The following is a 72,089-nucleotide window of genomic DNA, read 5'->3' on the forward strand; positions in this document are numbered from 1 at the left end:
ACATCTTATTAGTAATTTGAAGGCACAAAAACTAATAAGAAAAGGTTGCTATGCTGTTCTAGCACACGTCGAGAAAGTACAAACTGAAGAAAAGAGCATCAATGATGTTCCCATTACAAAAGAATTTCCCGATGTATTTCCGAAAGATTTACCGAGATTACCCCCACATCGATCCGTTGAATTTCAAATAGATCTTGTACCAGGAGCTGCACCAATAGCTCGTGCTCCTTACAGACTCGCACCCAGCGAGATGAAAGAACTGCAAAGCCAATTACAAGAACTTTTAGAGCGTGGTTTCATTCGACCAAGCACATCACCGTGGGGAGCTCCTGTTTTGTTTGTAAAGAAGAAAGATGGTACATTCAGGTTGTGTATCGACTACCGAGAGTTGAACAAACTTACCATCAAGAACCGCTACCCACTACCGAGAATTGACGACTTATTTGATCAACTACAAGGCTCGTCTGTTTATTCAAAGATTGACTTACGTTCCGGGTATCATCAAATGCGGGTGAAAGAAGATGATATTCCAAAGACTGCTTTCAGAACACGTTACGGTCATTACGAGTTTATGGTCATGCCGTTTGGTTTAACTAATGCACTAGCTGTGTTCATGGACCTTATGAACCGAGTGTGTGGACCATACCTTGACAAGTTTGTCATTGTTTTCATTGATGACATACTTATTTACTCAAAGAATGACCAAGAACACGGTGAACATTTGAGAAAGGTGTTAGAAGTATTGAGGAAGGACGAATTGTACGCTAAGTTTTCAAAGTGTGCATTTTGGTTGGAAGAAGTTCAATTCCCCGGTCACATAGTGAACAAAGAAGGTATTAAGGTGGATCCGGCAAAGATAGAAACTGTTGAAAAGTGGGAAACCCCGAAAACTCCTAAACACATACGCCAGTTTTTAGGACTAGCTGGTTACTACAGAAAGTTCATCCAAGACTTTTCCATAATAGCAAAACCCTTGACTGCATTAACGCATAAAGGGAAGAAATTTGAATGGAATGATGAACAAGAGAAAGCATTTCAGTTATTGAAGAAAAAGCTAACTACGGCACCTATATTGTCATTGCCTGAAGGGAATGATGATTTTGTGATTTATTGTGACGCATCAAAGCAAGGTCTCGGTTGTGTATTAATGCAACGAACGAAGGTAATTGCTTATGCGTCTAGACAATTGAAGATTCACGAACAAAATTATACGACGCATGATTTGGAATTAGGCGCGGTTGTTTTTGCATTAAAGACTTGGAGGCACTACTTATATGGGGTCAAAAGTATTATATATACCGACCACAAAAGTCTTCAACACATATTTAATCAGAAACAACTGAATATGAGGCAGCGTAGGTGGATTGAATTATTGAATGATTACGACTTTGAGATTCGTTACCACCCGGGGAAGGCAAATGTGGTAGCCGATGCCTTGAGCAGGAAGGACAGAGAACCCATTCGAGTAAAATCTATGAATATAATGATTCATAATAACCTTACTACTCAAATAAAGGAGGCGCAACAAGGAGTTTTAAAAAAGAGAAATTTAAAGGATGAAATACCCAAAGGATCGGAGAAGCATCTTAATATTCAGGAAGACGGAACCCGGTATAGGGCTGAAAGGATTTGGGTACCAAAATTTGGAGATATGAGAGAAATGGTACTTAGAGAAGCTCATAAAACCATATACTCAATACATCCTGGAACGGGGAAGATGTACAAGGATCTCAAGAAACATTTTTGGTGGCCGGGTATGAAAGCCGATGTTGCAAAATACGTAGGAGAATGTTTGACGTGTTCTAAGGTCAAAGCTGAGCATCAGAAACCATCAGGTCTACTTCAACAACCCGAAATCCCAAAATGGAAATGGGAAAACATTACCATGGATTTCATCACTAAATTGCCAAGGACTGCAAGTGGTTTTGATACTATTTGGGTAATAGTTGACCGTCTCACCAAATCAGCATACTTCCTGCCAATAAGAGAAGATGACAAGATGGAGAAGTTAGCACGACTGTATTTGAAGGAAGTCATCTCCAGACATGGAATACCAATCTCTATTATCTCTGATAGGGATGGCAGATTTATTTCAAGATTCTGGCAGACATTACAGCAAGCATTAGGAACTCGTCTAGACATGAGTACTGCCTATCATCCACAAACTGATGGGCAGAGCGAAAGGACGATACAAATGCTTGAATACATGCTACGAGCATATGTTATTGATTTCGGAAACAGTTGGGATCGACATCTACCGTTAGCAGAATTTTCCTACAACAACAGCTACCATTCAAGCATTGAGATGGCGCCGTTTGAAGCACTTTATGGTAGAAAGTGCAGGTCTCCGATTTGTTGGAGTGAAGTGGGGGATAGACAGATTACGGGTCCGGAGATTATACAAGAAACTACCGAGAAGATCATCCAAATTCAACAACGGTTGAAAACCGCTCAAAGTCGACAAAAGTGCTACGCTGACATTAAAAGAAAAGATATAGAATTTGAAATTGGAGAGATGGTCATGCTTAAAGTTGCACCTTGGAAAGGCGTTGTTCGATTTGGTAAACGAGGGAAATTAAATCCAAGGTATATTGGACCATTCAAGATTATTGATCGTGTCGGACCAGTAGCTTACCGACTTGAGTTACCTCAACAACTCGCAGCTGTACATAACACTTTCCACGTCTCGAATTTGAAGAAATGTTTTGCTAAAGAAGATCTCACTATTCCGTTAGATGAAATCCAAATCAACGAAAAACTTCAATTCATCGAAGAACCCGTCGAAATAATGGATCGTGAGGTTAAAAGACTTAAGCAAAACAAGATACCAATTGTTAAGGTTCGATGGAATGCTCGTAGAGGACCCAAGTTCACCTGGGAGCGTGAAGATCAGATGAAGAAGAAATACCCGCATCTATTTCCAGAAGATTCGTCAACACCTTCAACAGCTTAAAATTTCGGGACGAAATTTATTTAACGGGTAGGTACTGTAGTGACCCGAACTTTTCCATGTTTATATATATTAATTGAGATTGATATTTACATGATTAAATGTTTCCAACATGTTAAGCAATCAAACTTGTTAAGACTTGATTAATTGAAATATGTTTCATATAGACAATTGACCACCCAAGTTGACCGGTGATTCACGAGCGTTAAAACTTGTAAAAACTATATGATGACATATATATGAATATATATATACAGTTAACATGATACTATGATAAGTAAACATATCATTAAATATATTAACAATGAACTACATATGTAAAAACAAGACTACTAACTTAATGATTTTTAAACGAGACATATATGTAACGATTATCGTTGTAAAGACATTTAATGTATATATACCATATTAAGAGATATTCATACATGATAATATCATGATAATATAATAATTTAAAATCTCATTTGATATTATAAACATTGGGTTAACAATATTTAACAAGATCGTTAACCTAAAGGTTTCAAAACAACACTTACATGTAATGACTAACTATCACTTAACGACTCAGTTAAAATGTATATACATGTAGTGTTTTAATATGTATTTATACACTTTTGAAAGACTTCAATACACTTATCAAAATACTTCTACTTAACAAAAATGCTTACAATTACATCCTCATTCCGTTTCATCAACAATTCTACTCGTATGCACCCGTATTCGTACTCGTACAATACACAGCTTTTAGATGTATATACTATTGGTACATACACTCCAATGATCAGCTCTTAGCAGCCCATGTGAGTCACCTAACACATGTGGGAACCATCATTTGGCAACTAGCATGAAATATCTCATAAAATTACAAAAATATGAGTAATCATTCATGACTTATTTACATGAAAACAAAATTACATATCCTTTATATCTAATCCATACACCAACGACCAAAAACACCTACAAACACTTTCATTCTTCAATTTTATTCATCTAATTGATCTCTCTCAAGTTCTATCTTCAAGTTCTAAGTGTTCTTCATAAATTCCAAAAGTTCTAGTTTCATAAAATCAAGAATACTTTCAAGTTTGCTAGCTCACTTCCAATCTTGTAAGGTGATCATCCAACCTCAAGAAATCTTTGTTTCTTACAGTAGATTATCATTCTAATACAAGGTAATAATCATATTCAAACTTTGGTTCAATTTCTATAACTATAACAATCTTATTTCAAGTGATGATCTTACTTGAACTTGTTTTCGTGTCATGATTCTGCTTCAAGAACTTCGAGCCATCCAAGGATCCGTTGAAGCTAGATCCATTTTTATCTTTTCCAGTAGGTTTATCCAAGGAACTTAAGGTAGTAATGATGTTCATAACATCATTCGATTCATACATATAAAGCTATCTTATTCGAAGGTTTAAACTTGTAATCACTAGAACATAGTTTAGTTAATTCTAAACTTGTTCGCAAACAAAAGTTAATCCTTCTAACTTGACTTTTAAAATCAACTAAACACATGTTCTATATCTATATGATATGCTAACTTAATGATTTAAAACCTGGAAACACGAAAAACACCGTAAAACCGGATTTACGCCGTCGTAGTAACACCACGGGCTGTTTTGGGTTAGTTAATTAAAAACTATGATAAACTTTGATTTAAAAGTTGTTATTCTGAGAAAATGATTTTTATTATGAACATGAAACTATATCCAAAAATTATGGTTAAACTCAAAGTGGAAGTATGTTTTCTAAAATGGTCATCTAGACGTCGTTCTTTCGACTGAAATGACTACCTTTACAAAAATGACTTGTAACTTATTTTTCCGACTATCAACCTATAATTTTTCTGTTTAGATTCATAAAATAGAGTTCAATATAAAACCATAGCAATTTGATTCACTCAAAACGGATTTAAAATGAAGAAGTTATGGGTAAAACAAGATTGGATATTTTTTCTCATTTTAGCTACGTGAAAATTGGTAACAATTCTATTCCAACCATAACTTAATCAACTTGTATTGTATATTATGTAATCTTGAGATACCATAGACACGTATACAATATTTTGACCTATCATGTCGACACATCTATATATATTTCGGAACAACCATAGACACTCTATATGTGAATGTTGGAGTTAGCTATACAGGGTTGAGGTTGATTTCAAAATATATATAGTTTGAGTTGTGATCAATACTGAGATACGTATACACTGGGTCGTGGATTGATTCAAGATAATATTTATCGATTTATTTCTGTACATCTAACTGTGGACAACTAGTTGTAGGTTACTAACGAGGACAGCTGACTTAATAAACTTAAAACATCAAAATATATTAAAAGTGTTGTAAATATATTTTGAACATACTTTGATATATATGTATATATTGTTATAGGTTCGTGAATCAACCAGTGGTCAAGTCTTACTTCCCGACGAAGTAAAAATATGTGAAAGTGAGTTATAGTCCCACTTTTAAAATCTAATATTTTTGGGATGAGAATACATGCAGGTTTTATAAATGATTTACAAAATAGACACAAGTACGTGAAACTACATTCTATGGTTGAATTATCAAAATCGAATATGCCCCTTTTTATTAAGTCTGGTAATCTAAGAATTAGGGAACAGACACCCTAATTGACGCGAATCCTAAAGATAGATCTATTGGGCCTAACAAACCCCATCCAAAGTACCGGATGCTTTAGTACTTCAAAATTTATATCATATCCGAAGGGTGTCCCGGAATGATGGGGATATTCCTATATATGCATCTTGTTAATGTCGGTTACCAGGTGTTCACCATATGAATGATTTTTATCTCTATGTATGGGATGTGTATTGAAATATGAAATCTTGTGGTCTATTATTATGATTTGATATATATAGGTTAAACCTATAACTCACCAACATTTTTGTTGATGTTTTAAGCATGTTTATTCTCAGGTGATTATTAAGAGCTTCCGCTGTCGCATACTTAAATAAGGACGAGATTTGGAGTCCATGCTTGTATGATATTGTGTAAAAACTGCATTCAAGAAACTTATTTTGTTGTAACATATTTGTATTGTAAACCATTATGTAATGGTCGTGTGTAAAATGGATATTTTAGATTATCATTATTTTATAATCTACGTAAAGCTTTTTAAAACCTTTATCTATGAAATAAAGGTTATGGTTTGTTTTAAAAATGAATGCAGTCTTTGAAAAACGTCTCATATAGAGGTCAAAACCTCGCAACGAAATCAATTAATATGGAACGTTTTTAATCAATAAGAACGGGACATTTCATGTTTTACGCATTCGATCTTCATTTTAACTCTATTTTCGCTGTTGGTCTTCATTTATTCATTCACAATGGACTTTTTACAAATGTACATGAATTACAATACATACGTATAACAATTACATACAAATGGAACAACATTGGATCGAAATAACGACAATAAACAAGTATAATTTTGGCGTTATCAAAATCCCCACACTTAAACCTTGCTTGTCCTCAAGCAAGACTTACAAGAAATCGAAATTTACTACAGTAAACACACTTATTTAAATGAGAACACAAAAAAAATGGGACTCACACTCTCTCGATATATTACACAAGACACACAAGTTATTTAGTAACACAATAACTCACGCTATATGGAAATGACACTCGGGTCACAATATATACACACTCACACTTATTTCACACACGAATCAAACTCACGCGTTTTGAGTACTCACACCTTTGGAGTACACACGCGAAATGAAATCACGCCAAAGTCGAAAGGTGGGTTTTAAAGTCCACATTTCTTGAATATTTGGATCCTTAGGGAAATTAGGACCTTTGCTAAAAACCTTTTATGTTTTGAAAATTATTCATGTTAGTTTTTACACTAATCAAGTTTTCCGGTTTTAACCTCAAAGTCCGGTTGAGGGTAACTGAAAACCGAAGCCTCAGTCGGCGCTTAGCAAGCTACTCGCCCCCATGATTGAAGTATCATGGAACTTGAAACCGGATGTCCTAAAAATGGTTTTACACAATATAGTTCATAAAATAGCATAAGTTTTAGAAGAAACTATATCATGTCCAAATATCATCGGTGAACCATGAGTTTGCACACCTCAATTTGTTATGGCATATGTATGTTAACCGCGGTCAACATAGATGCGGTTGATCTTTACGGAGATCATCCATCTGGGGATTAGATTCATTAGTCTTAAAAGCTAATTTGCACTGTGCCCCCCCATTGTACGAGACAGATCCATCTCATGGTTAGGATAAGTCTGACCACCAAAAACCCTGTTTGATGCTGAGGTGAGGTGGATTTCCAGCCGATGATAGAGATGACTTTTCAAGATTTTTCGTCAACCTACAGCTGTTCTGGACTACGACTTCTAACATAAGTTAGCAAGTGTGTCATATTGGAAGACTTGACTTCCATCACAATCATTACATGGATGAGCATTGGATTAGATTGTTAGAACAACAAATTACTTGATGACTTTCATTTCATCCAAAATGTGGTATAGCATGATGATTATATCTTTTATATGACAAACTCAATCATTTGGTTGTTTCTTAATTTGTTTTGTGATAATAATTTCGGTGTATACACCTAGTTTTAAAATCTACAAATTTTAAACAAAATTTGAATTTATGAAGATAAAAGTTTAAAAATTTTCACCATTTTAAGCCTTTGTAACTAAAATCAAAAACCCGAAAGAATTTATAACTTCCTCCCCACACTTGAGTTCATGTATCGGCCTCGTTACACGAAATCAGAAAAATTTAAATTCAAGAGGGTCAAAGAGTGTAAGAGAGTTTATTACTTTCAAGGTTTAAAACCGAAGTTCACGGGATGATGGCGCTGAACTGAATGCCAGCATAAGAACATCATCCGCTTCTTGCAACCACAAAACAATCACCAATCAAGTATGTGCTGAACTTACTGCCATTCTTTGTAAAAATGCAGCATATAGCACAATGCTCACCTGTAGCAATTCAAACAAAGGTACCATATGATTCACACAAATAAATGGGGGTGTACTCCATGTACTAAAAACCCCACTTTCAATTATCTAAATTATTCAAATCACAATTATCCAAAATATTATCTAGTTATTACACACCAAACTTGAAAAGAAATTGTTTTTGAAATAAACCAACATCAACCAAACCTGTCACATATCAGGAAAAATTACGTCATCTTCAGAAAAATCCCCAAAATGAGTTACTTGGGCCAGCTCCACCTTCGCTTTGATTTCCCGCGTCGTCGTCCTGAAATATTGAGGGGTTGTACCCCTGATAAGTTCCTTGAGCAGGGACGACCGCAGTGTCTTCAGTAGGCGGGTTAGGAGGAGGAGGATAAGGCGCAGGATATGGATCACCCATTTGAACCCAAGGATCGTATGCAGGCCAAGGAGAGGGGGTATAGTTAGCGGGATCTGCAGCGTATGACACTGTCTGTTCATGTATCCAATTAAGCTGATTTTGCTGCCCCGCTTGAGTATACCATGTTCGATCATTCCCAACATCAATGTAATGTTGCATCTCCCTGTTAACTGCATCGTAGTGATCAATTACCTTTTGTGTGTTTTGATCACTATGGAGTCGCATATCTGAAAACTGGCGCGCCATGTAAGCCTCCCAATCATTTCCCGGACCCGAACTACTTCCAACATTCGGCTGTGGATCTGGTTGCTGTTGGGGTTGTTCTGGTTGCCTGTTCATGGGATCCTCATACCTAGTTAGAAGGCCGTTCGACCCCCTCATCAAAATGTTCGCCCTTGTATAACTCACTCTATCAAAGGCAATCATATGTTTCTCCTCTAACCCACTTGTGTTGATTCGAAAATGTTCGGCAATCCTGGTTACAAAATGGCCGCCCATGATTGGTGTAATCTTTTTCCTTTCTTCGAGGAGGAAAGTGAGAATCATTCGTGGAATATGAACATGGGAGTGATCCATTATCACGTGAATGTACCATATATCCAAGTTGGTGACTTTTTCACTACTATCTTTTCGACAGTTTATGGTACTTGAAATGAATCGTTGGACGCATCGGTGCTCGTAGGTATGTAGCTTGCTACAAGTTTGCTTGCTTGCACTATATGCGGTATTGCTCATGCCCACCCATGCTTCTGAATGATTAAAAGAAGAAACATAGTATATACATTGATTAAAGTAATTTTGCATCAGTTGATGTGGCAACCCTTCATAAATATCCAACGCCTTTACAAATTGCAGCAACGTTAATGTCCTGTCTTGCCCTCCAAGACGAAATCTCATAAATGTACCCGATGTTGGTGACGTGTAATCAACCCTAAGTGAACCAACGAATTCTTTGACTAAAAGTGGATACACTCTTTCTTGCATTCTGAACAGGTTTTCCCAAGCATATATTCGATGGCCGTGATACGTTACTCGGAAAAGGTTGCGAAAATTTTGATATTCGCCGGCTTCCTCTAATGGTGTCCAATCGATATATTTCCCCGGATATACGTCTTTGTGTAGAAGTGCCTTCATCCGTTCATGGTATTCCGGATGCCTCAAAACTGCATTGATCCATGGATCCGGAGTGGTTAATCCACGGACGTTTAACTGCCGGTTGTCAATATCCATTTCTTCCTCTTCAGCAGCATGTTCTTCTTTACTTGTATCCTCATCTACAATTGCTGGGGCTTTTTGCTTCTTTGATTTTGGGTTTGATGATGATGCTCTAGTCTACAAAAACACAACAAAACCAAACAAACAAAATAACAAACCAAGTTGATTAGCGTTAAAGAATTTCAAAACATCTTTCATATTGTACCTAGCGAAAACCATGTGGATATGTTAAGTTCCAATTAAATCTCAATGTTTATGTTAACCAATATCTTAACATGGTATGAACTATTTTCACTCTTAACAAACTTGAACTAGTATGCCAATTGATTCAAATCACTTTACAAGTATAATCATACATAGCATGCTTCATTTCACCAAACACTTGCAATGTCATAACATATGGAACCATAGGCATTCATCAAAAAGCATGTTAAACAATATGCAATCAATGGTTTTCATACATTTAGAACATTAAATTCATCTCAAGTCAACAACTTCATCAAAATGCTTAATCATATAATCCTTAACTTATATAATAATTACTTTCAAATCGAAATAACACCAAGTTAAGGTTCACATGTGTTTACCATAAGTAATGATTTGCATCAACTTAGAACACTTACTAGTTAACAAAAGTCAAAATCCCTAATTCAAGAACCCTAAAATTCAATAATTTGTGTATTCGTGTAATTCAACAAGGTTCATGCGATTTTGTTAATGTATACTAGTAATCAAACTTCAAAATATCTCAATTGAATAATTTAATGGCCAAAAGTCCGAAACCCCTAAATTCATGAAGAACCCTAATTTCCAAAGTAAAGATTTAAGCAAATAATCATGAAATTAGAGCATGAATAAGGATTAGTAGCAACAATTTAAGCATATAATGACCAAAACATGAACATTCAAACATCCTCACACTAAGAACAAGCTAAATCTGATTTTTAGATTGAAGAACACAAGAATCATGAAGTGTTTAGGATTAATCTTACCTTTCTCATGTTGATATTCGGATTTGATGCTCAAAGATGGGATTAATCGGTTCAATTAGTGAGTAGAGATTGAAATTTTGAGAGAGAATGAGATGGGATTCGGAGTAGTAGGTGAAAAAATGATAAACTCCCGTATTTGTGCAAAAAAATTGGGCAGAATCCAACATACAGACACAGATGCGGCGCATCTGCAGCAGATGCGGCGCATCTGGCTCAGATGCGGCGCATCTGAAGCAGATGCGGCGCATCAGATGGTCCAAACGCGGCGCATGACCCTTTCTCGGCGCATTCAAAATTCACGGGGTTTTTCTTGTCTGCAGATGCAGCGCATCCATCACAGATGCGGCGCATCTGCCCCTGTTGCACCAGTTTTTGACGTTTTTTTCGCGTTTTAAACATTTAGGAAGGTCCCTAAACAACTTGGTTCGTATAATAACTTAGAAATCACTCAAAACACTCAAATATATTAAAATACGTACACGAGTGGGACTATATACATGTTGTGAAGTTTAACGAGTCGTTCACGCGACTCCGTCCCAAGCTAATTAGCGTTGGGGAATAGGGTGATGTCATCTCAAACCGTGGTGTCCACTCCATCGAAATAGAGTTTCAAGCGATGACCATTCACCTTGAAGGTATTTCCGTTTCCAAACAACTCAACATATCCCGATGGGAATGCTTGTTTCACCAAATAAGGTCCCGTCCATTGGGACTTCAACTTTCCTGGAGAAAATTTAAACCGTGAGTTAAAAACCAAAACCTTATCACCGGTTTTAAATTCTTTCACTTCTTTCAATCGGGTATCATGCCACCTTTTCGTTTTCTCCTTATACGAGCTCGAATTCTCGTACGCTTCTAACCTCAACTCTTCCAATTCATGCAATTGCATGAATCGGTTTTCACCAGCTTTTTCCATGTCTAAATTACAAAGCTTTTTCCAGCTTTTTCCAGTACGCTCTATGTTCCACTTCAACCGGAAGATGGCATGCTTTACCGTATACAAGTCTAAATGGTGTGGTACCGATTGGAGTTTTAAAAGCAGTCCTAAAGGCCCACAACGCATCATCTAACTTGCGTTGCCAAATCTTAGGGTTGTTATCAACCGTCTTCTCAAGTATGCGTTTCAAGGCACGATTTGTGTTCTCCACTTGACCACTCGTTTGCGGGTGGTACGGAGTAGAGAAACGATGAGTTACGCCATACTTCTTCAACACCTTTTCAAGAAGGTTGTTGGCAAAATGAGTTCCTCGATCGGATATGAGCGCTTTTGGGATTCCAAAGCGCGAGAAGAGATTTTTCAAGAAGTTCACCACCACCCTAGCATCATTCGTAGGTAAAGCTTTTGCTTCAGCCCACTTAGAGACATAGTCAACGGCTACTAGGATGTATTTGCACTTATGGGAACTTGGAAATGGTCCCATGAAATCGATTCCCCAAATATCAAAGATTTCACAAACTTGGATGCCGGTTTGAGGCATCTCATCCTTTTTCGTGATGTTACCCGTTCGTTGGCATGCATTGCAAGTCCGAACAAAATTATGGGCATCTTTAAAGATCGTGGGCCAATAAAAGCCCGAGTCAAGGATTTTTCTTGCGGTGTGGTTTGGTCCGAAATGACCGCCGGTGGGCCCTTGATGGCAATGCTCGAGAATTTGTTGAGCCTCTTTTCCGTACACACAATGGCGAATCATTTGATCTGCACCAACACGGAATAGGTCGGGATGTCCCCAGAAATAGGACTTCAAATCCGCAAAGAATTTCTTCTTTTGTTGATAAGAAAGTCCTTTTTGAAGAATGCTTGAAGCAAGATAGTTTGCAAAATGGGCAAACCATGGGATTTCAGATTCCTTGTCAACCCTCATTAGAGATTCATCAGGAAATGTGTCATTGATGATTGTATCATCAAGTTGTTCTAATTCGGGGTTTTCAAGTCGGGATAAATGATCGGCGGCTAGATTCTCGGCTCCTTTCTCATCATGTATCTCAATGTCAAACTCTTGAAGTAGAAGAACCCAACTTATGAGACGATGTTTTGCATCTAGTTTCGAGAATAAGTACCTAAGAGCCGAATGATCCGTGTAAACAATGGTTTTGGACAACACCAAATATGACCGAAATTTATCAAACGCATAAACAACTGCTAGGAGCTCTTTTTCCGTGGTGGTGTAATTAATTTGAGCCCCCGTTAGCATTTTGCTTGCATAATAAATTGGAAGAAAATGATTATCGGGTCGTTGTCCTAAGACAGCACCTAAGGCATAGTCGCTTGCGTCACACATTAGCTCAAATGGCATACTCCAATCCGGAGATACGATAATGGGAGCTTGTGTGAGTTTTGACTTTAGAATAGAGAATGCATTTTCGCAATTAGAATCAAAGTCAAATGGAGCATCCTTTTCAAGAAGCTTGGTCAATGGGCGGGCGATTTTAGAAAAATCTTTGATAAATCGCCTATAGAATCCCGCGTGACCAAGAAAGCTTCTAATTGCCTTGACATTCGTTGGTATAGGTAGCTTAGAGATAACTTCAATTTTAGCTTTATCTACCTCTATTCCCGCACGAGATATTTTGTGACCAAGTACAATGCCCTCCTTCACCATGAAGTGGCATTTTTCCCAATTCAGGACCAAATTTGCTTTCTCACATCGGATAAGCATACGTTCAAGGTTAAAAAGACACGATTCAAAGGAGTCTCCAAACACGGAAAAGTCATCCATGAAGACTTCCATACAATCCTCTACCATATCATAAAAAATTGCCATCATGCACCTTTGAAAGGTTCTGGGTGCATTGCATAAACCAAATGGCATGCGGCGATAGGCAAAGGTCCCAAAAGGACAAGTGAATGTGGTCTTTTCTTGGTCGTTGGGATCAATTGGAATTTGGAAGTAACCGGAGAAACCATCTAGAAAGCAATAGTATTCTTTCCCCGCTAATCGTTCAATCATTTGATCAATAAAAGGTAACGGGAAATGATCTTTTCTAGTGGCATCATTGAGACGCCTGTAATCAATACAGACTCTCCAGCCGGTAACTGTTCTAGTTGAAACGAGTTCGTCTTTTTCATTTACAATAACGGTTGTACCCCCCTTTTTGGGTACTACTTGTACTGGACTAACCCAAGGACTATCGGAGATGGGGTAGATTAACCCGGTGTCAAGAAGCTTGACTACCTCCTTTTTAACAACCTCTTTCATGTTGGGATTTAGCCTGCGTTGTCTTTGTACTACTGGTTTAAAGTCATTTTCAAGGAGAATTTTATGTGTACAATAAGACGGGTTTATCCCTGGAATGTCGGTCGTTTTCCAGGCTATAGCCTTTTTATGGGTTTTCAAAACAGAGATTAACCTTTTCTTCTCGTTACCGGAAAGATGTTAAGCAATAATTACTGGCAATTGAGATGTACCTTCGAGGTAAGCATACTCCAAGTGTTTGGGTAGCTCCTTAAGCTCTAGTACGGGTGGTTCTTCCAAGGAATTCTTTATTCGGAATCTATCTTTATTTCCGATATCTTCAAATGATTCTTCTTCCTTAGGAAATTCTTCTTTCATGGTCTCATCATTCGTGACCGCTTTCATCAACTCATCAAAATCCTCATCAATATTGAAATATTCACTTTCACTCACCGGGGCAAACCCCGAGGTATCAATTTCAAGTAGCTCCTGTAATTCATTCTCAACACAAAAGTTTATAACATCAATTTGAAAACAAGAGTCATCGGTGGAAGTGGGTCTTTTCATGGCTTTGTCAATATTACAAACTATTCTCTCGTCTCCCACACCTAGACTTAATTGTTCTTTTTGGACATTAATGATAGCATCTGCAGTGTTAAGGAAAGGACGTCCTAAAATGATAGGAACTTTTGTGTCCTCTTGCATTTCTAGAATAACAAAGTCGACGGGAAAGACAAGTGAGCCAACTTTTACAAGAATATCCTCGGCTATACCTATGGGAGTATCAAATGATTGGTTTGCTAAACGAATACCCATCCGGGTTGGTTTCAAATCTCCTAAGTCAAGTTTCAAGTATAACGAGTAAGGCATTAGGTTAACACTTGCACCTAGGTCGGCTAGCGCATCATACACTACCGAATCACCCATCATACATGGTATGATAAAACTACCCGGATCTCCCAATTTTGGAGGTACATTTTGCTTTTTCAAGATGGCCGAACACTCCTCATGGAGGAATGTGGCAGATACTTCTTGGTATTTTCCTTTCGAGGATATGAGATCTTTCAAAAACTTCCCGTAATGGGGCATGCCCTTAAGAACCTCTGCGAGTGGCATGTTAATGCTGATTTGCTTGATCATATCCGTAAATTTCTGATATTGGCTCGCGAGTCTGTCTTTCTTCAACGCTTTTGGGTATGGAATAGGTGCCTTGTACACCTTCACTGGTGGTTCTTCACTTTTCTTCGATATGACCTCCTGTGGATCACCTTTCCCTTGCTCTTTTTCAACATGCTCATCTATATCAACAGGCACCTGCAAAACAGAAGGAGACAAGGGAACTTCCGGGGACTTAAGGGTCTCTGGGTTAGTAGTTAAACCGCTTCTAGTGGTTATAGCATTTACATGCTCATTCCTTGTTTGATTGTTACTAGGATTCACTTGAGTATTTGAGGGGAGAGCACCAGGTGGTCTCTCTGCTAGTAACTGTGAGATCCTTCCAACATCCCTTTCTAAGTTTTGAATCGTAGCTTTTTGATTGCGAATTTACTGAGTTTGAATTTCTGCATTTTGTTCGTGTTTAACCATAAAATCTCTCAACAGATCTTCTAAACCGGATTTCTTCTCAGGTTGTGGTTGTATAAGTGCTTGTGGTTGTGCTTGTGGTTGATTGTGTTGGAAATTATTTTGGTAATTTCGTGGGGGTTGATTACGATTGTTTAGATGATTGTAACCCGGTGGTGTATTTCTTTGATTTTGATTCTGGAAATTTCGGTTATTTTGGTAACCTGCATTCCCTCCGTGGTAGTTGTTGTTTGAACTTGAAGGTCCTCCTATTTGATAACTGTTGACAGGAGGATATTTCCGGTTATTTGCTTCAACCGCCGGAAAGTCGTCAAAAATCATCTCACCTTTTCGCATGTAACCTAGAAAATTTGCTTGCTCTTCCATCGTTGTTTGGTTGCAATCTCGCGTGAGATGGGGACCTTGGCACAACTCGCACCCTACCCTGATAGCGTGCATTTCTTTGGTTACCTTCTCGATTTGCCTTGCTTGATTTGCCAATTGAACTTTTAATGCAGCGATTTCATCGTTGCTTTCGACATTAGCAACTGTTGACGATCTAGAGAATTCCATCTCCTGATGCCAATTATGAGAATGGGCTGCTATATCGGCAATTATCGTGTGAGCGTCTTCGGGCGTTTTTTTCATGATTGATCCTCCTGCTGCAACATCTATATCCTTCCGGGTAGCCACATTGACTCCTTTATAGAAAATTTGGACTTTTTGGAATGTATTCAACCCGTGTTGAGGACATACCCTAAGCATTTTATTAAATCGGGTCCAAGCTTCATAAAGAGTCTCGTTAGACTTTTGCTTGAAGTGATTTATGTCACTTTGCAATTTTGCTGCTTTCGAAGCGGGGAAGAATTCTGACAAAAATTTGTCCATCATATCATTCCAGTTTTCAATATAACCTTCCGGTAATGAGTCTAGCCAATCTCTTGCATCATCCTTTAGGGACCATGGAAAGATTTTTAGACATGCAACTTCATCAGAGACATCTTTGATTTTGAAAAGCTTGCAAATGCTTACAAACTTACGAAGATGCTCGTTAACATCCTCATTTGGGGCTCCACTGAATTGACATGTATTAGTCACCATGTGGAGAAATTGCCCCTTTATTTCAAAACCATCAGTCATCGTAGGTTGAACAATTGCGAGGCCTTGTCCTGTCCTTGTTGCCTTCATCAAAGCATCCATCGTTTGATTTGTAGCAGTCATCTCTTCCTCTTCTTTAATGACTGGCTCGATGATTGGTTGAACAATTGGTTCAGAGTTAGAATCTAACGAAAGTGATTCTAAACCTTGAGCAAGAGATTCTACTTCTTGAGCTCTTAAGCGTTCGTGAAGTTCTCTTTCAGGTTCAGGATATGAAGGAATTAAATTAGAGTTGGAAGAACGTAGATTCATGCACTAATGCCTATCCTGCGATCACAACACCACAAACAAACCAATTGCAAAAATACAAGCTTACAATAAAAAGTAACTTTTCTAGGAATTGAATTCCTACAAAAGGATAGAATAATTCAAAGTTTATTAAAATCTTTTAACAAAACCGCTCCCCAGCAGCGGCGCCAAAAAGTTGATGTGTCAAGACGTAACCTTTAAAATGTAGACAATATGCTTAATAATTAACACATAATACAGGCAACTAAAACCCGATCATGTAGTAACTAGCAAGTAAATTGACCAGTTCGATCCACAGGGAGAAGTTTGTTTAAATGATTTTACCACGATTAATTATTCTAAAAAGGGGGTTTATATTTGAAGTTGTGTTTTTGTTTAACGAAACAGTAAATAAATATAATGAATGACAATAATGAGAATGCGGTGTTTACTTCTATGCTTGATAGATGACAGGGATTGTTCTTTTATAATTAAAACCGTTATGCGATAGTTACAATAGAGTAGTTTATATCAATTTCACAATATCTATAAACTTAAGAACTATGCTTAATCAACAGGATTCTTTCTTGGTTAAATTCACATAAAACCTAGTTTACTAAGATCATTCTAAGTAAACTACATGATTGTAAAACCTAAATATCATCCAATTACCATCCTATATTCACATATAGGTGTCTAGATCACTAGGTGTTGAAGTACAAATTATAGCCTTTGATAAATTCACATAAATCAAGTCATAACTCGTATAATTGAACTAGAATATAAAGATAGTTACAACAATGGATTTCTTGAAAGAACATGGTGATTTAGATTGATTAACTAACTAGATTCAACCCGGTTAAACTCACGTGAAACCTTAATTACAACAATCACTTGAGGTAATTTCATAACTATGTTGCTTTGGAACTTATTCAATTACCAAATTAAACACATAACAAAATCACTTAAGTGTATGTATCTAATCGTCTAGATTACTAGATGTATTGAAGTATAGATTGTTTTCCTAGTTAACTCACATTAATAGGTTGCAATCTATATAATTGAAGTAATGATCTAAACATGCATAACAATGGTTCTTACGGTTGAACTAGATAATTAAATCAATCAAACATATGTATAACTAGTATAACATCAAAGTATAGAACAATCCCAAGCCATAAATCTTACATTGAAGCAAACACGCAAGGCTTTTAGCCTAACATAATCATAGTAGAACTAATGAAATAGTAAATACAAGTTGAATTCATGTTAAAAAGATATAGAACAATAGTACCAATTGCGATAAACGATCCTAGCTTAATATTGATGTTGAAAGAGTGGAGATTAACTTGCAGCCTTCCTTGGACCTTGAAAATCGTCTTAAAACTGGGGGAGAACGTAGTAGTGAAAGTCTTTCAAGTAAGTGACCATTTGCTTCATTAAATAGCCTCAAAAGTTAGGTATTTTGGCCAGAAAGTGACCAGATGCACCGCATCTCTTTGGGATGCGCCGCATCTCTTTACGTTTAGTAGATTCCAGCTCGATTCTGCACTCAGGACTGTCGGCAGGGGGTCAGATGCGCCGCATCTGGGACAGATGCGCTGCATCTGGCTTGGATGCGCCGCATCCATCTCAGATGCGCCGCATCTGTTGCTATTTTGGCCCAGAAGTCTTCATGCTCCGCATCTGAAACTGTCGGGAGTTATTTGGTGTAAAGATGCGCCGCATCTAAGAGAGATGCGCCGCATTTGGACCTGTTTCAGTGGTTTCGGGCTGTTTTACGCATTCGATCTTCGTTTTAACTCTGTTTTCGCTGTTGGTCTTCATTTATTCATTCACAATGGACTTTTTACAAATGTACATGAATTACAATACATACGTATAACAATTACATACAAATAGAACAACATTGGATCGAAATAACGATAATAAACAAGTATAATTTTGGCGTTATCAACAAACAAGAAAACAAAAGTTTGTGAGCTGGATCAGAGGGCCATGCGATCGCATGGCCTTGAAGCACAAATACCATGCGATCGCATGGGGTACTTTTTCAGGCCAAGTCTTTATAAAGCAATCGAATTTAGTTTTTGTGATATATATTTCTTTCATCTTACACTCCGTATAACTTATTTATATTATTATTATTATTATTATTATTATTATTATTATTATTATTATTATTATTATTATTATTAATCTTATTATTATTAGTATTATTAATATTAATTAGTATTATACATAAAATACTACGACGAGATTATGAGCGTGTCACTTTCAAAATGGTTTTCTAGCGGGATAGAGCTAAGGAAATTATGGGTTATTGCCAAGGAGGTTATGGGTAATGTTCGGGGGTATATTTGTGAATCAAACCTAGTGTTTATCATCTCCGTTACGTCTACGTACTTTCCTACAATATTGAATCTCAATACTGATACGTAAGCACTCATAATTTATCTTTTATATATTAATTGTGTATCCATGTCTAGTGCTCGAGTATATATATTTATACATGCTTGTATGCTAAATTTCGTCGCTAAACAATTTATAATGAATCACGAATTAAATACATATATTACTGGTAAAAGGTATATGATATACATGTTTTTGAAAAGCTGGCAAAAATCAATGACTTTTCATTTAGATATCGAATAGTTTCGATGAACGGATTAAAAGATATGATCAACTGAATTATGATTGATGATAATTGAAATTGCTTTTGAATCTGCAATTAAGATTTAAACAACTTGTTTACAAGATTGATAAAATGGATTTTTAAATATTACTAGCCGAGTAAATGAATCCTTATATAAGGTACGTCTCGTTTGTTGAACTATTGTCAAAATTGACTTTTTGAAACAACTTTGGATAACTTTTGTATGTCGATATCGAGCATTAGGATTATGATACACTATGACCTGACCTAGCTTGATAGACATTTATTGACCAACATATGTTCTCTAGGTTGAGATCTACGATTATTTGATATTCCGAGTTTCAGTCACATTTTGGTGAACGACTTTATATGCTGCTGAGGTGAGTTTCATTGCTCCCTTTTTAATTGCTTTTGCAATATATATTTTTGGGCTGAGAATACATGCAATTTATTTTAAACGCAATGGATACAAGTACATACTTAATTATACACTGAGTTTGAACCGAAAATCCCTTAGCTTTGGTAACTAGTAGCTGCCAGTACATAGGATATGAACTGGTGGGCGCGAATAATAGTATATGGATCCATAGGGCTTGACATCCCCATCTGAGCTAGAGCGCTAGCCTTTTAACGGACGTGTGTTATTTGAGTTTAGGACATGTTGGTTTGCGTGTATTAAAACGAATGGGGTATTTATCATTATAACGTTAAAGTTTAGTTACCAGGGTGCTCTGTTATGTAGAATCTATTGATAAACGTTTCTGGATGAAACAACTGAAATCTTGTGATCCACTTTTATATACAGATTATGCGAAACACTAAAACTATGAACTCACCAACCTTTGTGTTGACATTTGTTAGCATGTTTATTCTCAGGTTCCCTAGAAGTCTTCCGCTGTTTGCTTATATGCTAGACAAGCTATGTGCATGGAGTCTTACATGACATATTTTTCAAGGAAACGTTGCATTCACCAAATCATCACTATGTATCTTATTTTGACTGCATTGTCAACGGAAGTACTATTGTAAACTATTATTTTCGGTGATTGTCTATATGTAGAAATCATCAGATGTCGAAAACCTTTGATTTAAATATTCATTTATGGTGTGCCTTTTCAAAAGAATGCAATGTTTACAAAACATATCATATAGAGGTCAAATACCTCGCAATGAAATCAATGAATGACGTATTGTCCATATGGATTTGGAGCGATCGTCATACCATGTCTAGTGCTCGAGTATATATATTTATACATGCTTGTATGCTAAATTTCGTCGTTAAACAGTTTATGATGAATCACGAATTAAATACTTATGTTACTGGTAAAAGGTATATGATATGCATGTTTTTGGAAAGCTGGCGAAAAATCAATGACTTTTCATTAGATATCGAATAGTTTCGATGAATGGATTAAGAGATATGATCAACTGAATTATGATTGACGTTAATTGAAATTGCTTTTGAATCTGCAATTAAGATTTAAACAACTTGTTTACGAGATTGATAAAATGGATTTTTGAATATTACCAACCGAGTAAATGACTCCTTATATAAGGTATGTCTCGTTTTATTGAACTAATGTCAAAATTGACTTTTTGAAACGACTTTGGATAACTTTTGTATGTCGATCTCGAGCATTAGGATTGTGATACACTATGACCTGACCTAGCTTGATAGACATTTATTGACCAACATATGTTCTCTAGGTTGAGATCTACGATTATTTAGTAATCCAAGTTTCGATCACATTTTGGTGAACGACTTTATATGCTGCTAAGGTGAGTTTCATTTACTCCCTTTTTACTCATTAAATTTTTGGGCTGAGAATACATGCAAATGCTTTATTAACTGTTTTACAATATTTATATGCGTGAGTTTCATTTGCTCCCTTTTTAATTGCTTTTGCAATCAAATATTTTTGGGCTGAGAATACATGCACTTTATTTTAAACGCAATGGATACAAGTACATACTAAATTCTACACCGAGTTTGAACCGAAAATCCCTTAGCTTTGGTAACTAGTAACTGCCGGTTATAAGAACTGGTGGGCGCGAGTAGTTATATATGAATTCATAGGGCTTGATATCCCCGTCCGAGCTAGAGCACTAGCCTTTTAACGGACGTATGCTATTTGAGAAGCGTACACGTTGGTTTGCGTGTATTATTAAGATGATTATACAAAGGGTACAAATTATATACACGTTAAGTTTAGTTACCAGGGTGATCAATCTTGTAGAATATTTTGATAAACGTTTCTGGATGAAACAACTGAAATCTTGTGATCCACCTTTATATACAGATTATGCGAAACATTAAAACTATGAACTCACCAACCTTTGTGTTGACACTTGTTAGCATGTTTATTCTCAGGTTTCCTAGAAGTCTTCCACTGTTTGCTTATATGTTAGACAAGCTATGTGCATGGAGTCTTACATGGCATATTTTTCAAGGAAACGTTGCATTCACCAAATCATCACCATGTATCTTATTTTGACTGCATTGTCAACGGAAGTACTATTTTAAACTATTATTTACGGTGATTGTCTATATGTAGATATCATCAGATGTCGAAAACCTTTGATTTAAATATTCATTTATAGTGTGCCTTTTCAAAAGAATGCAATGTTTACAAAACGTATCATATAGAGGTCAAATACCTCGCAATGAAATCGATGAATGACGTGTTCGTCCATATGGATTTGGAGCGATCGTCACATTTTACACACACCATACTTACACCACTTCTTTCTCTCAACTTTTCTCTCTAAATTGTAAGTGATAAACTTTATTTTTCTTTCTTCTTTTTCCTTTAAAAACCGCCAAGTTCATCATCAATTTGCTTGTTTGTTGTTTGTTGTTGTTAAAGATCAAACTTTCTAGTTTGTATCTTCATGAATCTTCCTTCTTCCATCCTTTGTTTGATGAGGAATCAAGAACAATGATCTAAGCTTGTTAGCTTATGGTTCTACACTTGAAAAGTTATGAAGATCTAAAGTTCATAAGCTTTAAGATCTTACTTGTGTTCATGTTTTGGAAACTTAAGGTTTATTGTCTTAAGATCCAAGCCTTGACTTGAATCTTCTTAAGTATGAAACAAACATGAACTTGTTACTTGTAACTTTAGTTTATTTCTTTATTTTATTTTAAATTCGTGACTTTATTATTTTGGTCAAGTGTTACTAGTTAAACTTGATCTCATTTTTCTTGAAACTAAAGTTTAAACTTTGTAAGTTCAAGAACATGGAATTTTAAATTTTTAGTTATAACTCCATACACTTATGTTAGATCTAAGTTTCTATAGTTTATGGTCTTCCAATTTTGTCTAAAACAAAAGATTATAAGCTTATATATACATTCTACAAGATTAAAATCTAAGCTTCATAACTTATGGTTTTATTAAAGTGAAGATCCAAGTTCTATAACTTAGGATTTAACTTAAGAACACTAGATATAGACTTTTTAGTCTAGGATCTTCAAGATCTAACTAAGATCTAAGTTCTACAACTTAAGATCTTGTTTATTTAGTTTACATTCAAGTTTATAGCTTAATATTACTATAGAACTCATGTATCTGTCGGATCTAAGATCTTGATGTAACTTTGGTTCCACAACCTCCTTACAACCCTTAAATGAGTTGTGCTATTTATCTTAGATATACACTAGTGTCATGATGGTCAAAACTTGGTTAAGGTGATACAAACACGTCAACGAGTTGTACACATGAAGCTACAAGCATCAAGGATGAGAACCGTGATGAACATCAAGCACCAAGAACCGACCAGAGCACTTTGCTTACTGTTTTTGAGGTCTGATCAGTCACCTAGGCTACTGGAAAAGTCTATTTACAGATTTTTTGGTTCGAGTAGATGATTTTTCATTTAGGATTCGTCTTAATCTGATTTACGGTTTAGGATTTATAGCCTTCCGAAAGTCACTACACCTTTGTAATGTTGTGCTGAAATTTCTGACCTACTCGCGCTTAAACCGTCGCCAGGGTCAAACGAAGACGAGTTTGGTTCTGAAAATTGGTCAGTAGTTAGAAGACTCACATACGGAGCCATAGCCACTGACTATGCATCTTTTCGATTTGTATAGAGGTCGTAGAAGCTGAACGAAGTCAGCCTTTGTTTCGATCTCTATTCTTGATTGAAAACTTACTTTACTTTTTACTTATGTTGATGAATGATGATGATACTTAAGACCTAATTTACATACTTTTTAACCTTTGGGAATGATTTACTGACTTATTAACTTTTGACTTAGGTTGAGGACCTTTCGGACCAAATACTTGCTTACTTATCTCGTACCGACTTTACTACTTTTTCACTGTGAGTAATAGCATCCCTTTTTACTTTAATTATTTTGGGAACTGAGAATACATGCGCTTTTTACATTTTACATACTAGGCACGAGTACTTAAACTTTATATATGTGTGGGTTATATAACGGCATAAACTTTCCCCTTAGCTCGGTAACGTTTAGTCATTGGTTTTTGAACCGGTGAACGCGAATCTTAGATATGGATCCATAGGGTTTGACATCCCCACTCGGGCTAGTCACGCTAGCATTTAACGGGTGTTTAATACTTCGTAAACTTACGCACTCGCCAAGTGTACTTTTAGGGGGTGATATTACGTTAAGTTAGTTACCAAGTGCCCACGGTTGAGCATATACTTTTCATACTGTTTTGAAATACTGAAATCTCGTGGCATACCTTACATTACTGTTACATTTAAACTATTGCTCACCAACATTCGTGTTGACATTTTTAAGCATGTTTTCTCAGGTGCTTAGAGGTTTGATGCTTCCGCTGTAGTAGTCTTGCTGTGTAGACTCCCGCTGCTTTTGTTAGAGATGTCTCTGCATGAAACGTTTACCTTGCATTCACAACTATATTACTTTTGAAACAATGAATTTGTAATGACCATTGGGTCTCGTAATTATGTTAATTGCTTCTATTTGTAGAAGCCTACTACCGTTTGTAAAACTTTTGATGTTAGTTATGACGTCACCCTTTCCTATGAATGCAAACTTATTTTAAAACAGCATATAGTGTTTGACCTTGTAGTGATCCTGTTGTTGATGATCCGTACACGTTATTTTTGTACGGGGCATCACATTTGGTATCATAGCATTGGTTGTAGGGAATTAGGTTGCATTAGTGAGTCTAGACCGGACCGAGTAGGATTCACTAATAGGACTAATCTACAACTTGCTAGTTTACTTGTTTCTGCGGAACTTGTTGCATGCTGTTGCTTACTTTTACTGCTATATGTCGTATACTGCTACTTGTTTTCACTACTGCATGCTATTATCTGCGTTCGATTGCATGATACTTCTGTAGGGTTTGTTATTATTGCCATGCTATCTACTGCTATAGATGATCTAGACTGTCGTAGTTACTTTGCCTAATACGTGCTTGCTATATGACTTACTGACATGGAAAAAGTTATTTTTACTTGTTCAGATGTCGGATATACCGCCCATCATCATTGACTTGGAGAGCGACTCAGATTCACCTGCCGCCTCGCGTGCTACTGCTGCCGACTCACAGATCCCGTCATTGCTACCCTCCAGTGACTCTGGCGATTCGTCCTCTAGGGACAGTAGCCACGTACCTGACCTGATGATCATCTCAGATGGAGATGGGGACCCAGAGGTGATTCCAGCTCCACCTAGCCCAGGACTCCCGGAGCCACAGCACCATTCCGGTGGTGCTGTGATTCCTGGGAGAAATGAGGACGGTCCTTTCTATAATGAGCGAGGACATTGGGTCAGACGCCTTGCTGATGGACGTGTCATGCCGATCCCGCCTAGCAGATATCGACTGATGACCACCGGTCGAGCAGATCCACCCTTAGATGATTCAGACGACCCATCATCCGATGACTCCAGCGAGGAGGATTCCGACGAGGACCTTCAGGAGGTGCCTGTGCAGCCACCCTCTACCCCGCCGAAGAAGCGGTATCATTTCGATGGTACTGTTATTCCAGGGGTTAATGGAGGTAGACCGTTCGTGGACGCACACGGACAGTTGGTTAGGGTTACCGCCCGTAAGCGGGTTGTGCCTTACCCTACCGATCCATTCGTGTGTAAGGCTTCCCGTTACGCACCGTCTACTTCTGGTGCTGGACCGTCTGCACCACCAGCTCCACCTGTACCATCTGCACCGCCTGCCCCACCAGCATCCCCCGTCGTCGAGGAACTGACGAGGGAAGTGCATATCCTCCGTGCTCGGGTAACTGAGCTCGAGGATCAGGTGTCCCACATAATGGACATCCTTTACCCACCGCCACCATAGGGCTATTGTATTAGATTTCATTATGTAATCCCGTTTGTAGTTTCATGTTTTACTCATGTATTGTACGAACCTTATGCGGATGTATGCAACTTTCTAATTTAATGAATGGAACTTAGTGTTGTTTAATTTCTGTACGATGTTCTATTTACGTTACTATGTGATGATTCTGTGGTATCTGTATCTAGTTGCATTACTTAATTAACATGCGATGTGTTGATTCCATGTTGGTTACCATATACCGTATTATTATTTATTGAATGCTGGATTTTGACTTAAGTCAAAACTTTTGTTCAGAAGAACAATGGCAAACGGTTCAAGAATTCCAAGGGAAATGCCCACAGCGGCACAGATTGAGGAAATGATAACTGCTCGAGTAGCCGAAGCAATTGCGAATGTCAACCCCCAAGCTCCACCTGTTAACCAGAACAATCATAACGGGTGCACCTATAAGGAATTTCAAAGCTGCAAGCCCCACAATTTCAGTGGTACTGAGAGGCCAGTGGGACTGACAAGATGGTTTGAGAAATTGGAAGCTGTGTTCTGTGTGAGCAACTGCTCAGAAATGAACAAAACTAAGAATGCCTCCTGTACGCTGTCGGGCGACGCTTTAACCTGGTGGAACACACTTGCTCAGGCTAAGGGAATTGACGAGGCCTATGCTACACCGTGGGAGGAATTTAAGGGGGCTATGATCGAGGAGTACTGCCCCAGAACAGAGATTCAGAAAATGGAAGCTGAGTTTTGGGAGTTGAAGGTTGTGGGAACCGATCTTGATGGTTATAACCGAAGGTACCTGGAATTAGCTCTGATGTGCCCCACGATGGTTACCCCGAAATTTAAGTGAATGGAACGGTATTTGTGGGGACTTCCCAAGTCCATCCAGGGAAATGTCACCTCTTCGAAACCAGCTGATGTCCCGGAAGCTATGCGCATGGCGCACACCCTGATGAACCAAATTACCAGCAAAGAACCAGAAAAGGTAAAAATCCGAATCGGGAGCTAGTAATGAGAAACGTAAGTGGGACAGCAACAAGGGAAGGGTCTTTGATCAAAACCCAGCTAAGAGGCATGAAAGTTTCAAGGGGAATAACGACGGGAGGAACCCCAACCCGAACCCAAGCTCAAACAATAACTACAAGGGTAGTCTCCCGCAGTGCAAGAGATGCTACAAGCATCACACTGGGTACTGCAACGTGGTCTGTGAAAAGTGTAAAAAGACTGGGCACATTGGCAAAGACTGCAAGATCACCACCCCAACTGTGAAGACAAACCCTACTGGACCAAGGAAGTTCTATGAGTGTGGACAACTGGACCACTTCAGGAATGAATGTCCCAACAAGAGAAAGGACGGTGGGCCAGCGCGTGGAAGAGCTTTCAACGTAAACACAAGGGATGCCCGTGAGAACCCCGACTTGGTTACAGGTATATTCACTATCAACAATCTATTAGCTTCTGTCCTATTTGATACTGGTGCCGATAGGAGTTATGTATGTAGACACTTTTGCTCTTAGATAGATTGGTCGTTAGTTCCTTTAAAGGAGAGTATGCTTGTTGAGGTAGCCAATGGAAAACTTGAGAAAGTTAACCAAATTAGCCGAGGAGGTATTATCAACATAGCTGGTGTGGATTTCGAGATTGACTTGATACCCATCAAATTGGAAAGTTTTGATGTGATTATCGGTATGGAATGGTTGACCAAGGTAAGGGCCGAAATTATCTGTAGAGTTAAAGCTATTCGCATACCACATGGAGATGGTGAGCCACTGATTATTTACGGAGAGAGATGTAACTCGAAGCTGAACCTCATTAGTTGCATGAAGGCACAAAAGATCATAAAGAAAGGACGTCTTGCTGTTTTAGCACATGTGAAAACATTAGAAACCGAGGTGAAGAGCGTGGATGATGTACGAATTGTGAACAAATTTTCCGATGTCTTCCCAGAAGAATTGCCTGGATTACCGCCAACGGGGGCAGTGGAGTTTCAGATAGATTTATTGCCAGGAGCTGCACCTGTAGCTCGCGCACCTTATCGACTCGCACCTTCCGAAATGCAAGAGTTGTAGAGCCAACTACAAGAACTGCTAGACCGTGGATTTATTCAACCAAGTTCTTCGCCTTGGGCGCTCCTGTTTTGTTTGTGAAGAAGAAGGACGGATCTTTCCGCATGTGTATCGACTACCGCGAACTCAACAAATTGACGATCAAGAATCGGTATTCCCTTCCCCGAATTGACGATCTTTTTGATCAGCTGCAAGGATCAAGCGTTTACTTTAAGATCGATTTGCGATCCGGTTATCACCAGTTGAGGGTGAAGGAGAGTGATGTGATGAAAACTGCGTTCAGAACCCGTTATGGTCACTATGAGTTTCTCGTGATGCCATTCGGTTTAACCAACGCACCTGCCGTATTTATGGATCTCATGAATCGTGTATGCAAGCCATACCTGGATAAATTCGTTATCGTCTTCATAGATGATATCCTCATATACTCCAAAAGCGAAGAAGAACATGAGCAACATCTTCGACTAGTGCTTGAACTCTTGAGACAAGAGCAACTTTATGCAAAATTCTCCAAGTGCGAGTTTTGGTTGAAGGAAGTCCAGTTCCTGGGTCATATTGTGAGCGATCAAGGTATCAAAGTTGATCCCACAAAGATCGAAGCTATCAGCAAGTAGGAAACCCCCACTACTCCGACTCATATCTGCCAATTTTTAGGTCTCGCCGGTTACTACCGAAGATTTATTGAAGGTTTCTCTCTGATTGCGCGTCCTTTGAACTCGCTGACTCACAAAGGGAAGAAGTTCGTTTGGAAAACCGAACACGAGTCAGCATTTCAAACCTTGAAGCAGAAGTTAACCACCGCGCCTATCTTATCACTTCCTGAAGGCAGTGACGATTTCGTCGTATATTGCGATGCCTCGAAAAATGGTTTTGGTTGCGTATTGATGCAAAGAACGAAGGTCATTACTTATGCTTCTCGTCAACTGAAGATTCACGAGCGAAACTACACTACTCACGATCTCGAACTTGGAGCCGTTGTCTTTGCGCTCAAATTATGGAGACACTATCTTTATGGAACTAAAAGTACTATCTTCACCGACCACAAAAGCCTCCAACACATATTCGATCAGAAACAACTGAACATGAGACATCGACGATGGATCGAGACGCTGAACGACTATGATTGTGAACTACGTTAACATACTGACAAGGCCAATGTTGTAGCCGACGCTTTGAGCCGAAAGGAGAGGATGGCACCTCTTCGTGTTCGGGCCCTGAACATCACCATTCATTCGAATCTCAATAGCCAGATCCGAGTAGCCCAAGATGAGGCTCTCAAAGAGGAGAATAGATCCCATGAACACTTGAACATTCTCGTCTCTCGATTCGAGGTTAAGGAGACTGGACTCCGATACTTCGCCGAAAGAATTTGGGTGCCTAGTTATGGGGATTTACGAAGCCTCATTCTAGACCAAGCCCACAAGTCAAGATATTCGATTCATCCAGGAGCCGGTAAAATGTACCACGATCTCAAGGAATAGTATTGGTGGCCAAATCTTAAGAAAGATGTTGCAACTTATGTTGGGAAGTGTTTGACTTGTTCAAAGGTTAAGGCCGAACATCAAAGGCCATATGGGTTACTCCAGCAACCAGAAATCCCGCAATGGAAGTGGGAAAGGATAACGATGGACTTCATCACAAAACTACCAAAGATGGTGGGCGGATACGATACCATCTGGGTTATCGTTGACCGTCTTACCAAATTTGCACACTTCTTAGCCATGAAAGAAACAGATACGATGGAAAAACTCGCTCAACTATACATAAAGGAAATTGTATCTCGTCATGGTGTGCCCTTATCGATCATTTCAGACCGAGATGCCCATTTTGCTTCTAGATTTTGGTGTTCCTTGCAAGAAGCCTTGGGGACTCGTCTCGACATGAGTACTGTGTATCACTCACAGACCGACGGACAAAGTGAATGCACGATACAGACTTTGGAGGACATGTTGCGTGCTTGTGTCATTGATTTCAAAAAGGCTTGGGAAAGGCATTTGCCGCTAGCCGAATTCTCTTACAACAACAGTTATCATTCGAGTATTAATGCCGCACCTTTCGAAGCGTTGTATGGCCGCAAATGCCGTTCTCCTATTTGTTGGACCGAAGTAGGCAAAAAGCAAATCATCGGACCCGAGTTAGTCCATGAAACAACCAAGAAGATTGTCCAAAATCAAGCGAGACTCAAGACGGCCCGTGATCGCCAAAAGAGTTATGCCGACCTTAAACGTAAAGACTTCAAATTCAACATGGGTGACCGTGTAATGTTGAAGGTCGCACCTTGGAAAGGTGTGATCCGTTTTGGAAAGCGCGGAAAGTTAAATCCGCGATACATTGGTCCTTTCGAAATTTTGGAGCTTGTTGGACCCATTGCTTACCGTTTGGATATTCCGAATCAATTGAGCTCAGTTCATCCTACCTTCCACGTATCAAATTTGAAGAAGTGTCTTGCTGAACCGGAACTTGTCATACCACTGGAGGAACTTACGATTCATGACAAACTCCACTTCGTGGAAGAACCTGTTGAAATTATGGACCGTGAGGTCAAAACTTTGAAACACAACAAGATTCCGATCTTCCGAGTACGATGGAATGCTAAACGAGGACCTGAGTTTACCTGGGAATGAGAGGATCAAATGATGCAGAAGTATCCTCACCTTTTCCCAACTCCTCCATCTACCTCAGCTTAAAATTTCGGGACGAAATTTTCTTTAACATGTGGGTAATGTAACAACCCTGCATTTTCCAACTTATATTATTAATATTTATTATTAATACTTGCGCTTTAATAAATGTATGCTTATACATTTTACTTGTCACCGTAATTGACTTTCCATGTCCCGACTTGTATTTTCGACACGTGCTTTTCACGAATAATATTTCGAATATTATTTACGTTCATAATTAATTATTATTAATTATTTTTAATTAACTAATGTAAGTAGTTAATTACTTGGGCTTGTTACTAAGTTGTTGCATACTTATACATGGGCTTTTATTATTGGACTTGGACTATCAAGCCCACCCTACATTTCTTAATGGACTAGTTAGTGAGCCCATCATATTACTAGTGATTTATTAAGGCTAAACAAGATTAATTAAGTTAAGTGAGGAGGCAAAGATGTTTCAAGCATGCAAGCACCAACTTTCCATGCATTTAACCTTATATTCTTCCTAGCATACAACACCCTCCCATACATGAAAGAACAAGTTGACCACCCCCCCCTTTGGGAGCCCAAAACCGTCGGCCTTTTGGTGGGGAGGGATTTAAAATTTTTTTTTTTTTTTTTTTTTTTTTTGTGTTACTTATATGCTAGTATTACTTCATTTTACACACACCATACTTACACCACTTCTTTCTCTCAACTTTTCTCTCTAAATTGTAAGTGAAAAACTTTATTTTTCTTTTTCCTTTAAAAAACGCCAAGTTCATCATCAATTTGCTTGTTTGTTATTTGTTGTTGTTAAAGATCAAACTTTCTAGTTTGTATCTTTATGAATCTTGCTTCTTTCATCATTTGTTTGATGAGGAATCAAGAACAAGGATCTAAGCTTGTTAGCTTATGGTTCTACACTTGAAAAGTTATGAAGATCTAAAGTTCATAAGCTTTAAGATCTTACTTGTGTTCATGTTTTGGAAACTTAAGGTTTATTGTCTTAAGATCCAAGTCTTGACTTGAATCTTCTTAAGTATGAAACAAACATGAACTTGTTACTTGTAACTTTAGTTTATTTCTTTATTTTGTTTTAAATTCGTGACTTTATTATTTTGGTCAAGTGTTACTAGTTAAACTTGATCTCATTTTTCTTGAAACTAAAGTTTAAACTTTGTAAGTTCAAGAACATGGAAGTTTAACTTTCTAGTTATAACTTCATACACTTATGTTAGATCTAAGTTTCTATAGCTTATGGTCTTTCAGTTTTTTCTAAAACAAAAGCTTATAAGCTTATATATACATTCTACAAGATTAAAATCTAAGCTTCATAACTTATGGTTTTATTAAAGTGAAGATCCAAGTTCTATAACTTAGGATTTAACTTAAGAACACTAGATCTAGACTTTTTAGTCTAGGATCTTCAAGATCTAACTAAGATCTAAGTTCTACAACTTAAGATCTTGTTTATTTAGTTTACATTCAAGTTTATAGCTTAATATTACTATTAGAACTCATGTATGTGTCGGATCTAAGATCTTGATGTAACTTTGGTTCATCAACCTCCTTACAACCCTTAAATGAGTTGTGCTATTTATCTTAGACATACACTAGTGTCATGACGGTCAAAACTTGGTTAAGGTGATGTAAACACATCAACGAGTTGTACACTTGAAGCTACAAGCATCAAGGATGAGAACCGTGATAAACATCAAGCACCAAGAACCCACCGGAGCACTTTGCTTACTGTTTTTGAGGTCTGATCAGTCACCCGGGCTACTGGAAAAGTTGATTTCCAGATTGTTCGGTTCGAGTAGATGACTTTTCATTTAGGACTCGTCTTAATAAAATTTACGGTTTAGGATTTATAGCCTTCCGAAAGTCACTACACCTTTGTAACGTTGTGCTGAAATTTCTGACCTACTCGCACTTAAACCGTCGCCACCGTCAAACGAAGACGAGTTTGGTTATGAAATTTGGTCAGTGGTTGGAGGACTCACATACGGAGCCATATCCACTAACTACGCGTCTTTTCGATTTGTATAGAGGTCGTAGCAGCTGAACGAAGTCAGCCTTTGTTTCGATCTCTATTCTTGATTGAAAACTTACTTTACTTTTTACTTATGTTGATGAATGATGATGATACTTAAGACCTAATTTACATACTTTTAAAACTTTGGGAACGATTTACTGACTTAGTAACTTTTGACTTAGGTTGAGGACCTTTCGGACCAACTACTTGCTTACTTATCTCGTACCGACTTTACTACTTTTTCACTGTGAGTTATAGCATCCCTTTTTACTTTAACTATTTTGAGAACTGAGAATACATGCGCTTTTTACGTTTTACATACTAGGCACGAGTACTTAAACTTTATATATGTGTGGGTTATATAACGGCATAAACTTTCCCCTTAGCTCGGTAACGTTTAGTCATTAGTTTTTGAACCGGTGAACGCGAATCTTAGATATGGATCCATGGGGTTTGACATCCCCACTCGGGCTAGTCGCGCTAGCATTTAACGGGTGTTTAATACTTCGTAAACTTACGCACTCGCCAAGTGTACTTTTAGGGGGTGATATTACGTTAAGTTAGTTACCAAGTGCCCACGGTTGAGCATATACTTTTCATACTGTTTTGAAATACTGAAATCCCGTGACCTACCTTACATTACTGTTACATTTAAACTATAGCTCACCAACATTCGTGTTGACGTTTTTAAGCATGTTTTCTCAGGTGCTTAGAGGTTTGATGCTTCCGCTGTAGTAGTCTTGCTGTGTAGACTCCCGCTGCTTTTGTTAGAGATGTCTCTGCATGAAACGTTTACCTTGCATTCACAACTATGTTACTTTTGAAACAATGAATTTGTAATGACCATTGGGTCTCGTAATTATGTTAATTGCTTCTATTCGTAGAAGCCTACTATCCTTTGTAAAACTTTTGATGTTGGTTATGACGTCACCCTTTCTTATGAATGCAAACTTATTTTAAAACAGCATATAGTGTTTGACCTTGTAATGATCCTGTTGTTTATGATCCGTACACGTTATTTTTGTACGGGGCATCACACAATGGAGTGGAGGGGGCAAGCTCTCTAACTTGTTCCCAAGACTCTACATGTTAGAACAAGACAAAGGCGCTACATTCAAAGACCGGGTTCAAAAATTGGTTCGAGCTTAGCTTTCTCATGGAATTGGACGAGAGATCCGTCGGGGCGCACAAAAGGGGAGCTAGATCGTGTCGTCGAGCTGCTACAGATTCTGAATTTCGACAACAATGGAGCAGACAAATGGAGCTGGACTCTCGGTTCGGCTTCGAATGGGCTGTTCAATGTTAACTTGCTCACGTCGGCTATTGATGATAAGTTGCTAGGTACTATCTCTTCCACTCACCCCACTTTCCATAACAACTTTGTCCCTAAAAAAATAGAAATCTTTATGTGGAGGGCGTTAAAAAAGCGGTTGCCGGTTCGGGTCGAACTTGACAAAAGGGGTATCGAACTTGACAATATCCGTTGCCCCCTATGTGATGACGACTTAGAATCGGTTGCCCACTCCATCATTTTTTGCAAGTTTGCCTTAGATATTTGGGAAATGTTGTTTAGGTGGTGGGGGCTTGGTAGCTTTTCATCCTATAGCCTACTCGAGATTACTAGCGAAGACAACTTCATATCGGCATCCTCTCGTGGGACTAAAATTTGGCAAGCGACAAAGTGGGTTTGTGCATATTTCATTTGGAAAAATCGCAACAATAAGATCTTCAAAGGAAAGTGTTATAATGGACCGGTTGCATTGTGTGAAATCCAAGTTATGTCCTTCGAGTGGATATCCAAAAGATCAAAGTTGAAGAATCTTGATTGGCTCGTTTGGCTTAGTAATCCAAGTTCATATCTCAACATTATGTAATTGTGTTCGCGTAGGTTGATTTGTATTTTAGCCTGTAAGTAGTCTCGTTGCTTCCTTTGCAACGTTTCGTGTTTTGACCTAGACCCTTTGCTCTAGGTTTCTCGTGTATTGCTCGTTGTTTTTAATAATATTGTTGGCCTTTCAAAAAAAAAAAAAATAGAACACCAAAAGCAGTTCGTTGTTCTTCAATTTCTACGGAGGAACGGGCATAAAGTACGTTAATTAATTAGTACTCGACACATGAGAAAGTTTCGATTTAATTACATTAATTATAGAATGTTTTGAAAATTATTAATGATTAATTAGTTAAAATTAAAACATTAGAAAGTTTGATAAATGTATACTCCGTATTTTGTAAACTAAAGCTATATAACCTATATTTATATTTATGTTGGGCTTGAATTTGATTAAAATTCAGTCTTAGTTCCTTATTAGGTTTAAAACTTCACTAGTAATATATCAAGCGATGCCTAAGTAATATGAACAGGAAAAATATGTTCGTTTGCACGTCAATTCCAATCCAATATATGATATATCCAAATCTATCTTTATATTTTTAAATAAACAACTAGTACATGACCCGTGAATACACGGGTTTGTTCTTAAAGTCTTACAAAATACAATCAAAAATAAGTTATAATTATTAATTCACATATCTCATAATAATGTAAGGTAACAAACATGTCCAAATAATAATTTTACAAATACGATATAATTATCGATTCAAATGATACTATAAACAAAGCAATGTACCAAATATGTCCAAATAAAAATTTAACCATGTAAATGTGAGTTATATAAATGTTTATTTTCTGTGGGATTAAAGTAACCATTTATAGTAATTCAAATATCAATCAGCGGTAGGTAGTATCATCGGTGGGTAGTACGCTTCTTTCTAATTTACTATCGCCAATTGTAGCACTATTGTCAAGAATCCAAAAAATTAGGGTTTTCTCTCCGGAAAAAGGGCGATTTACGGCGCTCATCTATTGTTTCATTTTTTTTCTTCCAATCTCATGCAATAATCGATCATCTGCTAGTGTGGATCCCTATTTAGGCAACCTGGAATATGGGAAAACATTCGGGGGGAAAGAAAAAACCCAATATTGTTAATACGGAGCGTGTTTTACGAAATCGCAAGATTGGTGGGGAGTCTACGGAGACTTCTAATGCAACTGGAGAAGAAAACGAACTCGATCAATCGAACACTGAGGTACAATCAACTACTATTAATCTGGATCTTGATGATAAAGTTAGTGTGCACTCAGCTGAGGAATTTTCTGAGGACAATTCATATGATGAGAATGTAAAGTTTGATAATTCTATTCCTGATTATGAATTTCCGAAGTTAGGGGTTTCAGTTAACTTAAAAACTCCTGTTGTAAATTCTAGTCATAAAGTAGATGAGCAGGTACATGGTGAGAAGGTGCATGAGAGCAAACAGAATGCTGGACAACAGGAGGGTACTCAAAAAAAGTCGTATGTGGATATGGTGAGTGGGCAATCAATAAAACGCAAAGCTAATTTCCGTTTTATTGAGAAACCGATGGATCTTGATGAGAATGTTGACGTTGAGATTCCGTTGAGTGCTGTGAAAGAAGCAGCAGATCGGTATAGTTATACACTATATGGATATTTCATTGGGAAAAGGATAGCTTACCCGGTTGTCCAGAACTACGTAATGAATACATGGAAGAAATTTGGTATTGAAAAATCGATGATGAACGCGAAAGGTTTTTTCTTTTTCAAGTTTAGCTCGGAGAAGGGTATGTTGGATGTCTTAGAACATGGGCCATGGATAATTCGCACGGTCCCAATAATTTTGAATAAATGGTCGCCAAACGTGTCTCTCACTAAAGAAGACATTACCAAAGTACCAGTTTGGATTAAGCTGCATGATATTCCGTTGGCTGGGTTTACGGAGGATGGATTGAGCTACATTGCATCGCAGGTGGGTGTTCCAATTATGCTAGACTCTTATACTAGTACCATGTGTATGGAGTCATGGGGTAGGCCTAATTATGCGAGGGCGTTGGTCGAAATTTCTGCTGAAAAGTCTCTAAAGAACAGCTTGAAGGTTGCCATCCCCTCGCTGGAAGGGGGTGGGAAGACTATCAATGAGGTTCGGGTGGAATATGAATGGCGTCCACCACATTGCGAATATTGCAAGGTCTTTGGTCATAAAGAATCCCAATGCCCCAAAGTTATCCCAGTTGCAAAGGTTAATCGTGTGGATGAAGATGGTTTCGTGGCAGTTTCAAAGAAGACTAATGGTATTGTTATTGGAAAGAAACAGAATGATGGGAATAAGAATAATACCGGGTTTGTTGTTGGGAGAGCAAAACAAAAGTTGGTGTATCGTCCGATTCGTAAAGACGTTATTCTAGATGAGGGTACAGGTACAAGTAAAACCAAAGACTCTGAACAGGTTAATACTTCTAATGTTTTTAATGTTCTTGCTGACTTAAATGAAGAAAACACTCAACATGTGGACATCAATAAAGGATTGATTGATGAGGAAAGTGACTTAGAAATTGATGATGAAAATGTGGGACGGAAACAAAAAGTAGATAAGCAATCTGAGGGGGCAAGCACTCCCGGTAAAGAAGTTTCCAATGATTAGTTTTGCTACATGGAATATTCGAGGGTTGAACCGAGTCCCCAAGCAAAACGAGGTTCGTGAGGTAATTATGGAAAATAAATTATGTATATGTGCCATCCTCGAATCGCATGTAAATATCACTAAGTTAAATGGGATATGCAACTATGTGTTTCCAAATTGGTGTTGGTCATCTAACAACAATGTTAGTATAAGGGGTACACGAATAATACTAGGATGGGATCCTGGTATTGTTAATGTAATGGTGCTTGGTACAAGTGAACAGGTGATGCATTGCCAAGTTAAAGTCATTAGGAGTAATACCCACATGTTTATGTCGTTCGTATATGCAGCAAATCGATATGTTCAAAGAAGAAGTTTGTGGAGTGAGTTGTGTATGCACCATAGGCTCGTGGGGATTCACCCATGGGTTATTATGGGTGACTTCAATGCCTCTCTGAGTGAAGATGATTCTTCGGTGGGCTGCTCACGCATCACGATTGCAATGAGGGAATTTAAAGAATGTGTTGACACCATCGAAATTTCGGATGTGAACCAAACTGGTTTACGCTTTACATGGAACCAAAGACCTAATGCTATGGAGGGAATACTGAAAAAGATTGATCGTGTCATGGCTAATGCAGCCTTTATTGAATAGTTCACTAACGCTTATACTATTTTTCAACCATACAGAATATCGGATCATAGCCCAGCTGTGCTAAAAATTCCTACGCAAGAGGGTGTTAAACCGAAGCCTTTTCGATTTTGCAATTATTTGGTGTATAAAGATAAATTTCGAGAATGTGTGGCAGCAGGTTGGGAGGTAAATGTCAATGGCCATAAGATGTATCAGTTGCTAAAAAAATTGAAATTTTTAAAGAAGCCTCTAAGGAAACTTATGTGGGAGAAAGGTAACTTGCATACTTGTGTAGAAAAATTACGAAAAGAGTTAGATTCGGCTCAACGATTGCTTGATCAAAACCCTCACTCCGATTACTTGCGAAGAGAAGAAAGTGCCAAATTGAAAGCATTTAATGAAGCTTTACTTGATGAAGAGCGCTTTTTGAAACAAAAATCGAAGGTAGAATGGTTGCGTGCCGGGGATGGTAACAATAGTTACTTTCATAAAGTTGTTAAGGGAAAGCAGAACAGGAGTCGCATAGAGGCTGTTTTGGATAGTAACGGAACAATGGTGGAAGGAAGAGTAGTCCCTGATGTTTTTCTTAAGCATTATGAAAACTTTTTAGGGTCGTCTGTTCCTTGTACTCCTATACCAGATCCGGGTTCTTTGTTTACTAGACGATTACCGAGTGATATAGCTGCTACTATGATATGCCCTATTACAGATAGCGAAATTAAGGCTGCTATTTTTGATATCGGAGATGGTAAATCGCCAGGCCCCGATGGTTATACGGCTGTGTTCTTTAAAAATGCATGGGATATTGTGGGGCAAGAAGTGATAGAGGCGATTAGGGAATTTTTCCATAATAGTCAAATGCTAAAAGAGATAAATCATACAGTTATTGCTCTCTTGCCGAAGGTTCAGACTCCATCTAAAGTGAATGATTACCGTCCGATCTCTTGTTGTAATGTTCTTTACAAATGTATTAGTAAAATAATTACCGCAAGAATGAAAGTTGGTTTGGACTTAATTATTAGTGAGAATCAATCAGCGTTTATTCCAGAGAGACGTATTTCAGATAACATCCTCATAACTCAGGAAATTATGAAGAATTATCATCTTGCTAGTGGTCCGCCTCGGTGTGCATTTAAGGTTGATATTCAGAAGGCGTATGATACTGTCGATTGGAATTTTTTGGAGGTGATCTTACATCAATTTGGATTTCATGGAACCATGGTAAAATGGATAATGACGTGTGTTTCCACCACATCATTCTCTATAAATATTAATGGGGATATGCATGGTTTTTTCAAGGGTAGAAGAGGATTGAGACAAGGTGATCCTTTGTCTCCCTATCTTTTTACTATGGTGATGGAAACTCTTACATTGATGTTACAACGAAATATTCGAAACTCGGATGACTTTCGGTTCCATCCTAGATGCGAAAGACAACAAATTATTAATGTTTGCTTCGCCGATGACTTATTCATGTTCTCATACGCAAATAAAGGTTCGGTTAAAGTTATCTCTGATGCAGTGGAAAGTTTTAAAATGTGTTCGGGGTTGGTTCCAAGTCTTCCTAAGAGCACAGCGTTTTTTGGGAATGTGAATCAAGCCGTAAAGAATGAGATTCTTGCTCTCCTCCCTTTTGAGGAGGGAACGTTGCCCGTTAGATACTTGGGAGTCCCGTTAATTTCTTCTCGGTTGATGTACAAAGATTGTAAAACTTTGGTGGAAAGAGTGAAAAATAAAATAAATGATTGGAAAAATAAATCCCTTTCTTTCGCGGGTAGGGTTCAATTGATCTCGTCTGTGTTAACATCGCTTCAGGTATACTGGTCATCGGTTTTTCTTCTGCCTGATATGATTCTCAAGGATATTGAGAAACTAATTCGGGGATTTTTATGGTGTCAAGGCGATCTCAAGAAAGGCAAAGCTAAAGTCAGGTGGGATGAAGTGTGTTTGCCTAAACACGAGGGAGGTCTTGGAATTAAACGATTGAAATATTGGAACATGGCGCTTATGTCATATCATGTGTGGAGCATTATTACGCGAAAGCAATCCCTGTGGGTTAAGTGGATTCACTCGTATCGTCTACGAAGAAACAATTTCTGGCTTGTGAAACCTGCTGCTGATTCAAGTTGGGGATGGCGAAAGATTCTTAGTATTCGTAACACTATTCGTCCACATATTATCCACCAAGTCGGTGATGGCAGAAACACGTCAGTTTTATATGACATTTGGTGTGATTATGGTCCTTTGGTGGAGATTCTAACAAATAGAGAAACACATAGGGCTGCAATCTCTATTGATTCAAATGTTTCTCAGTTTGTTAATGACTCGGGATGGTCGTGGCCAGATGTATTGTCTACAAAATATCCTCTTTTGTTATCTACTGATCCTCCTGATATTGGAAAAGATGATGTTGTTCGCTGGAGGGATGTGGATGGGGTTCTACACTGTTTCTCGGTATCGAAGGTCTGGGATACCATTCGGTATCGTCAGCCTAAAGTCCTGTGGTATTCTGTGATTTGGTTTGCGCAAAATATTCCTCGGCACGCGTTTATTGCTTGGCTACTTATGAAGCAAAAGCTGAAAACTCAAGATATGCTCAAACCATGGGACATGAATTTGAATGGGAATGGAGGTGTTGCTGTGTGTACTCTTTGTCAACTACAACCTGACTCTAACACCCATTTGTTCTTTGAATGTATGTATGCAAGTAGAGTTTGGGATCAAGTTAAGCAATTGATTCAAATTCCTATTAGTGGTAACTGTTGGCAAGTTTTCGTGCAGTTGTTGGCTCCGATCGCGCATCGGAGAGTGTCTCGGGTGGTTGTTGCCAAGCTTCTGTTTGCAGCTTCTATTTATTTTATTTGGCAAGAACGGAATGCTCGGTTGTTTAGTAACAAATCGAGAACAAGTGACCTACTGTTTCAAAACATTTTTTCTACGGTTCGTTACAAGCTTTTGTCCTTGAGGTTTAAGGATTCGGTGCAAGTTCGTCAATTGAAGATGTTATGGAAGATCACATAAAATTGGGGGTTTTTGTATGTTTTTTTGTTGCGTCTAGCTCGTCTATTTTTGCGAGTTGGTTATGTCTAGTTTTTGCTAGGTTTGGTGCTTTTGGTTTGTTCTTGGACTACAGGGCACTCTTGTAGACTTGTAATCTGTATTGTATCATTTTTTTGTTGAATGAATTTTGCCGGGTGATTACCCTTTACCCAAAAAAAAATTAAACATGAAATTGAAGATCATCAGAATACCTATTGACCAAACGTGCATGTTAGAAAAGTCTAATCGATACCATTCGGAAAAATTTGTATATAAAAGAAAAGGGTATGATAAATGTAAAAGTGCGTGTGCAGGGTTGTTAACATTATTTTGTTCAATTGCGGTATTCGAGCTCTAATATGGCAAGAAGATTCTATTATTTTATTATCGTTGTTTTATACATTACTCCAACAATATTGAAATCGGCATCGTTCCCTGGTTAGTTTCACATGCCAACGACTTATCTTGATTATTTTATTCAACTATAGTAAGACATCCTCCTTTTACAAATACACCAACTTTCTCTTAAGGGACTTTACTTAAATGCAAGTTATAAAGTTATGTTATAATGTCATTCACTCAAATTCTCCAAACCAAGTTAAAATGTAACATTCAAGTTTAAAATAGTAATAATTTTGAGAAATGCACATGGCCAGCACATGTTTTACCCACAATTATCATTAACTCATTATATACAAATTTCTACCTCCATATACATTAACCCGTTAAAGTACAAACACTAACTCCAATTCAAAAGCATCACAATTGTATGTATACAAATGCTAAAAACTTACAAATAACTTTTATATGATTAGGACTGGGAACTAAAAATCAAATTTAGGACCAATGTAATTAGGCTTAAACTCACCTTAAAGTGGCATGTTATACCTTCAATTGCAAGTTTACCATTCATGAACGTTGCATCATGATTAGAGAAAAATTAGAGAAGTCCTTCCCCAGCTCCATGAAGAGTAAAGAAAAACTCACAAAAAAGGCAGTAATATATATATATATATGATCAAACAACAAACCTCCACCATCATATGCTACGATAAACATCTACCTTCATATACCACAACAAACACCACATAAATAAATTATAATATGAACAGATACTACTAATATTAAAAAATTTATATAGCAATAAAGCATGGGTACTTAAACTAAGATAGTAAGTGAAACAATGATATGGTGCACTGCTTAATGAAGTTTATCTGAAGTATCTTTTACCAGTTGCCCAATATGTAGTTATGTCTTGTGCCTAACATTTTAAATAACACTCATATGACAAAACTGATATATATACCACGCTCATATGACAAAACTGATATATACAATAAGGGTAGTATGAATAGTCAATAAAAAATAACCGCATTAAAATGGTTATGATTAAATTGAATAGCCATTTTGTCTTATGTTTAATGTTTTCAGATAGTGAAACTATATAGAGAACTCGGCTGTCCAGTTATAATTCTACACATCCAAAAACAATGAAATTTAAGCAAGCATTTATATGACTGAAAATACATATACACTCAAAATGCTACACACTTCCAACGAAATATGCAAAATTTACATTGAACATAAACAAATGGTTCATGTGTAAAATCATGCTCCATACAATGACTCATTCATATTTACAGCTGGTTCCAAAATCTTTTAAAATCCTTTTTTTATTGAAGCATTTAATCGAACGGATAGAGTGCAAAATAGAATAGTTCATCAAATAATGTTTTGGTGAAACAAACTTGTATATAAAAAAAAAAAAAAAAACTAAACATCTAAATCTACCAAACACTCATTTAAACTTCATATGCACACATAAAAAACTAAGAAAAAATGTTCATCTAAATTCAAGGAAAGAAAAAGAAGCTTAACAAACAAAATCAAAAACTGCGTTAAAACTTGGGCTTTAGACCTCAAAAATATACATAAATTAGTTGACCGGAAATAGACTCATGAAGAGACCAAGTAATACCGTGACAAATTGGAAGATGATAGAGACCATCAGATGAAACCGAAACCTGTTACGAACATATGCTAAAAGAAGTAAAATAATAAGAAGAAAAGTGATAACAAAAATTAATACAAAACATTCAAAACGAACCTGAATCAAACAAATGACAAAGAGAAGATTAGATGATTTGTCTTTGAATTGAAAAAGAAAAAACAATAACCATGAATAAACCGGTATTTACTCATAATCAAAGAAGAAGAATAAAACCCATTGATAGTATTTTCTTTGGTGTGGGTGTAGTAGACATAGAGATAAGTAAAGAGATTTTTTTTGAAAAATGTACAGATTTTTTCAATGATGGTTGGCAAAATTGACCAATAGAAGCAAAGCTTGTAAAGAAAGTTTATCTCATCTCATTGATAATAAGAAATCACTAATAATTACTCTACATACCTAAAATACATTCGACAAATGAATAGCTACTTTTAAAAGCTTCACAACCTTACACTAAACTTTTTACTCTTCACAATTCACCCTCACTCTTTACAATACTTACCTTCTACATATCTAAAAGACATTCGACAAATGAATAGCGAATTTTAAAAGCTTCACAAACTTACACCAAACTTACACCAAACTTTTTACTCTTCACAATTCAACCCCACTCTTAACAATTCAACCCCACTCTTTACAATACTTACCTTCTACATATCTAAAAGACATTCGACAAATGAATAGCGAATTTTAAAAGCTTCACAAACTTACACCAAACTTTTTACTCTTCACAATTCAACCCCACTCTTAACAATTCAACCCCACTCTTTACAATACTTACCTTTATACTTTTTATAAACTTACCCCAAACTTTTTTTAACCATAAAACTTCTCATTCATTATGTATCCATCACACAATTTTTACTATCTAATACCTATTAATTATTATTATCTATACCTCTAAAAGACAAATGCCTTATGAATAGTTCCTCCTCATGCTTCAATCGTTTGTAGCTCGCGCAAAAAAAGTTGTACCCACAATGCTATCACAATAAACATTGACAACTATTATGAACTTTAAGGGACCAAATGTAAATTCCTATGATAAAAAATGTAAGCTTAACTTCAAGGGGCCAAATCTTAACTTCTTTATTTTTCATAAAACCCTCAACAAATCCACCTAAATTTTTAACTGCCTTTAAATTTTCGTACGATTCGGAATAGGTTTAACCGACATAACCGTTAAACACGAAATAATTTTATGAAATAAACACAACAAATTATATTCGAAACGAAACCCGACGCGAAGCAAGGGCTCCTCCACTAGTTATAATTAATAATAATGTAAAAAAAAGCTACTCGTATTAAACAAATTAAATAAATTATTAATTTAAATGAATTTGTGACATCATCAGCTTAATGGAAGGTATCTTAAAAATTTGTTAATGAAGTTTTAGTGATGTCATCAACATTGCCAAATTATTATTTATCTAACTAAAAGGCAAAGTCCAAATAAATAGTGAACTTTCTAGGCTTCACAAACATACACCAAACTTTTCATTTTTCACAATTCAACCCCACACTTTATAATACTTAACTATATAACTCTTATAAACTTACCACAAACTTTTCACATGTAATAACTTACCCATAAAACTTCTCATTCTCTATAAAACCACCACATAACTTTTACTATCTAATAACTATTCATCATCACCATTTTATTATTTTCATTTTTATTAGTATTATTACTATTATTATTATTATTATTATTATTATTATTAAATCAATCACATAATTTTACACTTTATTATCGTTTAACTAATTTTCTTATTACAAATTAACCACGTAACTCATTTTTAATAACCATTTTTATTGTTATTATATATATATATATATATATATATATATATATATATATATATATATATATATATATATATATATATATATATACACACACACACACACACACACATATATTATATAAATAGTTTTTCCTATTTTATTAAATAGTTTGTACCAATCGTTGATGTACGTCCCACTTTTTTGATTGAGCATTTGGATCTTTTCTCTCGACAAGACGAAAACTAAAACAAAAAATGATGAATAATTATTTTCACGCTTATTACAAATCAATCACATAACTATTTTGCGTCTTCCTCGACAAAACGAAAAATAAAACAAAAAAATGATAAATAGTTACTTTCTCAATAATTAGCTATGTTATTAATGTTAATCAAGGGTGAAGAACCGGCGCAAAGCCAAATCGCCCAACTAGTTATAAGCATTTGATAAAAAGAAGACGAAAATGGTAATATTCCGTAATACTCCGTATGTTTGAAGGCGGCTTTTGGTTACGTGGCGTTGAACCAAATCTTCTAGAATTGCAATTGTTACATTTTTAGTCCTTGTTATATATAAAAGACATTGGACAAATGAATAGCGAATTTTACAAGCTTCACAAACTTACACCAAACTTTTTACTTTTCACAATTCAACCCCACTCTTAACAATTCAACCCCACTCTTTACAATATTTACCTTTATACTTTTTATAAACTTACCGCAAACTTTTCGCACTTCATAGTTTAACCATAAAACTTCTCATTCATTATGTATCCATCACACAATTTTTACTATCTAATACCTATTAATTATTATTATCTATACCTCTAAAAGACAAATGCCTTATGAATAGTTCCTCCCCATGCTTCAATTGTTTGTAGCTCGCGCAAAAAAAATTGTACCCACAATGCCATCACAATAAACATTGACAACTATTATGAACTTTAAGGGACCAAATGTAAATTCCTATGGTAAAAAATGTAAGCTTAACTTCAAGGGGCCAAATCTCTAAGGGGCCAAATCTTAACTTCTTTATTTTTCATAAAACCCTCAACAAATCCACCTAAATTTTTAACTGCCTTTAAATTTTCGTACGATTCGGAATAGGTTTAACCGACATAACCGTTAAACACGAAATAATTTTATGAAATAAACACAACAAATTATATTCGAAACGAAACCCGACGCGAAGCAAGGGCTCCTCCACTAGTTATAATTAATAATAATGTAAAAAAAGCTACTCGTATTAAACAAATTAAATAAATTATTAAATTAAATGAATTTGTGACATCATCAGCTTAATGGAAGGTATCTTAAAAATTTGTTAATGAAGTTTTAGTGATGTCATCAACATTGACAAATTATATACGTAGTATATAAGATAGGACAAGTTCATCTTGTCATCATCATACTTGTTTGTGAGTAAAAAATGGCTATACTCAAAAGAGCTACAGGACTTGGTATACTAATTGACTACAGAAGTATTAACACGACCAATAAGGTCAAATATGAATTGACTAGTGTTCCAAAAAAAATGGGTATAAAGTGAGTCGTCCGAGATATGTATATGTCCGTAATAAATACATAATTCGAGAAAAAATAATTTATTTAAGTATTTTAAAAAACGAAAAAAATTACAAATCAAGATGTTGTTATAGAGATAAGTATTGTAACAAAATCTTAAAGAAAAAGAACAAAATGTTATAAAATATCTAGATTGTGTTATAAAATATCTAGATTGGATGTTAATTTTATTATTATTATATTTCTTGCATAGTAATATTTTATACTATAAATAGACATGTATGGTAACCATTTAAGGTGCACCATTTCTCTTGAAATATCAATATCAATATTTCTTCTCTCCTTCTTCTCTCTTTTTCTCTCCTTGTTCTTATAACCATTAAAGGTAGTTATAAGCCTACTGAATTATAACACGTTATCAGCACGAAAAGCTTAGTGTAATTAAAAGATATCTCAAACGATCACGAATCACTAATCAAGGTATGAAATTATTAATAATTTTCAGACTCGAATATATCAAATTTTGGACTACAAACATTTATATTTATGTTATTTAAGTTATATATGGTCGGTTATACCACCTGAATTATATTTCTGTAATCTAACTTTTACTAACTTCACTAACATTTATATTTATGTTATTTAAGTTATATATGGTCGGTTATACCACCTGAATTATATTTTCTGTAATCTAACTCTTATTAACTTCACTAACATTTATATTTATGTTAATAAGACCTCATGATTGTACGCAACACGTCATTTGACAACACGGTACTTTATGTACGCAACACGTCATTTGACAACACGGTACCATGGGTCGAGATTAATTCCGATCAATACGAATACGACGGGGTCTTTATATGTTATCTAACATTTATGATTACTTATGCAATTAATCATTATTTATTTCATGCATACTAATGTTTATTCTTAGATTTATAATTTTAAAAGTTAAAATAAAAAAATAGTTTGTATTTTTATTAAAAGTAAATCTTAAAAGTTAAAATAAGAAAAAGTAGTTTGTACTTTTATTAAAAGTAAATCTTAAAAGTTAAAATACAAAAAGTAGTTTGTATTTTTATTAAAAGTAAATCTTAAAAGTTAAAATAAGAAAAAGTAGTTTGTATTTTTATTAAAAGTATATCTTAAAAGTTAAAGTAAGAAAAAAAAGGATGGTAAAATGGAATAGTTTTTTGTCAAAAATGAAGTATTGAAAATGAAGTGGTCTCCTTCTTTAACTAAAAAAAATATATATATACTTTTATCAAATGAATTTTTTTGTGGCCGACAATTTCAAACACGAGTCCGTGTTTAGTTTATCAAGAATATCTCTTGCTTTGGTGAAAGGTCACGATCACGATATCAGGTGTTGTGAAAGAATTAAAAAATTGGTCAAGTGGCCTTTTAAAAACTAGAAAAAAAAATTTAAACAAAAAGTTTTTTTTTATATATTTATAATTTACGAGTAACGTAAAAAAAAGGAAGTTTTTTTTTTAAAAAAAAAAAACAAAGAAAGTGTTTAAATGAGTTTTACAGAAAGGGGGAAAGCAAAGTAAAAAAAAAAACTTTTTTTCAAACAAAGGTAAATGAAAGTAGGACTTAATACAAGAAAAAAGTAAACATCTTCTAGACGTGATAAAATCTATCAATGATAAGTATTAGACTTGATGAGCTAAATGTGACAAAAATGTTTCAACATGTCTTATGTTAATTTTCTAAAATAAGTTATTATTATTCCGAGTTTAACACATATACATATGTTAATTAAAAACAACTTTTTTGTTCTTATGTAGTGTTGGGTTGCAATTTTGGTTGTATGCCATAATTCCATCCAGTAGAGTGACAATAGAAAACTTTTGATGATAATCAATAAAAAAAATTTTTTTTTCCAAACTTGTCAAATGTTTTGTTAAAAACGTGACCGTTGAAAAAAGGAGGTTGAATAATAAAACTTAAAAAATAAATTATTTTTTCTAAGAGTGTGCATCAAAATGGCCCGTTTAATAATGGGGAGTAAAAATATAGTCAAATTGTTTCAACGAACAAGGGTTCAATTGGATGTCTCTTAAAAAAAATCCGCGGGTACGGGTGATGGATCCAATGGATCCGCATCCACGACCCGCGGGTGCTATCCCTAATTGTGACAAGTACAAATCAACTAAAAGTCTAAAAAATAAATGCTCTTATAGGGACCAAATGTTCACAATAATTGCCTAAGCTAGATATGAAACAAATAGTTCATAAAAAAAAAAAAGGTCGTTGTGCGTTTTCGGGATGATAGCCGAAATACACTTACAAAAGTAGGTCAGCCGTCAATTCTTTATGGCCATATCAACGCAGATCAATAAAATCATTTATGGTTTTGATAAAAGATTAATTAAAAATTAATTGTTTTTTGGTCTTGGATTCTCGGTAACAAAAGCAAAGGTTGTTTTTGGTTGCCACAACAAACAAGACAGAGGTTGTTGACTTTTGTTGTTAAACATGGCACAAGTGAACAATAACAATAGATTATTGTTTTTGAAAAGAATAATGATGCGTTAATTTTATTGTATAAAATAAAATTAAAGAAAATGGTTTTCATTGATGATTATGAACAAACGCAAACAAAGTGTTTGTGGTATTTGGTGATTAAAAAAAAAAGTGCATCTAAAGCTTCTACTGAAAATAATATGCATCTAAAGCTTCTACTGAAAATTAATGTGCAAGGTACAACGTATAACTATATGGTCAAATTCATTTGAGCCTTCGGAGTCACAAGTATATGATGTATATATATATTACTCAATTAACAAAATAGTAAATCTAAATTAATTCATATGAATAGTAAAACAAAATTAATTAATTTACTATTCACATAAAAAAGCGCATATGATAAAAAGCGCATCGCATATGATAAGCGCATATGATAAAAAGCGAATATGATGAAAAGCACAACGCATATGATGAAAATCGCATATGATTAAAAGCGCATATGGTGAAAAACACAGCGCATATGATTAAAAGCGTATATGGTGAAAATGATATATGATAAAAAAAACACATATGGTGATTTATAAATAAAAAAAAAACACATATGGTGATTAATGGAAAGCATATATGGTGATTAATGAAAAGTATATTGTGAAAAAGAATCACAAATGTTTCTTGAAAGAATTCAAGGTAAGATATATGAACCAATTCATCCATCATGTGAACCATTTTGATATTTCATGGTTCTAATAGACGCATCTAGCGGATGGTCTCATATTTGTATGTTATCAAGCCGTAATATGGCATTTGCAAAGTTTCTTGCACAAATTATTAAATTGAGAACACATTATTCTGATTACACCATTAAAAGGATGAGACTTGATAATGCTGGTGAGTTAACATCTCAAGCATTTAATGATCATTATATATCTACAGGGATTGTTGTTGAACATCCAGTTGCTCATGTGCATACACAAAATTGGTTTAGCTGAATCAATAGATAAACGCTTACAGCTAATAACTAGACAATTGATAATGAGTACAAATCTCTCAATATTTATATGTGGACATGTAAATTTACATGCTGCGACATTAATTCGCATTATACCATGTGGAAGTCGTAAATATTTTCACTTAATACTTGATTTTGGCCAAGAGCCAAATATTTTCTACCTTAAAACATTGGTTGTGCAGTGTATGTTTCAATTGTATCACCACAACACAATAAAATGGTTCTTCAAAGAAAGATGATAATATATTTTGGATATAAAACATCTTCAATCATAAGATATATTGAACCCATGATGGGTGATGTTTTTACAGCACGTTTTGCTGATTGTCATTTTAATAAAACATTGTTCCCTAGATTAGGGGGAGAAATAAAAATAAAAAATAAAATGATGCTTCATGATGTGAACATCAATTAAGGTATATTGAACTCGCACAAAAGAATGTGAAACGAAAGTTCAAAAATAATGCATATGCAAGAACTTGCAAATTAATTACTTTATGCATTTACAGATATAAAAAAGTGACTAAATCATATATACCAGCGATAAATGCTCCAGCTCGAACTGAAATTCCAAAAGCTGGCAATAATGTCACTGTTGAGTCTTTGCCACGCATCAAACGTGGAAGATCAATTGGTTCCGAAGATAAAAATCCTCGAAAAAGAAAATCAGCTGATAATGAGGTAAGAGAAAGTGTTCAAGAAGAACCACAAATCAATATTCCTTCTGCAGAGGATATTGATAAATGTAAATACTAAAATTGCGATAAATTATGCAATATTATGGAACCGAAATGAAACTAAAATCTCTATGAGATATTTTCATATAATGTTACAATGACATCATGAATAAATATGATGATCTGGAACTAAAATCTGTCATTGAATATACAAAATGGACATGATTGAGCTCAATGGAAAGGAGCAATAAGAGCTGAATTAGAATCGCTCGATAAAAGAAAAGTTTTCGGATCAATCGTTATCACTTTTAAAGATGTGAAACGTATGGGATACAAATGAATTTTTATCCGAAAAGAAATGTGCAAATGAAGTTACAAGGCAAAACTTGACTTGTAACTCAATATTTCCCACAAAGACCAGAAATGAATTAGGAGGAAAAATTATCCTCCTGTAATGGATACAATTACTTATTAGATACTTAATCAACCTGGTAGTTATTTAAATGCATCTCATGAATGTTGTTACTACTTATCTGTATGGATCACTTAATAGTGATATATATGAATATACCTAAAGGGTTAAGGTATCATAAGCATCTAATGTAAAACCCAAGGGAATATATTCCATTAAATCACAAAGATTTCTAAGTGGGTTTATACAAACGGGACGTATGTGGTATAACCGATTAAATGACTACTTGATAAAAAAAAGGGTATAAATATAAACTTATTTTGCACGTATGTTTTATAAAAACAATGTTCGGATATGAGATCGTAGTTGTTTATGTCAATGTTCTTAACATCATATGAACAAATAAAGAGATCTATGAAATCATTCAACTTCTAAAGAATTATTTTGAAATGAAAGATCTTGAAAAAACCAAGTATTACCTTGGATTGCAAATTGAGCATATGCCTAATGGTTTACTTGTACATCAAACAACTTATACTGAAAAGATTTTAAAACATTTTTTTTAAAGACAAACTCATTGTTGTTAGATCACTCAATATTGACACTGATCTATTTCATCCCTGCGAAGATCATGAAAATTTTAACAGATCGGAAGTTCTATATTTTAGTGCAATTGAGGTTCTTATGTATCTTATAGATTATACAAGATCTGACATTTTTTTTGCAGTTAATTTGTTGACAAGGTTCAGCTCAGCCCCTACCAAAAGACATTGGAATGGGATCAAACAAATAGTTTGATACCTTCGGGGAACTACTGATTTATAATTATTTTATTCTAACAACTCGAAACAAGATTTGTTTGGTTATACAGATGCAGATTATTTATCCGATCTACATAAAGCTAAATCTCAAACTGGATATGTATTCCTAAATGGAGGCACCGCAATATCATGACGTTCTCAAAACAAACACTTGTTGCAACATCATCAAATCATGCCGAAGTGATTGCATTACATGAAGCTACTCGGGAATGATTTTAGTTAAGATCAATGATACAAATCATTATTGATTCTTGTGGACTAGAACGCTATAAAAGCGTAACAACTATCTATGAAGATAATACAGCTTACATAATACAAATGAAAGAAGAGTATCAAAAATGACAGAACAAAACATAAATGCTGACGAGGCGCTAAAGCTATAAACGGTCTTAACGGTCATAAGTTTGATGGAAAAGAATGGTATATTGGTAAGGCTCAGAAAAAGACTGAAAGGGAATAGGAACTGAAACAACGGTTTGAACAAACCATGAAGGAGACTGTAGACAAATCACGAGGGCCAAACTTGTACATAAAAGATTTAGATGATACAGTTTCAGATGAAAACCTCAGATTTTTCTCATATACTCAAGATATCGTAAAAGACAACCAGATTAAAATGAGATACGTTCAATCAACAACTCTGCTGATCTTTATACCAAAGCACTGCTAACTGCTATTTTCAGAACACACGTTCATAATATTGGCATGAGGCATGTTCAGAAGATGTAACAACTCAGGCGTTGCCTACTTGAGGGGGAGTCAACTTTATGCTGCACTCTTTTTCCCTTAGCTAAAGTTTTATCCCAATGAGTTTTCTTTAGCAAGATTTTTAATGAGGCAGTACTAGTTATTCTCTAATAAAATTGTCATTCAAGGGGGAGTGTTATAAAATATCTAGATTGTGTTATAAAATATCTAGATTGGATGTTAATTTTATTATTATTATATTTCTTGCATAGTAATATTTTATACTATAAATAGACATGTATGGTAACCATTTAAGGTGCACCATTTCTCTTGAAATATCAATATCAATATTTCTTCTCTCCTTCTTCTCTCTTTTTCTCTCCTTGTTCTTATAACCATTAAAGGTAGTTATAAGCATACTGAATTATAACACAAAAGAAGTTATGCATTTTTTTAACCGTTGTTGAACTTGATTATGCAAAGTAGAATACAGAAACTTCGTTGACTTTCTCATAAACCTTGATTTCACTACGCTCAACAAAAAATCGAAATAGATAAAATTACTTCGTGTTCCGTTTTCAAGGACAATCGTCTTTACCAAAGTGTGAACATCAGAACAATAACATGGCAACGTAGACATAAGTGAAGCGGTCGTATTAGATTCTTGGGAATCATCAAAAGCATGCCCGGCATTTGTTTATTTATATGAGAATGGTGCATTATCAAGCGATGCCTAAAAGAAAATGACTCGTGCTGACAGCTGGCAACCAAGTGAAATAAATCATTCCATTCAAGTCTAGCATTTTCTCTAAGTCTCTATCACCTTAATTAACATGCTTAAAATGTAATACAATTTTATAACAATCACTTTAAAATCAATATATAACTATTATAGATAAAACCGCGCAGGGCTTGTCTAAGTGACTACTGAGTTACTTGTTCAATGAAGCACACCACCCGAGTTTGATTCCTTGCTGTATCAAATTTTTCAGAAAGGGAGTGTGAGTAGTAGCGGAACTTGAATCCGAATACAGATGGAGCGGGTGTAAAAAGTTAATAAATTTTTCTTTGTCAGCAGGTAAATACTAAAAAAAAAAAACCTTATTTTTTGGTATTTTTTTTTTTTTGTGTAAATTTTTTTCTTTCGTTAAATTCAGGTGGGGCGGATACCCCCTCTGGGTATAAATATGTTCCGCCATTGAGTGTGAGAAGATGGTGCGCGTAATGCGCAATTCACTCGATACGAGGTCTCGCTCTCCGGAGATTTGATTATTCGAGGTCTCGCGTTTATATGGGATTTTGTCGTTAATAAAAACTAGTAAACAATTTTTTCTAGTTGTGACAACCCGGAAATTTCCAATCAAATTTAAACTTTAATCTTTATATGTTTCCGACACGATAAGCAATATTTGTTAAGTTAAATTTCAAGAATTTTAAACTATGTTTATACATCCATTCAACCTCGACCAAGTTCCAACGATTCACGAACCATTAAACGAATATGATTATATATGTATATGTGTATATATATTATAACTTGAAACGTAAACAAAATATTAGATTAAATACTTTATATGATTGTATCTATTTTAAAATGTTTATCAATGGAATTAGAAGATAAGATCAAATGATTGAATTATCAGATATATTGAATTATGATTACAAGTCTCTGTTGAAAGGCCCACGTTGATTTGAGAAATCTTTCCATTTTAACAATATTCGAAAAATGGTAAAGTGATTTATAAATAAGAACAAATTGTCAATCATTGAGAACTAAACAAAGGATAGTGGAAGATTGAATCTCATAAAGACTCGATTGATCTATTTAGTTTCAAACGTACAAAAACGTTTTCAGTTTAAAAAGAACTTTATTATTAAAACGTATATAACTTTTATAAATATCTAGAACCACTTTTGACAACTCATTACTTAGCTAGTATGATAAAGATAACGATGTTTATATTTTATTTTATTAAATATATATAACGATTTAAATTAATATTATATATATTTATACGCGTATTATACGTACATAGTTTTATACTTTTACTATACTTAAACTTTACCTTTACTTTATTTTTACTTTACTTTAACTTTAATAATTCACTTTAATAATTCATACTTTAATAATTCACTTTAATAATTCATACTTTAATAATTTACTTTAATAATTCATACTTTAATAATTCACTTTAATACTTGATGTCAAAGCTAAGGGATACGAAATAGTTTATATTTTACTAGGAAAAACTATTAAATATGCTACAATTTTACACAAGATATTTATTTATTTATAGAATGGATCTACTTAAACCTTGCTACAACACTTATAGGCAGTGTACCTAATCGTACAGTAGTGTAGTCTTTAGTAAGTCCGGTTCGTTCCACAGGGAATCGTTTTTTAGCAAAGCTCAACGCTATATTAGTTTACTTTTATAAAAATACAAATATATATATATAAGTAATATTATTATTATAAAGGGGGGTTTTTATCGTTTAATGACCGGTTTGTCGATTTTAAAACTTTAGTCGCAGTTAAAACCAAATGTAAAATATTAAATAAATAAAAGACTTAATTTAAAGCGTAAAATAAATGACGATAATGAAATTGCAATAAAAGTGCGATAAAATAAAATTGCGATAATTAAAAAGTACGATAATTAAAAATGCGATTAAATAACAATAAATAAAAGTGCGATAATTAGAAGTGCAATTAAATATAAAATAAAGGAAATTAAATATGAAATAAAAGAAATATGCTTATTTAAACTTCCGTAATCATGATGTTTGACGTGTTGATTTTAGTTTTATGCCCATGGGTTAATTGTCCTTTGTCCTGGATTATTTAATATGTCCGTCTGGTTTTTGTCCATAACAGTCCATCAGTCATAAATATAACGTGCGAGTGTCCTCGTCAAATTATCCTTATACCCGAAGTTAAATATTCCAACTAATTGGGGACTTAAACTGTAACAAGATTTTAATACTTTGTTTAATAATTACACCAGGATGTCGACTGAGTGTAACCCAAGGTTTTAATATTTTGTTATCAATTATACTAAGTGTCCTTTGTACATAATTTCACCCCTGTTTTAATTATTCTAGTGGCTATTAATCCATTCCCGTGTCCGGTTAAATGAACGATTATTCGTACATATAAATACCCCGCCCATCGTGTCTGATTGAGTGTATATGGTAATTTATAGGGACGCCTAATTGTAAATCTTTATATTAACATTAACAAACTATCATTTAGTTAAACAAATATAAAGCCCATTAATAGCTCATAGTCTAATTTCCACAAGTGTCGTTCTTTTGTCCAAACCCCAATTATGGTACAAAGCCCAATTACCCAATTTTAGTAATTAGCCCAACATCATGATTACTTCGTTTTAAATAAGCATAATAATAACTTAGCTACGAGACATTAATGTAAAAAGGTTGAACATAACTTACAATGATTAAAAATAGCGTAGCGTTACACGGACAGAATTTCGACTTACACCCTTACAATATTCGCTAACATACCCTTATTATTAGAATTATAATTAAAATTAAAATTAAAATATAAATTATAAATATAAATATATCGTATGAATGAGGAGAAAAAAGATGATGAAAATGATCAGATTTCGGTTTGCTTTATAGGGAGTTTCAAAACTGGGGGCTCCGCGACTCGCGGCCATTTTGGCCTTCAAACTCCGCGAGTCGCGGAGAATGAAATTACAGCTCAGCCCCTTGGAGTCTTTCTCTGCCGACGGTTTTTATTTATAAATATAATATATATATAATTAATATAATTAATTATATATTATGTTATATTTATATACATAGTTAACTTGTAATTTTTAGTCCGTTGCGTCGAGCGTTAAGAGTTGACTCTGGTCCCGGTTCCGGATTTTCGAACGTCCTTGCGAATTATTTTATATCGTGTACTTTGCGTTCCGCAACTTGTACTCTTGTCATTTTTAGACGTTTCTCATTAAAAAATTGAACCTTTTGATTGTCTTTTGTACTTTTGAGCTTTTTGGTCGTTTGCGTCTTCAATTCGTCGAATCTGTCTTTTGTCTTCACCTTTTATTATTTAAACGAATATCACTTGTAAATAGAACAATTGCAACTAAAAGCTTGTCTTTCTTGAGGAATAATGCTATGAAATATATGTTCGTTTTTAGCATTATCAAATATTCCCACACTTGAGCGTTGTTTGTCCTCAAGCATATCGTCTTGAAATACTAGAATCACTTCTTTATTCTTCACACTTTGTACATCAGTGATTTCTATATGGCGGTATAAACAATGGTAGTAACGATATGGTTTACAGTCCCACATGACTATAAAAATTTAGATCCATTAAGGAAATTAGATCTTTATGAAAACATTTGATCTTTTGAAATCTAGTTTTTACCCTAGATAAGTTTTCCGGAATAACCCTTTACCGGTGTTTGCAAAATATTTTTGTGGGTTTGGTGGGTTTCAGATTTGAAAATTTTAGCTCAAAACTTATGGTTTTGTGTCACCCACTTGCTAACCTTGTATTTGGAAAGCAACACGTCCAGTTTACTTGTCCCGTATATTACCTTTCGGTAAACTACCGTCCGGTTGTAAAGGAAAGCGTTGAACAAGCAACTGTTAAGGCAATGTCCCCTGACATGCTTTTAATTATGGTCTATAACGTGTCGGACGCAATTACTATCCTTGGTAGGAGCAATAGTAAAGCTCACCCTTATAATTTTTCGATCTGGCACAAGGTCCTGTCTTTGACCATGCTATGCAACCACCGTTCTTACGGTTGACACCCGATTTAGTTCAGGTGACCTAATGAATTCCAGGTGAATTCCTAGGATTTTACGTTCAATGGTAATGAACGCATTGAAAATAGGGTTTTCAGAAAACAAATCGGTTTGTAATTTTGATCAAAATATTTTCTCGTTCAAGCTCGAGTTTAGATATCATTGAATTCCATGAGTTTGTAATTCTCAATCTTTAAGGTCAATCTCTAGGATTGAATAATATCAGTCTTAAAAGCTGATTTTTAATCTTTAAGGAGATTATCCTTTCTGGGGATCTGATTCATTAGTCTTATCCAGCTAATTTGCATGGCGCCCCCCCATTGTACGAGATAAATCCTTCTCATGGTTAGGATAAATCTGACCACTTGGCGACCCTGTTTAATGCTGAGGTCCGTGGATTTCCTGCTGATTTTAGTGATGACTTTTCTAGATTTTTCGTCAACCTACAGCTGGTCTGGACGACAACTTCATGACCTAAATCAAGAAGCGCGTTTCTTTTTCGGAAGACTTTACTTCCTTTTAATGATGGAATTGATTCATCGTGTAGATCCATCTCTTCTTTTCTTTCATCGGGTAAAACAGTTTAGTTTAGTCCAAAGCAAAAGTATTTTCAGTTATTTGTTACAGATATATGTGACATATGTTTAAGATAACTTGGTAAATTTTCCCACACTTGGCTTTTATTTTCCTTTTTATCGTCCTCTATTCCATTTTAAATGAATTTTAACATTTTAGTTTGTTTCTCAATTTATGTCCTTTCCGAGGTAACAATAATTTCGGTGTTAAAACCTAGTTTTATCGTTCATAAATATGTATAAACATGATTTTGAATTCATTTAATTGAAAATTTTGAAAATTTTTACTAGAATTGGGTAGTCAGTATATAAGACTAGGGCTGTTCTTTATTATCAGAGAGCACTAGATTCTAATACAACTACTGCTTTACTAGTATTTTTAATGGTAACCAAGTGTTTAAGATAAAAATTTTAAAATCCGAAAGAATTTAACCCCTTCCCACACTTAAGATCTTGCAATGCCCTCATTTGCAAGAAATCAGTAACAATTTAAATTATTGAGGGTGATTTGTGTGAGAATGATTAAATTTTACCAAAGTTTCCAAATATATTGGCGTTTGTTTGCTGAATGATAAATGGTGTACATCATTTGTTCATTCCGTCTTGTTGTTATTTCACATATATTTTGCTTCTTGTCGTCAAAATTAGTTGCTTTTGCTGAACTTAATGCCAGTCTTTGAAAATGCGTTGTTTTACCCTGTTGTGTACATAAGATAAACTGCAAACATATATACATATTTTTGAAGTTTGGTATATTACCCCACATTCAAAAATTATTAAAATCTAAGATAAAAGTTAGACAATTATAAAAATGATTACAATATTAACAAAAGCATTAAACGTATCAATAATTACAAAAAAAAAAAAAAAAAAAAAACTAAGTATACTAGGGATGATACTGGTACCAATAGGGGTTCCAGGCATAACCATAGGTGCTATAGAATGCTTCGGCAGGGTTATACGTAGGATATGGTGGCTGCATCTCTATAGACCAAGGAGGGAAGATGGGTTTCGGTGTAGAAATATAGTTTCTACCTATATTTTGGCAATGAGCTATGATTTGGTTCTGATGAACTTGCCAATCTTCAAATGCTCTCTGTCTAGCATTTTCGTATTCCTGAGAAGCTATAAACCTTTGCATTTCTTGCATCTCATTCCCCCTCCTACATTACCTTGCTGTTGGTTTCTCTCCACCTGTGGATGTCTACCATGGTATCGTACTGCGGCGTTATTTCGCCTCTTCAAAACTTTCGCACCATGGTATACATTTAAACCTATAGTATCGCGGGGTTCTGGTTCTTCTACTAATAATCCCCCCCCGACTTATATCCACACCGAGATATTCACCAATCAAAGTAATAAAAATACCACCTCCTATTATGCTATGCGGTCGCATCCCCCGAACCATAGCTGATAAATAATAACCCACACAATATGGTATACTTACAGCGCTTTGTGGGTCTCGAATACACATATGGTAAAACAAATCCTGTTCATTTACTTTTTCCTTGTTCTTACCCCTTTGTGTAATCGAATTGGCTAAAAACCTATGAATCACTCTTAATTCGGCTCTATCTATATCCAAATAAGAGTAATTTCCCCCTTTGAAACGGTGATGGCTTGTCATTTGACTCCACACACCGTGTGTATCAAAATTTTAATCTATCTTTCTACCGTTTAGTATCAACCCTCTACAATCGGCAGATGCTAACTCCTCAGGCGTATATATACGTAAAGCCTGAGCCATGTCTAGTAAAGACATGTGGCGCATCGAACCGCCTAACAAAAATCTAATAAAAGAACGATCGGTTAAACTAGCTACCCGATCATTCAACTCTATACTACACAACAATTCTTCACACCATACTTTATATACAGGTCTACGCATGGTGAATAAACGTACCCAGTCATTAAAAGTAGAATTACCATACCTCTGTACAAGTAATTCCCTAATTGGCCCGGCCAATTCTACATCTTCTAAGGGTCCCCATTCTATGACCCTCGGTACCTCAACAACCTTAGAATGAAGAGTATGCAAACCCCTTTGGTATTTTGGATAATCTATCCAAAGTCTGTCAAATCTCAGGTTCGGGTGCAACTCTTCCAAGTGCATATCAGAAAAGGTCATGACTGGATGAGGTATATCCTGCTTGTAGTAGTTATCCACCTCCTGTTGTTCCGCATTCTCAGCAGGAGCATTGTGGGCTTGGGATGAAGATTCACCCCTTTCAGTCTGCAAAACACATCAAACACAAATTTTGTGCATCCAAATATGCATTAGTGTCAGCAAAATCATCAATCAAAATAATTACAATGACATTATCAATTTATATCAAACTTAAGCTCATTTTCATATTTTCATCAAATCTACACTTTTTCAAATAAGCATATACGAAAATGTTCGCCTAGTTCATAATCATTCAACTCAAATAACATGTCAAAATAATCATTACTAGCAATTAAACAAGTCTCAAATGGCATTATCTTTCAAAAATCAAGTTCATGAATTTTAGACTTGAAAAAGTCCACTTTAATTCTCAAAATCATGTTTAGGCTCAAAGTTTGGATCATTTAACTACCTAGACATGTTACACTACTCAATTTAGCAATAATTCATGACAAAAATCGGCCATAACCTGTTTATATCAAAAGCCCCAAATTTGCTAAAGAACACAAACCCTAGATTACTCTAAATTTGAAGTTTAAGGCTTCTAATCATGTTAAATAGCATCAATCTAGGTTATACAAGCATAATACATAAACAATTTAAGCATAATTACACTAAAAAGCATCAAAATCAAATTGGGGAAAAAATTGCTCAAGAACACCAAATTTCGGATTAAATGGTGTTTAGGTGTAGAAATTTACCGTTTTTCTTGAGTAATTCCTAGATAGCATCCTTCTAAACATGATTTTAGTAAAAAATTTGGTGATTAACGGTTAAAAATTGTGATTTTGGGGTGTATTTCTCGGGTTTTTTCGTGCAGAATTCGCTGTGTTTTTGAGTTGTGGAGTGCACTGATCTGTTACAGCTCTTTATTTTTTTTCTGGGTTTTGGTCCCTCCGCGACTCGTGGCATTTAACCCTTCAAACTTCGCGAGTCGCGGAGTTTGATATTTTTTTTTTTTTATAATCATTAACTTATGAAACAATTAAGTACTTAATTTTAAAATTTTGTTTCCCTTGTTATTTAGGACGAGGTCGTTTCGGATTGATGTCCTAGTCCGTCCCTCGACAAAATTTTAAAATTTGTCTTTTTGTAGCGATTGTTTTAAAAGCTAAGATTTTTGGGGTTTTTTTTAATGTTTTTGGCATACTTTAATTCAATGAGATTAAAAATAATGATAATAAAAGTTCTCGTCCCTCTCTCGGGTAAAGCAATTTCGGTTCAAAGACCTAGTCTTCAACTTACGACGAATTTTAAAAATCATATTTTTAACTTAATGAGATAAAGTAAATTTTTGTTTTTAAATTCACACAATTTAAATATAAAATTCAAAATTAATATTAAAAATTCACACCAAACTTAAAATTTGAAATGCATAAAATTAAAAATTCATATTTTAAAAATTCACACCAAACTTAATTTAAAAATTCATATTATAAATTCATACCAAACTTATATTAATTTTTCAAATATTTACAATTTTAAAAATATTGTTTTTACAAAATTTACAATATTAATTTAAGATTTAAATATTAATTTTAAAAACATGGTAAAAATAAAAATAAAATTCTTTTTGTCTTTTTATCCCACTTTAATCAATCAAATATTATCAAAAATATGCGCCCCTCTTTTCGGTAAAGTAATTTCGGTTCCAAGACCTAATTTAACTCATGACGAATTTTTGAAATATTTTGTGTTGATTGATTAAAGATATTTATACCTTAAGAATAAACGTTAAATTTCGCAGTGATGTAATAAATTTTTGAATGATATCAATAATTTCGGTCGCCAAACCTAATTTTATTCAATACCAATTTAATACTTTTTAGCGAACAAATTAGCGTTTATTATCAAAAGGTTAAAAAAAATAAAAACTGTACAGACATACCTGTGAAATACATTTCTTAGTTATATGATCTATCCCATTCATAAGATAGTCAGTTTAATTGGTTTTCCATGGCTACATAGGTGTAACCTCGAGCATTCAGTGTCTTTTCTTCTAAACATATGAACGGTCCGTCTCTGCATAAAGTAACAAATTCGGTATTTGAATAGGTTTGATTATTTGAACATTTACCTCCATGTGACCATTTTCCGCATTTGTGACATCGTTCTAGGTGTCGTGCTCTTCTTTTCGCTGCGGATTTTGATTTTCCTTTACCAAATTGTAACTTATTATCTTCGCATCTGGATTCTTTTCTAACTCCGTCCATTCTTTCTCTGATTACTGATACTATTTCACTCGGTAGTATGTCATTATTACGTTTATTGATCAAAGCGTGTAGCATTAGACCATGGTTTAGTTCACAGGCAGTCTTCATTTCGTAAAAACCTAAAATAAAAATAAAAATTCAGAATGGGGGGAGAAGACTAGTTCTTTAGGGTCTGCTAGGGAAAGACCATTCGGGTTCCATTTTCGAGAACTACACGAAAACAGACAATCTAACTCTAACAGAAATACATATTATCCTTTAAAGACTTGATTCTCCCCACACTTAGTTAGCTGTGGTGTCGAAATTGTGATTAACTTCGTTGTCGACTTCCATCGGACCATGTATGTAATGTTTAACTCTGTGACCATTAACTTTAAATTCAATCCCTTTTGAATTTATTAATTCTATCGTTCCGTATGGGAAAACTCTTTTGACTATGAATGGTCCAGACCATCTTGATTTCAATTTTCCAGAAAATAGCTTGAATCGTGAATTGAAAAGAAGAACTCTGTCTCCTTCTTTAAATTCTTTTGAACTTCTGATTCTTTTATCATGCCATTTCTTCGTTCTTTCTTTATAGATTAATGAATTTTCGTATGCTTCATGTCTTAATTCTTCTAATTCGTTTAGTTGACTTAATCGTAGACGTCCGGCTTCATGTAAATCAAGATTACATGTCTTCAAAGCCCAAAATGCTTTGTGTTCAATTTCTACTGGAAGATGACATGCTTTTCCATAAACAAGTCTAAAAGGTGTGGTTCCAATTGGAGTTTTGTAGGCTGTTCTAAAAGCCCAGAGTGCATCCTCCAATTTAATGGACCATTCCTTCGGATTTGATCCTACGGTTTTCTCTAGAATACGTTTTAAAGCTCGGTTGGTATTTTCAACTTGTCCACTTGTTTGTGGATGATATGCGGTGGAGATTTTATGAGTTACTCCATATCTTTTAAGAACTTTCTCAAGTTGATTATTACAGAAATGAGCACCCCGATCACTTATTAAAGCTTTCGGTATTCCAAACCTTGCAAAAAGACGTTTTAAAAAGTTGACTACGACTCGTGCATCGTTAGTTGGGAGAGCTTGTGCTTCCGCCCATTTAGATACATAATCAATGGCTACGAGTATATATAGATTATTATGAGATTTTGGAAATGGACCCATAAAGTCAATACCCCAAATGTCAAATACTTCACATACTTGGATGACATTTTGTGGCATTTCATCACGTTGACTTATTTTTTCGGCCCTTTGACATGCATCACAGGATTTGCAAAGAATGTGTGCATCTTTGTAAATTGTAGGCCAATAGAATCCAGCATCATAAACTTTTCTTGCTGTTAGTTGAGGCCCATAATGCCCTCCTGTTGGTCCTGTGTGACAATGGTTTAATATTTTACTAGCTTCATCTCCAAATACACATCGGCGTATTATTCCATCGGGACAACTTTTAAACAGATGTGGATCTTCCCAAAAATAGTGTTTTATATCACTGAAGAATTTCTTTCGTCTTTGGTATGATAATCCTTTTTCAAGGAATCCACAAACTAAGTAGTTTGCATAGTCTGCAAACCATGAGATTTCTTTATAATCTATCTTCAATAGATATTCATCAGGAAAGTTGTCTTGTATGGCCGATTCATTTAGAACTTCTAATTCGGGATTTTCAAGATGAGAAAGATGATCAGCGGCGAGATTTTCTGCTCCTCTTTTATCTCGGATTTCAATATCAAACTCTTGTAAGAGTAAGATCCAACGGATTAATCTTGGTTTAGCATCTTGTTTTGAAAATAAGTATCTAAGAGCAGAATGGTCGGTATAAACCACCGTTTTTGCTAGAACTAGATATGATCGAAATTTGTCAAAAGCAAAGACAATAGCAAGGAGTTCTTTTTCAGTAGTTGTATAGTTCGTTTGTGCTCCTTGTAATGTCTTACTAGCATAATATATAGGTTGAAATCGTTTTTCAATCCTTTGTCCTAAAACGGCTCCCATTGCAAAATTACTTGCATCGCACATTAGTTCAAATGGTAGATTCCAATTTGGTGTTATCATGATCGGCGCATTAGTGAGTTTCTCTTTAAGAATATTAAAAGATTTGATACACTCATCTGAAAAGATGAATGGCGCATCCTTTTCTAGGAGTTTATTCATAGGAGTGGCAATTTTAGAAAAATCTTTTATGAAACGTCGGTAAAAACCGGCATGCCCTAGAAAACTCCTAACTCCTCTAACATTGGTGGGATGTGGAAGTTTAGCAATTACATCTACTTTAGCTCTATCCACTTCAATTCCTTCTTTTGAAATTTTATGTCCAAGAACGATGCCTTCTTTAACCATGAAATGGCATTTCTCCCAATTAAGTACTAGATTTGATTGTTCGCATCTAAGAAGCATTCGTTCCAGATTAACTAGACATGATTCAAATGTATCACCGAAGACTGAAAAGTCATCCATGAATACTTCCATGCATTCTTCTATCATGTCGTGAAAAATCGCCATCATACACTTTTGAAAGGTTGCAAGGGCGTTCCAAAGTCCAAATGGCATGCGTTTGTAAGCAAAAGTACCATAAGGGCACGTGAATGTGGTTTTCTCTTGATCTTCGGGTGCTATTGGAATTTGAAAATATCCGGAAAATCCATCTAGAAAACAATAGTAACTATTTCCGGCTAATCTTTCCAACATTTGATCTATGAAAGGTAAGGGAAAGTGATCTTTTCTGGTGGCGTCATTTAATTTTCTATAATCAATACATACACGCCATCCTATTACAGTTCTAGTAGGAATAAGCTCATTTTTCTCATTTGTAATGACAGTCATGCCACCCTTCTTAGGCACGCATTGAACTGGGCTTACCCATGGACTATCAGAGATTGGATAAATTAAACCTGCATCTAGCAGTTTAATAATCTCTTTCTTAACTACATCTTGCATATTAGGATTTAGTCTTCGTTGGCGTTGCACATACGTTTTATGACCTTCTTCCATAAGGATTTTATGTGTGCAATACGAAGGACTTATTCCTTTAATATCATGAATCTTCCATGCAATGGCTGGTTTATGAGCTTTCAACACAGAAATGAGTTGTGATTTCTCATTTTCAGTAAGAGAAGACGATATTATTACAGGTAATTCAGATTCACCATGTAAATAAGCGTATTCCAAATGGTTTGGAAGTGGCTTTAACTCTAATTTCGGAGGTTCTTCTATCGATGATTTGTATCGATATCTGTCTTCTTCTTTTAGCATTTGAATTTCTTCTGTTGTTGGTTCATATCCATTAGCTATAAGTGTAGCTAACATTTCAGCTTCATCAATTGGTTCATTACCTTCTCCTAAAGAACATTCTCCTGTTCCTTGTAATTCTGGAAATTCTTCTAATAATTCTGCATGTGCATCTATAGTTTGAATATAATAACATGTATCATCTGCAGATTGTGGTTGTTGCATTGCTCTATCAACTGAAAAGGTAACACTCTCATCCTCTATACTTAAGGTCAGTTTCTTACCGAACACGTCTATCATTGCTTTAGCCGTGTTTAAAAATGGTCTTCCTAATATGAGAGGAACTTGAGAATCTTCTTCCATGTCCAAAACAACAAAATCTACTGGAAATACTAAAGTACCAACTTTAACTAGCATGTTCTCCATTATCCCTCTAGGATATTTTATTGATCTATCGGCTAGTTGTATGCTTATTCTGGTTGGTTTCAATTCTCCAAGGTCTAGTTTAGCGTATAGTGAATACGGCATTAGATTTATACTAGCACCTAAGTCTGCCAATGCTTCTATTGAACTAAGACTACCCAGAAAACATAGAATTGTGAAACTTCCTGGATCAGATAGTTTTTCTGGTATCTTATTCAACAGCACTGCTGAACAATTAGCATTCATAGTAACAGCCGAGAGTTCTTCCATTTTTTTTCTATTTGAGATTAGATCTTTCAAGAATTTAGCATATCTAGGCATTCCTGAAATCACATCAATGAAAGGAAGATTTACATTTATCTGTTTAAACATATCCAAGAATTTGGATTGCTCGGCTTCAAGTTTTTCTTTCTTCATTTTACTTGGATAAGGAAGTGGTGGTTGATATGGTTTAACATAAGGTTTAGCCTTAGCTGTGTTATCTTCATTAATCTTTTCAACTACCGGTTCTTTTTCCTTATCTTGATCAGGTTGTGGTTCTTGTGGAGTAGGAGTAGCTTCATCAGAAGTTACAGGTATTTCAGGTGGTTTAAGTGTTGTACCACTTCTTGTGGTAATGGCTTTAGCTGTTTCATTTCGGGGGTTAGCGTTTGTATCACTAGGTAGACTTCCCGGTTTTCTTTCACCTATTAATCTTGCTAGGTTACTTACTTCTTGTTCCAGATTTTGAATAGAAGCTTGTTGATTTCTAAATGCTTGAGCATTTTTTTCATTGGTTTGTTTCTGAGATGTGAAAAACTGTGTTTGAGTTTCAACTAGCTTCATCATCATATCTTCTAAATTTGGCTTTTTATCATCGATTTGTTGTGGTGGTTTGTTTTGAAAATTCGGTCTTTGCTGATTGTAAGTATTATTGGATACTTGTTGATTGCTAGGACCTTGTTGGTTGTTGTATGGATTATTTCAGTTATAATTCTGGTTTTGATTGTAAATCGGTCTTGGCGGTTGATAATTATTCTGATAATTATTTCCAGGCCTTTGGTTTATGTATGAAATATTCTCTCTTTGTTCCATTGTTAATTCTATACTGAGACAATCTTTTGTCAAATGTGGTCCTCCACACTGCTCACAACTAATTCGTATTGAGTGAATATCCTTAGTCATCTTTTCCATTCGTCGTTCCACAGCATCTATCTTTGCGGAAATGGAATATAAGTCATGGCTAGAATCGGCTCTAGCTGCTTTAGATGATCTAATGATATCTTTTTCTTGGTGCCACTCATGTGAGTGGGAAGCAGTGTTATCAATAATTTTGTAAGCATCAGTTTCGGTTTTCTTCATAATAGAACCACCAGCTGCTATATCTATGTCTTTTCTTGTAGTGATGTCGCATCCTTGGTAGAATATTTGTACTATTTGACAGGTGTCTAAACCATGTTGCGGACATCCTCTTAACAACTTTCCATATCTTGTCCATGCCTCATATAGAGTTTCATTCGGTTTCTGTGTGAACGTAACAATTTCTGCTTGAAGTCTTACGGCTTTAGATGCAGGAAAGAATTGTTTAAGAAATTTGTCAACTAAAACATCCCATGTATCAATCGCCCCTTCAGGTAACGATTCCAACCAATCTTTGGCTTCTCCCTTTAAAGTCCAGGGAAATAACATGAGATATATCTGTTCATCCTCAACTTCTCGGATTTTAAATAGTGTGCAGATTCTATTAAAGGTACATAAATGTTCATTTGGATCTTCCTTCGGCGCACCACTAAATTGGCATTGATTAGTCACCATGTGTAGAATTTGTCCTTTGATTTCATAATCTGGCGCATTAATGTCTGGATGAGTAATTGCGTGACCTTGGCCAGTGCGTTTAGCTCTCATTCGGTCTTCCATACTTAAAGGTTCCAGATTCTCCATAATTGAATTTGTTGAATCGGTATCACTAGATGATTCTGATTTAATGGTTCGTTCCTCAACAATCTCTGTTTGAATAATTGGTGGCTCCGGAGGAAAGTTTAGTGGTTCAGGATCTACGAACCGTTCCTGAATATTCTCCGGATTCTCAATTGTGAGGTTGGGTTCAAAAAATGGATTATCGGAAATTTGAACTGAAGTACTTGGTCTACTGGATGACGATTCTAAAGAAAAATCAACGGCGGTTATATTTGCTAAATGTCTTGATCTAGTTACAGGTGGTGAACGTACAAAAGGTGGTGAACGTCTTGCTCGGTGCATTCACTGAATATCCTATTAGTTTTAAAAAGGAAAGAAAAATTATAATAAGTTATCCAATCAATAGACTTTTCTGATTTTGCCCACGTTTCGAATAGCCAAAAGATGCAGCAGAGGGGCAGGATTCGTTTGGTCTCAATATAATTGAGGACTGTTTGGCTCCAATAACCCGGTCCACGTACAAATCCAACTATTACTACGAACCAGAAAATTGATGTCTATTAATTTAACCACTTAAAATAAATTTTCGTAATTTTAAGAAATTTAGAGAAGAAGTAGAATAAAAATCTATGTCCTAAAACTAGAATAGCGAGAAATAAGAAAGAAAAAGAGTTCGTCGAAAAAGGTCGAAAAAGAAAAATGGTTGAAAAATAAAAGGTGACGAAAAAATAAAAAACTTATAAAACTTAAAAATACTTTACTAACCTAACCTTATTACTACAACTAACTTAAAATTATAATCGCAAATTGAGATTACTAATTGGAATGATAATTGATACATAGTAAAAGGTGTCTAAAAATATTAAAGCTTACAGGAAAAACTAAATCCCAAATGGAAATAACTTAAAAAGAAACTAAAACTTAAAAAGGCGTCGCAAAATTCTAAAGCACCTAAATCTTAGTCTAAAGAAAAAGCACTTAAGGAATTCTACGGCAAAGCTTAAAAATCTAGGAGTAAAAATGACTATGGCAAAAACTAAGTTTAAAACTAAATATGAGCTAAAAATACAAAAGTTAAGCTAAAGAGATTAAAAAGGGACAAAATATAAAAATATACAAAAAGTTATAAAAATTACAATTTTTATAAAAATATTATTTTTATATTATTTATTTATTAAAACTATTAATTTAATATTTTAATTAAACTAATTAAACAAAATAATAATAAAAACTAAAATTAATAATTAATTAAAAACTAATTAGGGTTTTATATTAATAATTATAATATAATCCGTAATTAATGTGAAATTAGGGTTCTGTCAGCGTGTCAGAGCAGCTCCGCGACTTGCGGTATTTAAAACATCAAACCCCGCGACTCGCGGGGTTTCAAAATTCAGCTGACAGGTTTAAATTCGACGCGTTTTTCTTTATTTATTTTTTATTTTTTTTTCTGTTTTTAATTTTTTCTGTTTTAAAAAAAATAATAATATGTGTATAAATAAAACTTATATTTAAAACTTAAATAAAAATAGAATCACTTTATAATTTTATAAATAAAAATCTTAAAACTTGATTTATATATATATATTTTTTTTATATTTATAAAAAAAACAAAATACTTAAATAAAACTTATGTTTTTATAAAAACAAAGAAACTTTATAAAACTTAAATATTTATCAAACTCCTAAAAATATTTATATTTTTGTTTTTCTTTTTATATTTTCGAATATTTAAAACGTTTTTTTTATTTTATATATTAGCGTTGCGCTTCCGGCGTTTAAGAGTTTTCCCCGGCAGCGGCGCCAAAAATACTTGATGTCAAAGCTAAGGGATACGAAATAGTTTATATTTTACTAGGAAAAACTATTAAATATGCTACAATTTTACACAAGATATTTATTTATTTATAGAATGGATCTACTTAAACCTTGCTACAACACTTATAGGCAGTGTACCTAATCGTACAGTAGTGTAGTCTTTAGTAAGTCCGGTTCGTTCCACAGGGAATCTTTTTTTAGCAAAGCTCAACGCTATATTAGTTTACTTTTATAAAAATACAAATATATATATATATAAGTAATATTATTATTATAAAGGGGGGTTTTTATCGTTTAATGACCGGTTTGTCGATTTTAAAACTTTAGTCGCAGTTAAAACCAAATGTAAAATATTAAATAAATAAAAGACTTAATTTAAAGCGTAAAATAAATAACGATAATGAAATTGCAATAAAAGTGCGATAAAATAAAATTGCGATAATTAAAAAGTACGATAATTAAAAATGCGATTAAATAACAATAAATAAAAGTGCGATAATTAGAAGTGCAATTAAATATAAAATAAAGGAAATTAAATATGAAATAAAAGAATTATGCTTATTTAAACTTCCGTAATCATGATGTTTGACGTGTTGATTTTAGTTTTATGCCCATGGGTTAATTGTCCTTTGTCCTGGATTATTTAATATGTCCGTCTGGTTTTTGTCCATAACAGTCCATCAGTCATAAATATAACGTGCGAGTGTCCTCGTCAAATTATCCTTATACCCGAAGTTAAATATTCCAACTAATTGGGGACTTAAACTGTAACAAGATTTTAATACTTTGTTTAATAATTACACCAGGATATCGACTGAGTGTAACCCAAGGTTTTAATATTTTGTTATCAATTATACTAAGTGTCCTTTGTACATAATTTCACCCCTGTTTTAATTATTCTAGTGGCTATTAATCCATTCCCGTGTCCGGTTAAATGAACGATTATTCGTACATATAAATACCCCGCCCATCGTGTCCGATTGAGTGTATATGGTAATTTATAGGGACGCCTAATTGTAAATCTTTATATTAACATTAACAAACTATCATTTAGTTAAACAAATATAAAGCCCATTAATAGCTCATAGTCTAATTTCCACAAGTGTCGTTCTTTTGTCCAAACCCCAATTATGGTACAAAGCCCAATTACCCAATTTTAGTAATTAGCCCAACATCATGATTACTTCGTTTTAAATAAGCATAATAATAACTTAGCTACGAGACATTAATGTAAAAAGGTTGAACATAACTTACAATGATTAAAAATAGCGTAGCGTTACACGGACAGAATTTCGACTTACACCCTTACAATATTCGCTAACATACCCTTATTATTAGAATTATAATTAAAATTAAAATTAAAATATAAATTATAAATATAAATATATCGTATGAATGAGGAGAAAAAAGATGATGAAAATGATCAGATTTCGGTTTGCTTTATAGGGAGTTTCAAAACTGGGGGCTCCGCGACTCGCGGCCATTTTGGCCTTCAAACTCCGCGAGTCGCGGAGAATGAAATTACAGCTCAGCCCCTTGGAGTCTTTCTCTGCCGACGGTTTTTATTTATAAATATAATATATATATAATTAATATAATTAATTATATATTATATTATATTTATATACATAGTTAACTTGTACTTTTTAGTCCGTTGCGTCGAGCGTTAAGAGTTGACTCTGGTCCCGGTTCCGGATTTTCGAACGTCCTTGCGTATTATTTTATATCGTGTACTTTGCGTTCCGCAACTTGTACTCTTGTCATTTTTAGACGTTTCTCATTAATAAATTGAACCTTTTGATTGTCTTTTGTACTTTTGAGCTTTTTGGTCGTTTGCGTCTTCAATTCGTCGAATCTGTCTTTTGTCTTCACCTTTTATTATTTAAACGAATATCACTTGTAAATAGAACAATTGCAACTAAAAGCTTGTCTTTCTTGAGGAATAATGCTATGAAATATATGTTCGTTTTTAGCATTATCAATAATTCATACTTTAATAATTCACTTTAATAATTCAAAAATCTATTATAAATAGAATTCAATAGGTTTCATTATTTCATAGAAACTTGAAAATATTTTTCTCTAAACTCTCTCAATCGATTTACATATATATATTTACTCCGTATTATTTCAAGATATTATTAGTATACATAAAATATTACGACGGAGTGCTGTCCGAGTGGTTTCGAAATTGTTTTTCGAGTAGGATAGGATTAAGGAAATTATGGGTTATAGCTATGGAGGTGATTGAGTATGGTTCATGGGTATGCTCGTGAGGTCAATATAGTGTTTATCATTTTCGTTGCGTCTACGTACCTTTCCTGCAATATTGAATCTCAATATTGATACGTGAGTACTCATAATTTAACTTTTACATACTAATAATGTATCCCTGACTAGTGCTCGAGTATTTAAGATTATGCATGCTTGTACTTTTGATATTGCCCTTAGACAGGTTAGGTTGAATCTTGAATTAGTTACACTTGAGGTTGAGATAAGGTATAAGATATGCATGTCCTTGGAAAGCTAGCGAAAAATTAAGAACTTTTCCTTTAGATATCGAATGGTTTCGATGAACGGATTAGAAGTTATAATCAATTGAATTTTCGATATTTTTATTAAAAATGATTATTATTATCGTCGTTTTTATCGTCGTTCTAGTTTTATCTTATTATTATGATTATTATTATCTTTATCAATAAAAGGGATTTGTCATTAAAAATTGTTATTTTTTTTTATTATTACTATCGTTATTATCGTTAAAGTTATAATTAGTATTATTATTATCCAATTATTATTATTATTATTATTATTATTATTATTATTATTATTATTATTATTATTATTATTATTATTATTATTATTATTAGTATTATTATTATTATTATTATCATTATTAATATATATATATATATATATATATATATATATATATATATATATATATATATATATATATATATATATATATCATTATTTAAAAATGGTTATTGTTATTGTTATTATTATTATTACTATATTATCATTAAGATAATTATTAGTATTATCGTTAATAATGTTATA

The sequence above is a fragment of the Rutidosis leptorrhynchoides genome, chromosome 5 (genome assembly GCF_046630445.1).
Source record: "Rutidosis leptorrhynchoides isolate AG116_Rl617_1_P2 chromosome 5, CSIRO_AGI_Rlap_v1, whole genome shotgun sequence".
Classification (NCBI taxonomy): Eukaryota; Viridiplantae; Streptophyta; class Magnoliopsida; order Asterales; family Asteraceae; genus Rutidosis; species Rutidosis leptorrhynchoides.